The sequence below is a fragment of the Ascaphus truei genome, chromosome 11 (assembly GCF_040206685.1).
Source record: "Ascaphus truei isolate aAscTru1 chromosome 11, aAscTru1.hap1, whole genome shotgun sequence".
NCBI lineage: Eukaryota > Metazoa > Chordata > Amphibia > Anura > Ascaphidae > Ascaphus > Ascaphus truei.
In genome coordinates this window covers 41332683-41404030 of record NC_134493.1, presented here as the reverse complement: position 1 = coordinate 41404030, position 71348 = coordinate 41332683, and the positions used below count along the sequence as shown (strand labels likewise).

Sequence of the window (71348 nt, the reverse complement as noted above, 5' to 3'; positions counted from 1 at the left end):
GGGGCCCCCATCACTATACTATTTCTCCACACGGAGGCCCCATCACTATACTATTTCTCCACACGGGGGTCCCCATCACTATACTATTTCTCCACACGGGGGCCCCATCACTATACTATTTCTCCACACGGGGGCCCCATCACTATACTATTTCTCCACAAGGGGGGGCCCCCATCACCATACTATTTCTCCACAAGGGGGGGCCCCCATCACCATACTATTTCTCCACACGGGGGCCCCATCACTATACTATTTCTCCACACGGGGGCCCCATCACTATACAATTTCTCCACACGGAGGCGCCCATCACTATACTATTTCTCCACACGGGGGTCCCCCATCACTATACTATTTCTCCACACGGGGCCCCCATCACTATACTATTTCTCCACACGGGGATCCCCATCACTATACTATTTCTCCACACGGGGGCCCCATCACTATACTATTTCTCCACACGGGGGGGCCCATAACTATACTATTTCTCCACACGGGGGGCCCCCCATCACTATACTATTTCTCCACACGGGGGCCCCATCACTATACTATTTCTCCACACGGGGGCCCCATCACTATACTATTTCTCCACACGGGGGGGGCACCATCACTATACTATTTCTCCACACGGGGGCCCCCATCACTATACTATTTCTCCACACGGGGGGGCACCATCACTATACTATTTCTCCACACGGGGGGGCCCCCATCACTATACTATTTCTCCACACGGGGGGGCCCCATCACTATACTATTTCTCCACACGGGGGCCCCCATCACTATACTATTTCTCCACACGGGGCCCCCCCATCACTATACTATTTCTCCACACGGGGGCCCCATCACTATACTATTTCACCACACGGGGGGGCCCCATCACTATACTATTTCTCCACACGGGGGCCCCCATCACTATACTATTTCTCCACACGGGGGCCCCCATCACTATACTATTTCTCCACACAGGGGTTCCCCCATCACTATACTATTTCTCCACACGGGGGGGCCCACATCACCATACTATTTCTCCACACGGGGGCCCCATCACTATACTATTTCTCCACACGGGGGTCCCCCATCACTATACTATTTCTCCACACGGGGGCCCCATCACTATACTATTTCTCCACACGGGGGGGCCCCATCACTATACTATTTCTCCACACGGGGGGCCCCATCACTATACTATTTCTCCACACGGGGGGGCCCCATCACTATACTATTTCTCCAGACGGGGGCCCCATCACTATACTATTTCTCCACACGGGGGCCCCATCACTATACTATTTCTCCACACGGGGGCCCCATCACTATACTATTTCTCCACACGGGGGCCCCATCACTATACTATTTCTCCACACGGGGATCCCCATCACTATACTATTTCTCCACACGGGGGGGCCCCATCACTATACTATTTCTCCACACGGGGGCCCCCATCACTATACTATTTCTCCACACGGGGCCCCCCCATCACTATACTATTTCTCCACACGGGGGGGCCCCACCACTATACTATTTCTCCACACGGGGGGGCACCATCACTATACTATTTCTCCACACGGGGGGGCCCCATCACTATACTATTTCTCCACACAGGGGGGCCCCCATCACTATACTATTTCTCCAAACGGGGGCCCCATCACTATACTATTTCTCCACACGGGGCCCCCATCACTATACTATTTCTCCACACGGGGGCCCCCATCACTATACTATTTCTCCACACAGGGGGGCCCCCATCACTATACTATTTCTCCACACGGGGGGGCCCCCATCACTATACTATTTCTCCACACGGGGGCCCCATCACTATACTATTTCTCCACACGGGGGTCCCCCATCACTATACTATTTCTCCACACGGGGGCCCCATCACTATACTATTTCTCCACACGGGGGGCCCCCATCACTATACTATTTCTCCACACGGGGGCCCCATCACTATACTATTTCTCCACACGGGGGGCCCCCATCACTATACTATTTCTCCACACGGGGGCCCCATCACTATACTATTTCTCCACACGGGGGGGCCCCATCACTATACTATTTCTCCACACGGGGGCCCCATCACTATACTATTTCTCCACACGGGGGCCCCATCACTATACTATTTCTCCACACGGGGGGGCCCCATCACTATACTATTTCTCCACACGGGGGGGCCCCATCACTATACTATTTCTCCACACGGGGGCCCCATCACTATACTATTTCTCCACACGGGGATCCCCATCACTATACTATTTCTCCACACGGGGGGGCCCCCATCACTATACTATTTCTCCACACGGGGGCCCCATCACTATACTATTTCTCCACACGGGGGCCCCATCACTATACTATTTCTCCACACGGGGATCCCCATCACTATACTATTTCTCCACACGGGGCCCCCCATCACTATACTATTTCTTCACACGGGGGGGGGGGGGGGGGGGGTCCCATCACTATACTATTTCTCCACACGGGGGCCCCATCACTATACTATTTCTCCACACGGGGGTCCCCATCACTATACTATTTATCCACACGGGGGTCCCCATCACTATACTATTTCTCCACACGGGGGGGCCCCCATCACTATACTATTTCTCCACACGGGTAGAAGTCTAAACTACTTAGCAACAGGCCGTCTGAATGATTTTATCAAGTTACTGGATATTTGTGTATTTATCCCTGGATGTATGTCATTATGAACACGTTTCTATGTAAAGGTATGCATCACAGGTCATTACATATAGTTATGTTATATACATATATTTACATGTGCTGAGGTCTGTATATCACTCAAACCTCAGGTCACAGAGCATCGTACGCACCTCATATTTTTAGAGGCATCAGCAACAGACACCGTGCTGTCATGGCTGACCCAGGCCAAGCGGCTCCCACTGGCAGAGAAGCTGACGCTGTGCACCCATCCCCCACTGCCAGCGCCTCCAAACTCCGACATCAGCTGACCGAAGGGCATCTTGGACCCCCAGGGTGTGCTGGCCGGTTTGTCATCCACCTCCTTAATGTACGCGGAGAACACCCTGTGAGCAGACAAGAGGCGAGTCTGAGCGCCCACCAGGCAAGAGAACCGCTTGGAAATACTAGGCAGATAGCCGCCCGCAATCCGCAGGGCCTACGCTCTATATGCGGTGACTGCAGCTTCCCCTGGCTGCTGAAGGGTTAATAGTGCACTGCAAACATACGATTGGCTTGATTTCGCCCAGCACTCCAGAAACAAATGTAACATGGTCAGGGATGGACCTCAGGAGGAAAATGTCCCCCGAGATGGACGAGGCCAAACTCATCCATATATTACCTGGTTTTGAAGTCACAGGATCCGGCTGCCAGCAGCACATTATTGGGGTGCCAGTCCAGGCTCAGCACCGTGGAACGGATCGGCTTCTTTATATGTTTACTCACCCACCTGAGGACAACAGACAGGAACACCCCATTATCAGAGAAAAGACACCCCATTACCACCCAAAGACAAGCACATCTCACTAACACGCACCCCGCACTGCACAGATCCTACGTAAGAGACAGGACACAGCACTCATCTACTACATTCAGGAAATTATCACATTCTGTTCTTACTGAGTTTCTTTTCTGCAACGGGGGGGGGAGAAGGCCAAATTTGTTGCGTCTGTAAAATGTATAATTCAAGCTGCGCCATCCCTCAAACACTGGGGACCACAATGCAATACGGTCTCACCCCAAATACTGTAACTACAAATACAGGATAACGTGTCCGTCGTCTACATTTAGCATAGCTCGGTCATCTGTCTTTCTACCTTCAGCTACAACTATGATCCTGCGTTAACAGAAATGACCTGAGTGCGGGAACATATAAAATCGCTAGAACGTATATCCATGGGGGAGCAAGAAACAGGATGAAGGCCGCCCCGGAGCAGACAGGTTTAGGCAATATAACCGTGATCAGCGTGTCGTTATTTTGTGTCCTATAAGAAGGCAGAAATTAAAGTAGCCACAGCATGTGCGTGTTCTTGGCAGGTGTTTATTCTACGTGGCGCAGGCTGTGATAATATACAGGTCGGGAGCAGCAGCTGCTGCATTCACCGAGAGGCCGTTATTGGAATGGGAATCAGACAACGTTACAGGTGGATCTGCCGCGTCATGGCGAAAAACTGCGCCAGTCACAGGGGAATCAAATCTAAGCTTACTAGGTTAACCCACGAAGAGCCAGAAAGGTCTAATGTATGGCTCTTTAACTAGCAGCCCATGGGACACATGCGACTAGCAAAGGGTGCTGAAGTAGCCCTAGGACTGCTTGCTTCTATTAATGTCATTCAGTTGCCCAGGCAGCTAAGGGCCATTAAGCCGACACAAACGCACTTGTACGGTAATTTACATATATGCGCTACATATGTTGAATGATTATACTTTAACATTTTGCAAGCATTTGTAAGTCTGTAAATCAAGGGTCTCAAACCCAGTCCTTAAGGCAGTGTGTTTCCCAATTACATTTAGTCGTGGAACCCTTTTATATTTTGTAAAACAGAATGGAACCCCTTAAATATTTTTAGCGTAGCACATGAAGAAAAAAAAACAAAACATTTTTTTGGTTCAAGATCATTTTTAAAAGTCCCCCACCACTCTCTCCCCCCAGTGTCTCTCTCTCTCACTGTCCATTTCCTCCAGTGTCTCTCTCTCTCACTGTCCATTTCCTCCAGTGTCTCTCTCTCTCACTGTCCATTTCCTCCAGTGTCTCTCTCTCTCACTGTCCATTTCCTCCAGTGTCTCTCTCTCTCTCTCTCTGTCCATTTCCTCCAGTGTCTCTCTCTCTCTCTCTCTCTCTCTCTCTCTCTGTCCATTTCCTCCAGTGTCTCTCTCTCTCTCTGTCCATTTCCTCCAGTGTCTCTCTCTCTCTGTCCATTTCCTCCAGTGTCTCTCTCTCTCACTGTCCATTTCCTCCAGTGTCTCTCTCTCTCTCTCTCTGTCCATTTCCTCCAGTGTCTCTCTCTCTCTCTCTCTCTCTCTGTCCATTTCCTCCAGTGTCTCTCTCTCTCTCTGTCCATTTCCTCCAGTGTCTCTCTCTCTCTGTCCATTTCCTCCAGTGTCTCTCTCTCTCACTGTCCATTTCCTCCAGTGTCTCTCTCTCTCACTGTCCATTTCCTCCAGTGTCTCTCTCTCTCACTGTCCATTTCCTCCAGTGTCTCTCTCTCTCTGTCCATTTCCTCCAGTGTCTCTCTCTCTCTCTGTCCATTTCCTCCAGTGTCTCTCTCTCTCACTGTCCATTTCCTCCAGTGTCTCTCTCTCTCACTGTCCATTTCCTCCAGTGTCTCTCTCTCTCACTGTCCATTTCCTCCAGTGTCTCTCTCTCTCTCACTGTCCATTTCCTCCAGTGTCTCTCTCTCTCTCACTGTCCATTTCCTCCAGTGTCTCTCTCTCTCTCACTGTCCATTTCCTCCAGTGTCTCTCTCTCTCTCACTGTCCATTTCCTCCAGTGTCTCTCTCTCTCTCACTGTCCATTTCCTCCAGTGTCTCTCTCTCTCTCACTGTCCATTTCCTCCAGTGTCTCTCTCTCTCTCTCTCCATTTCCTCCAGTGTCTCTCTCCATTTCCTCCAGTGTCTCTCTCCATTTCCTCCAGTGTCTCTCTCCATTTCCCCCAGTGTCTCTCTCCATTTCCCCCAGTGTCTCTCTCCATTTCCCCCAGTGTCTCTCTCCATTTCCCCCAGTGTCTCTCTCCATTTCCCCCAGTGTCTCTCTCCATTTCCCCCAGTGTCTCTCTCCATTTCCCCCAGTGTCTCTCTCCATTTCCCCCAGTGTCTCTCTCCATTTCCCCCAGTGTCTCTCTCCATTTCCCCCAGTGTCTCTCTCCATTTCCCCCAGTGTCTCTCTCCATTTCCCCCAGTGTCTCTCTCCATTTCCCCCAGTGTCTCTCTCCATTTCCCCCAGTGTCTCTCTCCATTTCCCCCAGTGTCTCTCTCCATTTCCCCCAGTGTCTCTCTCCATTTCCCCCAGTGTCTCTCTCCATTTCCCCCAGTGTCTCTCTCCATTTCCCCCAGTGTCTCTCTCCATTTCCCCCAGTGTCTCTCTCCATTTCCCCCAGTGTCTCTCTCCATTTCCCCCAGTGTCTCTCTCCATTTCCCCCAGTGTCTCTCTCCATTTCCCCCAGTGTCTCTCTCCATTTCCCCCAGTGTCTCTCTCCATTTCCTCCAGTGTCTCTCTCCATTTCCTCCAGTGTCTCTCTCCATTTCCTCCAGTGTCTCTCTCCAAAACCTCCAGCCAGTATCTCTCTCTCTCCCTTCCCTCCAATGTCTCTCACCTTCCCCCAGTGTCTCCCCCTCCCCCCAATATGTCTCACCCCCATGTCTCTCTTTCACCACCCCCTCTGCCTATGTCTCTCTTTCACCACCCCTCTCTGCCTATGTCTCTCTTTCACCACCCCCCTCTGCCTATGTCTCTCTTTCACCACTCCCCTCTGCCTATGTCTCTCTTTCACCACCCCCCTCTGCCTATGTCTCTCTTTCACCACCCCCCTCTGCCTGTCTCTCTTTCACCACCCCCCTCTGCCTATGTCTCTCTTTCACCACCCCCCTCTGCCTATGTCTCTCTTTCACCACCCCCCTCTGCCTATGTCTCTCTTTCACCACCCCCCTCTGCCGATGTCTCTCTTTCACCACCCCCCTCTGCCTATGTCTCTCTTTCACCACCCCCCTCTGCCTATGTCTCTCTTTCACCACCCCCCTCTGCCTATGTCTCTCTTTCACCACCCCCCTCTGCCTATGTCTCTCTTTCACCACCCCCCTCTGCCTATGTCTCTCTTTCACCACCCCCCTCTGCCTATGTCTCTCTTTCACCACCTCCCTCTGCCTATGTCTCTCTTTCACCACCCCCCTCTGCCTATGTCTCTCTTTCACCACCCCCCTCTGCCTATGTCTCTCTTTCACCACCCCCCTCTGCCTATGTCTCTCTTTCACCACCCCCCACTGCCTATGTCTCTCTTTCACCACCCCCCTCTGCCTATGTCTCTCTTTCACCACCCCCTCTGCCTATGTCTCTCTTTCACCACCCCCCTCTGCCTATGTCTCTCTTTCACCACCCCCCTCTGCCTATGTCTCTCTTTCACCACCCCCCTCTGCCTATGTCTCTCTTTCACCACCCCCTCTGCCTATGTCTCTCTTTCACCACCCCCCTCTGCCTATGTCTCTCTTTCACCACCCCCCTCTGCCTATGTCTCTCTTTCACCACCTCCCTCTGCCTATGTCTCTCTTTCACCACCCCCCTCTGCCTATGTCTCTCTTTCACCACCCCCCTCTGCCTATGTCTCTCTTTCACCACCCCCCTCTGCCTATGTCTCTCTTTCACCACCCCCCACTGCCTATGTCTCTCTTTCACCACCCCCCTCTGCCTATGTCTCTCTTTCACCACCCCCTCTGCCTATGTCTCTCTTTCACCACCCCCCTCTGCCTATGTCTCTCTTTCACCACCCCCCTCTGCCTATGTCTCTCTTTCACCACCCCCCTCTGCCTATGTCTCTCTTTCACCACCCCCTCTGCCTATGTCTCTCTTTCACCACCCCCCTCTGCCTATGTCTCTCTTTCACCACCCCCCTCTGCCTATGTCTCTCTTTCACCACCCCCCTCTGCCTATGTCTCTCTTTCACCACCCCCCTCTGCCTATGTCTCTCTTTCACCACCCCCTCTGCCTATGTCTCTCTTTCACCACCCCCCTCTGCCTATGTCTCTCTTTCACCACCCCCCTCTGCCTATGTCTCTCTTTCACCACCCCCCTCTGCCTATGTCTCTCTTTCACCACCCCCCTCTGCCTATGTCTCTCTTTCACCACCCCCCTCTGCCTATGTCTCTCTTTCACCACCCCCCTCTGCCTATGTCTCTCTATGTCTCTCTTTCACCACCCCCCTCTGCCTATGTCTCTCTTTCACCCCCCCCCCCTCTGCCTGTCTCTTTCACCCCCCCTCTGCCTATGTCTCTCTTTCACCCCCCCCCCCCCCTCTGCCTATGTCTCACACACACACACACACACACACAAGGTGCTGCATGAGCTGTGCAGCACAGGGCCACCTAATGCCCGACTGAGAAATTGCAGCTACAGACAGACTGCTTTTTGAGGGGGAAATCCAGCACAGTGAGTGCAGGCGGCCCGTCCGTAGGCGGAACCCCTGGGACTGCTCCACGGACCCCATTTGGGAAACGCTGCCTTAAGGGCTACCAACAGGCCAGGTTTTATGGATATCCCTGCTTCAGCACAAGTGGCTCAATCAGTGGCTCACTGATTGAGCCACCTATGCTGAATCAGGGATATCCATAAAACCTGGCCTGTTGGTAGCCCTTAAGGACTGGGTTTGAGACCCCTGACGTAAATGCATCCTAAACTAGATTAGGCTCCGAGGCCCTTTTACTTCTAATTTAATTTTCTGATCCAGCCCCTTTGGGAAACAGGTTGAAGAATAACTAGGCAGGATTATTTCACAGACACGGCCCTTTGCATTAGTCTTGTGATGTGGATTAGAAGGTTATGTACTAGGGCAGGGGCGGGCAACTCCAGTCCTCATGGGCCACCAACAAGTCAGTTTTTCAGGATACCCCTGCTTCAACACAGGTGGCTCCCCCTGTGCTGAAGCATTGATATCCTGAAAGCCTTACCTGTTGGTGACTCTTGAGGACTGGAGTTGCCCGCCTCTGCTCTATCAGGTTGAGCGAGCATCTTTAATATAAATACCAGCAGATTATCAGGACGTTGCCGGAATTAAATACCAGCGAGATGTTCGGACGCCAGCAAGAAAACTCACCAGTCATTCTCCGACTCGAAATAGCACACGGATATGAGGCGGGCTCCGCTTCCTACCGCAAACTTATTCTCCAGGGGGGACCACTTGACGAAAGTGGCTGCGCGGTTAATCCGCAGGATGACCAGCGTCGGCTTCCACACGCCGTCCTTCTGGCTCCACACGTACGCATTGCGGTCGGCTCCGCAGGTCACGATGCGGTCACTCTTTGGAGCCCAGTCGATGCCTGGAGAAGCCAAAGCAGATAATGGTTGCGCTACCCCTGAATACATAATCGTTCTCAAGAAGGCTCAACGCGTTCTGTCTGCACGCAGTACGCACGGCGCTGTCTGCGCGGTTTTGCAGGCCACCAGCAAGTAAGATTCTTACAAATGTATACGTTGAAATGGAAGAAAATACTGACGGGTGCTCTCCGTTCCGCAATGCAGTGCTTAATACTGACGGGTGCTCTCCGTTCCGCAATGCAGTGCTTAATACTGACGGGTGCTCTCCGTTCCGCAATGCAGTGCTTAATACTGACGGGTGCTCTCCGTTCCGCAATGCAGTGCTTAATACTGACGGGTGCTCTCCGTTCCGCAATGCAGTGCTTAATACTGACGGGTGCTCTCCGTTCCGCAATGCAGTGCTTAATACTGACGGATGCTCTCCGTTCCGCAATGCAGTGCTTAATACTGACGGGTGCTCTCCGTTCCGCAATGCAGTGCTTAATACTGACGGGTGCTCTCCGTTCCGCAATGCAGTGCTTAATACTGACGGATGCCCACCCGTCTGCAATGCAGTGCTTAATACTGACGGATGCTCTCCGTTCCGCAATGCAGTGCTTAATACTGAAGGATGCTCTCCGTTCCGCAATGCAGTGCTTAATACTGAAGGATGCTCTCCGTTCCGCAATGCAGTGCTTAATACTGAAGGATGCTCTCCGTTCCGCAATGCAGTGCTTAATAGGGCAGCAACACTAAACCAGGAGTGGCCATCTCCAGTCCTCAAGGGCCACCAACTGGTCAGGTGGAGGATACCCCTGTTCAGCACAGGTGGCTCAATCAGTCCCAGCTTCAGCACAGGTGGCTCAGTCGTTGACTGAGCCACCTGTGCTGAAGCAGGGATATCCTGAAAACTTGCCCTGTTGGTGGCCCTTGAGGACTGGAGTTGGCCACCCCTGCACGAAGCTGTCCCGCGCACTGCAGACACAGGAGCAGAATATGTAGGGACCGATTGAGAACGCCCTGCTCACAATGTGCATCCTCACTGCCCTATACCTACAGATCTGCATCCGTAAAGAGCCCTCATAAAAATACATATGTGCCGACAGCTATTGTTTTCTCTCTCCACTAATCTCTGGATGTAAAACTAGCATCTGACAATGTGACCTGCGTATAATGGATGTTTACATCCCTCTCCTCACTTGCGCATACAGAACAGTACGAGCCTGGGTATATGTGATGGGGAGCAAGTGATGAGGGTAATTCGCAGGTTACATGCTCACTCGTTGGCAACATTATTGGGAACCCTACATGACGACAACTACAGACTGACTTCTAACTAATGATTTACTCCGGCAATTATGTTTTCGTGGAAATTCTCGGTTACCATGGAAACTAGAAGCCGACTTTGCGGAGAAGGAAATCTCCATCGAGCGCACAAAAAGGGCATTTCATTTGTCGTGATTCGATCACAATCTGGAGCCCTAATCTGCAGAGCTGTGAAGGTTAATAATGTTCCCCCGCCACCTGCTGACACTTCCCACCTGTGATGCAGAACTTCATGGGGTGGGGGGATCATGCGCAAATAATCAATCCCACCCCACAAAGACTGAAATAAATAAATATATATATATATATATTTTTTTTTTTTTTTTTTTTTTTTTTTTTAACATCCTGGACCTCATTAGAAATCCGTTGTGGATAAACACGTCCCTTAAGGAGGTGAATTCTATGTAACTCAGCGGTGGGTGATGCCCGCGAGTCCATAGAGTGTTTAGGGCTTCTTGCGCAGTGTGAGGAGGGGGGTGCTCACCTGTAATATGGCCGTTGTGTTCCTTCAGCTCGTGCCCCTTCACCCACTGGCTCCCGCTCTTCTTGTAGATGTGGACCTCGTGGTTATTCGGGCTGATCGCGATCTCTGGGGAGGGGGAACGTGGACAGCAGCAGAGTCAGAGATTTCAACAAAGGAATGGGCTCCAGCAAACGCAACTGGGCAGCAAAGTTTGAGAAGAGCCGGGCTGGCAACGAGGCCTTGTGATCGGGGTCTGTAGCAGGGAACGCTGTGGATGCTAAACAATCACCATGTCCTCTCTTCTCACCATCCAGCGTACAGAATATTGCCATGCCTACTCTTGTGTTCTGCATCAATACTGTGGAAAGCATTATAATAAGGGCCTTGTTACACCTATAGATTCTACACTTTGTAAGCAAGCACCAGGAAAACACACTGTAGCACAAGTCTGGCAATGCTATAAGTCACTTGGGGGTGTTTAAAGCCCGAGCATAACCACGACCTACACAGAACCGGAATATTGGTCCAGTAAAGGGCATCACTACCTGCACAAAATCGGACACGTCCTGCAGGACAAGTACAGCTGCTAGAACTCTGCAGGAGAAGAAATCTGTGACAAATGACTCCCGTTTGGTAGGAGACCAAGATCAATAGGGCTGCGTATATTATCCTGCGAGTGCCCGGCCCTTAGCATCACAAGCATTCCCCAGTATAATTAATATTTTACGGGTTGCCCGTTACAGATAGAAGCTCAGCTGCTGGAGGATAATAGTGGCGGGGGGTACTTACGTGTGAGATCTTGATTCCAGGCATGGCAGGTAATGGGTTCTAGTAAAAACTGATGCAATGACATTCTAATGGGTTTCCTTTTCCAAAGAGGAGAAGCTGCAAGGGTGTGAAAAAGAAAGAGTGAAATCACACACAGGGCTCCCGGAACAGCACCACGGGAAAGGCTAGGGAATGGGATAAAAGTGCACCGCAGGGGCCACAACACAAGCCTATACATTACATTAGGACAGGGGGGCTCAACTCCAGTCCTCAATACCCTCCTCCCACCAGGTCAGGTTCAGGATATCCCAGCTTCAGCACAGGTGTCTCAATCAGAGGCTCAGTCGAAGATCGGTGCTGAAGCAGAGACCGATTGAGCCACCTGTGCTGAAGCAGGGACTAATTGAGCCACGTGTGCTGAAGCAGGGATTTCCTGACCTGTTGGGGGTGTGTGATGACTGGAGTTGAGGCCCCCTGGCATTAGGACTGGCACATATCTCTGGGAGACTGTGAAACTTTTTAGCAAACGTAAAACAATATTCCACGTTCCATTTTGTTTCACACACATTCCGGGACCACACAGAGCTTCCTTACATTACTTTCCACGTGTTGAAATATACAGTAAATCGCCTTAAAAAAGCAGCATTTCCTCTTGCCCGGTTGTTTTGAATAAATGCCGCAGTTCCTTGCCTTTACGACAATGCAATTATCCAAGCTGCCGATTGAGCTGTTCTCCCGTGATAGATCGGCGAAGATCCCCATTCCCTGATCAGGGTCATCCTATCGCTGTATTGCATAGAAGCATCTAGCTACATCGAGCCAAACAATGTATTTGTCTGGTCCCACATGTAGACAAATGTGTAAAGGGCGTCAACACTAAAATGTTATTGAAGCAGCAATCCCACACTCTTTACCACTAAGGATGGGAAACAAGGGGTCCCCGGCACATAGCCGTGGCATTCCCAGCTCCGTTACTGAGCTACTTAACTGGTAAAGTTACCAGCATTATTTCCCGGTTTCACAAGGGGACTTAAATGGCTTTTGAATAATAAGCTGTACCGGGTGCCGTTGTGGCTTTGTATGCATCCTTATTTCTATTGGATCGCTGGACCTGCAACATGTAACTAAACATGTTGTTTGTCCTAGTGGGGCAGTAACCTGCGTAACTTCACCAGAAAGCATCTCAGGAACCGGGGCTCAAAAATACAGGGACCCCCGGCCCTCTCTCATCCAGGCACAACCTTTACAGCTACCAGGGGGTCTCCAGAGCAAACAAATAGAATGTTTCAGCCAAGGCACGCGTGAGTAACTCCAGTCCTCAAGGGCCACCATCAGGTCAGGTTCTCAGGATATCCCTGCGTCAGCACAGGTGGCTCAATCAGTGGCTCAGTCTTCAACTGAGGCACCTGTGCTGAAGCAGGGATATCCTGAAAACCTGACCTATTGGTGGCCCTTGAGGACTGGAGATGGCTAACCTCGGCTCCAATGGAAGCAAACGGGATCATCTAACAAAATGATTGGTTTACAATTTCTGGGGAAAAGGAGGTTGGAGGAACACAGAGATTCTTTGCTTTTCCAAAAGATTTTCTTAAACTGCCGTTTTAAGGTCAGTGGTTGTCAGGTTAGGTAAGGAAGGGGGGCCTGATATACCTACCGTAGGTGTCTTTTTGCAACCCCAATATTAATCACCATGTGCAGCCCAGGCTGGGTGCAGGGAGTATTGCAGCTTTCCATCTTAATCGCTATACCATTTCCTGCTGAAGTATTGTAAATACCTGTATCTGTACAATCTATATTTTTTTTTTCCGCAGCTAGGGTTGACATTATTCATTAACCCACAACAGATACTGTGGGTTATGAACCCACAACAGATACTGTACCTAGAACCAAGATGTTTAACACAGTATCTGTTATGAATCAACTACTAAATGGATATCACATCAGTTTTTGACATATCCTTTTTAAGGGTGTTACGGATACAATGACCTACCCTTTGTACTGCTCCCATATTCAAAGTGCGCTTCCAACAATACTCCATGGGTTTCTCAGCTATCTACATTAAACCAGTGATCTCATTTTAGTGTTTCCACACCCATGAAGCTTACAAGATTACAACACATCAGTTTATGGCTAAACTAAGCCATGCACAGGCTGAGCAGCATAGCTATGTGACTATTCAGACGGGAAATGCTATACACTGGTGAAGCATGAGCAATGCTTTTGTTAATGGGACCACTTAATGCATAGCAATTCCTACATTAAAACATGAATTCTTGTCCACGTTTATCAACATGGAATTTACTGTATATACGGAAGAACGGTGCACCGCTCGGATACACACAAAGCATTCCTTCATGGAAATTATTGTTGTGAACCTTTGGTGCTTGATTCTCAATATTCTGTGAAGCCGCCTTCCTCTTGAGCAGAAAGATGGGAGCACCGAATGAATACAGGTATCTGTTACACACCTCTAATCCCAGGATATACTTGGACACAAAAAGCTCACAAATAAGAATATCACTACAGGTCTGGGACATTCACTGTATGGTATCTAATTTAAAAAAAAAAAGCTTGAGTGTGAAAATCAGCGCGTCAGAGGGCAGGTTCTCCTGCCCCATACAGAATCTCCCGAGTCCGCAGAGCGCTGGATGGACAGTGCTGAGTGCACGGTCACCGCTGAGCCAAACCCCAATGAAATGTCATGGACAGCTGCTAAATATCAAGCAATTGCGCTGCCACCAACACGTAGCTCTGCAGAGACTTCTCTGCACACAGGCACACGCACGCTCTGTAGACATATACTGTACACGGCTGCGTATGCTGTCATGCTATAGAGATCACAGCTCTGCTACAGCGAATCCAAACCTCTACCCCCGCTCAATTCACTGCAGTTGGTCAAATGCAAAAAGAAAAAGGTGATAAAAATTATGATACAAATATTGGTAATGGCACACACACACACACACACACACACAATTTTTATTATCAGGTTATTTCGAAAATAATTTAAGAGTATTTTATATAGAGAGAAGTTGGTATTACTAGACAGACATTGCTCTGCATAGCTGTGTGTGTGTGTATATATATATACACACACACGCTCTGCATACAAGGTGTGTATGTATGTATGTATATATATATATATATATATATATACACACACACACACACACACACACACACACACACACACACACACACACACGCTCTGCATACAAGTTGTGTGTATACACACACACACACACACACACACACACACACACACACACACACACACACACACACACACACACACACACACCTCCTGTCTCTGCTCCCTGGCGCTCCCCTCCTGCCCGTGAGGCTCCCCTCCTGCCCCACGACCCTGCCCCGTGAAGGTCCCCTCCTGCCCCAGGCCCCTGCCCCGTGAAGGTCCCCTCCTGCCCCAGGCCCCTGATGTTCCTGAGGCTCCCGTCCTGCCGCTCCCCTCCTGCCCGTGATGTCCCTGAGGCCTCCTCTCCCTGCATCCCCGCCATGTCCCGGGTGTCAGGCGGGATCCCCGCCGGAGAGAAACACATGACAGCCTGGGGGGCCCTGGCCCGCTCACCTGCGCGGAACCTGAATTCGCGGACTCTGGTCAGTCAACGCGAACCCGGTGCGGGGAGAAGAGGCGGCACCGACAGACACGGACCGGGAAACCGACTGCGCATGCGCAACGGGAGGCAGGCGGTCGCACTGCGCATGCGCATTACTGACAGGCAGAGGAGGGGCAGCCTAAGAGGAAGAGACATCTACTCAGGTGTATGACGTAATGGGAGATTATTTAAATTAGGCTATATATATATTTTATATATATATATATATATATATATATATATATATATATACAAATATAACTGTATGCTCATCTGCATGTCTTAGGCAGGTCTGCAACCCCGCCATTTCCCATTATCACCCAGCATACAGCACTTCCACTGCAGCAAGGGATTCTGGGAAATGACATGCAAATGAGCACACAGTGTCACTTTTTGCCTCAATAACCATTTTTAACATGGTTCCCTATAGGCTTAAGCTTGCTGCATGGTCACAGCTTTGAGCACAGCAGGGTTAAGATGCATAGCCAGTAAACCCACCCACAGACAGACTTTTTCGACCTTAATGTGCTCATTTGCATGCCATTTCCCAGAATCCCTTCCTGCAGTGAAAGTGCTGGGTGATATGTGAAAGGCGGGGTTACAGACCTGTCTAAGACGTGCAAATGAGCATACGTTACCGTAATATTTCCATTTGCTATATGCTTTGCTGTGGAGGGTTTTTGTCACTTTTTTACCCACCATAACTTAAGTGTGTGTGTGTGTGTGTGTGTCCGTGTGTGTCCCTTGTACCCCCCTGGGTACTGAAACTACCCGTGCTGCTGTCACCTGCTCGGCTAACAAGAGGCCTGAGCCTCCGCCACTGGGAGCCTGGGGTATACTTATCTTATGCAGCGCCTCACCGGCGAGGGATCACAGCGTAGTGGGAGGAGCCCCTCACCGGAACCGATATACACAATAATTACACACCTTTATATAAAACGTTATTTACTGAACACACCTTATTCATGCACCATCAACATAACATAGCGAGCAGACTATCACCCCACAATAACACCTCCCGGGTGGAAACCCCAAAGTACTAGAGTTCCTGGGCACATAACCCCTGAGTGTCCACAAGCAATTCCCTCCCCAAAGAGTGCGTGTGGGACAGCGCGCTTCCTGTGTGTTGGGGCCGTTGGTGCAAATGGAAAGTACCTTCCTGGTCTCAGTCCAGACCAGGACAACACTTGGGACTCAGTGAATCCATGACAAGTTCCGCGCTCGCATCGCCTGCTCCTCTCCTGGGTGGATCCTTAGGCTAAGGCCATAGAGGGGTCCAGCCGCGCTCCTCAGCGCTGACGCTGAGGCTCGCCTGCTCGGTCAGGAGCGATTCCATGGACTGGCAGGCGAGCCAGTGTGCGCGATCGGGAGGTGAGGCAGTGACGTCGCTGGGCCAATAGCCCGGGAAGCGCCGACGTCAACTTCATGACGCTGCTTCGCGCTGATTGGGTGTTTTCAGCCGACAGCTCGCTGAGAAACAGTTTCGGCTGTCGGCTGAAAATCCCTGCGCCTCAGTGTCACGGTAACTTGTGATAGGGTATAATATACACCAAATATCTGGGTTGAATTGAACACGACTTAGATATAATAAATATAGTTTATTCCTTAAAGAAGGTGAACACACAAGATGATACAAATAACAGACAAGAAATAGACACTTACTTAAGGGTTGGACAATGAAGCAATCAGGTATAGGATTGGCAGTTCATTCAGCAATACAGGTTCAAATGAAGACATCACGAAAGACACTGGGTATAGGGCTGACACTGGTTTATATGTGATTTCAATCCTATACCCTGGCATTGAGTGCAAGTCTTTGGAGGACAATTATCTGCACCCAATCCCTCCTTGCCACCTCACTTGAGAGGCAAAGTAATACCTGCCCACTGGGTGGACATTATCCTAATCAGGGGCTTATTTCCCTAGCCCCCCTCCCACAAGACTGGCATCGCCCAGTCTGCTTGGGATAGGAAACCCTTTGTTCCAAGGTGTGAAACACAACACTTATCCCAAGTACCCACGTCCTGCTCTGCTTTGTTGTAGCATACACAAGCAGGGTGGGGGAGCCTTTGATCAGGGGGTTTATTGTATACCACTTGTCTCCCCCCTGAGCATTAACATACCATATGGGCTCTAGTCGTCCCGGGCTTTTATACCAGACCCAAAATACAATACATTCTTTAATATCTACACATATTAAAATAATCCGTTCTGTGGGTCTGAGCGGGCTGAAATTTGCCAGGTCCTCATGCCGGAGAACCCTTGCCATTGTGGCCAAATATCAGCCTTCCACGACCCCCAGAACCGGAGATACAAAAAACAAGTTAAAATCCCCTATTAACTTTAATGCAGGATTCTCCGCTATAAACTAAAATAAATCATGCCGGAGCAGTGACTACATGCGACCAAAATCCCAGCCCTCTGGTACTCACAGAACCGAAGATATAGGTTTACACTTTATACACTTTCGTACTTAGCCGTTTCAAAGCCACGCGGCTTTTCTCCATTAGAATAAATATGACCGGTGTCTCCATAGGAAATGCATGGGCCGGCACCGCCATAGGATTCAATGGGACCTCCGCTACCATTAGAGTCAATGGCGCGACCCTCATGGCGAGAGCGACCCTTTACGGGGGTCCTTAATCCACGGACCCGGTGGTGGTCGAGTGTGGGGGTTCCTAGGGTCTAGGGGCAAAAATAATTTTATTCCTGGGTGCCATAGAACCTAAGTTTCCCACGCCAATTGTATTTGAACTTGAACTAGTGTGATCAAAAGCTCTTTTTTAGATATTGTATCCGCTTCTGCGGTCTGCGGTTTGGATGGCTGACAACCCGTTCCTGGAGGTCGGCATCGAGGAATCCCCATTGAAATGAATGGCTCAATTGACTTACAATGGGGGACCGCCGCTCCTCCTCTCGGGCGCCACCTGCAGGTCTTTTCTGAGAATGGGCCCAAATCGCCGGAATCCCCATAGGATTGTATGGAGCTGCCATGGCGGCCTATGGGGGAACTGCAAAATGGAGCCTGCAAAGGTGGGAAAATGGAACAAAGGGCTACAATCACTTCCTAACTATTAACCCTTCTCCTCCTGAATGGATCCCAGTCTGACTGTTGGTGCAGACACTGGAATGGGGAAAATACATTGTTACAGGGGAATACACATTTAGGTGCTGAAGCAGGGTAAAAACACATTACTGGACCGCAGTCCAGTTAACCCCTTGCCTCCCAAGTGAGGTCAGGGGGTGGCCATATGGGGTGCAACCCCTTTAATACCGGGCCAAACCCCCTCTCCCATGATACTCAGCACGCCTGCGGACGCTCGCGGAAGCCCCCTCTAAAGACATCCTAATTGAGGCTGACGGGGCTCAGCGCGGAGCGTCCGCATGGCTCAGCACGGCTTCCCCCTCTATGGACCCAGCCTTAGGCGGATGCCTCTGGAGGGGCTTCCCATTGGAGTGTACCCCTGTAAATAGTCTCTATCAAGGAGTCCTGGTAGTATCCCATGCAACAGGCTGCACTTCTCTTCAGGCAATGTCCTGCAGCATATCTCACACTATTTCTACTGTGAAAAGGTCCCTATCTGAGGCCTTTCCCTACAGTATACCACACTCACAATGTCTACTGGGACTCAGGGAACTATCTGGGACCTTTGGGACAATTCTGGCCTAGTACAAAGGAGCACTGCTCCCTGGACCCTACCTGCACCCTCTGTCCAGATCTTGACTGACCTCTGTACTCCCAGAGCGCAAATATATCTCCCTTCCCCTTCCAGGGGAAACAGCATTGTCATTGGCTGTCGTGGATCACATGGTGCCATCTCCCTATGCAGTATGGGAGTTGTATTTCCCCACTTAGCGTTTTACTATTACAGCTGCGTGCGACATCACTGCTCATGTGCGACTGTCATGGCCGCCGCAAATCTCTCTGCGCATACACAAGTCTCCGTGAGTGCGCGCGCGTGCAACCTAACATGGCGGCGCCCTGCCGAGACAGCCGCCGGAGCCTCCGGCGATGCGCTCGCCCCAGCAGCAGCCCCACGCCTCTCGCATCACCCCCTATGTCAGCGGAGGTAAGGGGAAGACATAATTACACCGGGGGACCGGAGGGGACGTGGCTACATCCTCCCCCTGGTGGAAAATCCAACTTCCCTGCTTGGGAACAACATATACACACATCGTTATATATAATAAAAATGCTGTTCATGTGATATAACTTAACGAATACAACTCTAAACAATGTTATACATTTCAACGAACATGTTTATCACTGAGGCTAGCTTAGCTTTAGCTGGCTGGTGAGACTCATAGTGAGGTGCTAATGAATCATAGGCCACTCTTGTGAGAGGGCGTCTTACTCGCCGACTCCTGCGAGTCTCTGTCTCTAACTCTTCGTCTTGAGATAGGCTGTCATAGGCTTGAGGCCTTGAATCTCTCGTAAAGGGTGAACTAGTTTGAGCAAAGTCTCTGTTTAACTGAACATTGTCTCTGTGTGGCACAAAACTTGGACTATTGGGATTGAGTTGATGACTTGGTGAATCGACTGGTGAGGGTACTTGAGGCGCAGGCCCATTACCCGTTGCTCCTTCGGGAGGTGTCCACCAATCTTCGTTGGAAGTTCCCTCCAGAGGATCTTGAGTTGTCTCGGTTATTGAAACGGGAGTCTCTGTAGACTCTTCAGGCCAGAAGATGGTGACCTCATCCATGTAGAGCGAGCAATTCACTTCCCGTCTCTGAGGTCCTGGCGCGACGATCCCTCTGATCCCTGCGTCTCGTCTGATGCACTGGGCGAAGAGCTCTATACAACACACAAAAAGGAGAGGTGAAAGAGGGCAACCTTGCCTAACCCCTGAGAGTAGAGGGAAGGGGTTAGTCTTCCATATGTTCACGATCGCCACACTGCAAATATCAAGGTACATCAGGTTAACATAAGAACAGAACATCTCCCCCATCCCATACCCCCGCAGCACCCTGCCCATCAAATCATGGGAGACACGGTCAAAGGCCCTCTCCTGATCAAGGCTGACCAGGGCCGCATGTACAGTTAGGTCCGGAAATAATTGGACACTGATACAAGTTTTGTTATTTCGGCTGTGTACCAAAATAAATTAAAGTTACAGTTAAATAATGAATATGGGCTTAAAGTGCAGTCTATCAGCTTTAATTTGAGGGGATTCACATCCAAATTGGAGGAAGGGTTTAGGAATTACATCTCTTTAATATGTAGCCCCCTCTTTTTCAAGGGACCAAAAGTAATTGGACAATTGACTCAAAAGCTGTTTCATGGACAGGTGTGGGCTATTCCTTCGTTATTTCATCATCAATTAAGCAGGTAAATGGTTTTGAGTTGATTCCAGGTGTGGCATTCGCATTTGGAAGCTGTTGCTGTGAACCCACAACATGCGGTCAAAGGAGCTCTCAATGCAAGTGAAACAGGGCATCCTTAGGCTGCAAAAAAAAAAAAATCCATCAGAGAGATAGCAGGAACATTAGGAGTGGCCAAATCAACAGTTTGGTACATTCTGAGAAAAAAAGAAAGCACTGGTGAGCTCTGCAACACAAAAAGGCCTGGACGTCCACGGAAGACAACAGTGGTGGATGATCGTAGGATCCTTTCCATGGTAAAGAAAAACCCCTTCACAACATCCATCCAAGTGAAAAACACTCTCCAGGAGGTAGGCATATCATTATCCAAGTCTACCATAAAGAGAAGACTTCACGAGAGCAAATACAGAGGGTTCACCACAAGATGCAAACCATTCATAAACCTCAAGAATAGAAAGACCAGATTAGACTTTGCCAAACAATATCTAAAAAAGCCAGCCCAGTTCTGGAACAGCATTCTTTGGACAGATGAAACTAAGATCAACCTGTACCAGAATGATGGGAAGAAAAAAGTATGGAGAAGGCTTGGAACGGCTCATGATCCGAAGCATACCACATCATCTGTAAAACACGGTGGAGGCAGTGTGATGGCATTGGCATGCATGGCTTACAATTGCACTGGGTCACTAGTGTTTATTGATGATGTGACAGAAGACAGAAGCAGCCGGATGAATTCTGAAGTGTGTAGGGATATATTGTCTTCTCAGATTCAGCCAAATTCAGCGACGTTGATTGGACGGCGCTTCACTTTACAGATGGACAATGACCCAAAACATACTGCGAAAGCAACCCAGGAGTTTTTTTTAAGGCAAAGAAGTGGAATATTCTGCAATGGCCGAGTCAATCACCTGATCTCAACCCGATTGAGCATGCATTTCACTTGCTGAAGACAAAACTTGAGGCAGAAAGACCCACAAACAAACAACAACTGAAGACAGCTGCAGTAAAGGCCTGGCAAAGCATCACAAAGGAGGAAATCCAGCGTTTGGTGATGTCCATGCGTTACAGACTTCAAGCAGTCATTGCCTGCAAAGGATTCTCGACAAAGTATTAAAAATGAACATTTTATTTATGATTGTGTTAATTTGTCCAATTACATTTGAGCCCCAGAAATAAGGGGACTGTGTATGAAAATGGTTACAATTCCTAAACGTTTCATACGATATTTTTGTTCAACCCCTTGAAGTAAAGCTGAAAGTCTGCACTTCTATTGCATCTCGGTTGTTTCATTTCAAATCCATTGTGGTGGCGTACAGAGCCAAAATTATGAAAATTGTGTCAGTGTCCAATTATTTCCGGATCTAACTGTACACGGCGGTATTTGATGTTGTGGACTGTGTTTCTGATTAGGGCGAGGCTGTCTGCGATCCTGCGGCCGGGGATGCCGCACGTCTGGTCTGGGTGGATGATCTGTTGGATGACCTTCTTTAGTCTGTTTGCCAGGATTTTTTCTAGGATCTTGTAGTCCACGTTCAGGAGCGAGATGGGCCTCCAGTTCTTGAGGTCGCACCTCTCACCCTTCTGTTTATACAAGAGCGTCAGCATTCCTTCCCTCAGCGTCGGGGGCATCCTACCCTCTGCTTCCATTTCCTTGTATAGCTCGAGCCGGTCCCACAGCTTTGTGTGTAGCTCAGCTGGGATGCCATCTCCGCCCGGCGTCCTACCCGTCTTAAAGGATTTGGTTGCAGCGTGGAGCTCCTCCAGCGTCAGGGGGGCATTCATGGCTGCTTTTCCTGCCGGGTCGATGGTGTTTGTAATCCCTGACAGGAATTTGTCAGCTTGGTCTCTGCCTGATGCTTTTGGGGAGTAGAGTTCCTTGTAGAAATCTTTCACGACTCCCATGACTTCCTCCTTCCCCTGCTGCACGTTGCCATCTTTGTCTCGCAACTCCTTTAGGGGCGTGTGGGCGGAGTGGAGTTTCTTGAAGAAAAAAGGCGTTGCATTTCTCATCCATCTCAAGATTCTCCACCTTGGTACGGAAGATGATTCGTCTGGATTCCTCCTCAACGTGCTTTCGCAGGCCCTCCTTGGTTTCCTCCAGGTCATCATCCATGTCCCATTCGCAGCGTTTGAGGTCGTGCAGGGACTGCAGCTTGCGCTGCAGGCCCCCGAACTCCCCCTTCCTCTCACACGCCAGGCGTCTGCCCTTTGCCTGCAGGAAGCAGCGGATCCTTATCTTTGTGAATTCCCACCACTCTGCAGTGTTGGGGAAGCAGTCCTTTTCTTCTTTCCATGCTGTGTATGCTGTTCTCAGCTCCTCCATGATCTCCTCTCTTTCCAGCAGGGCGCAGTTCAGCTTCCAGGATCCTGGCCTTGGGGGGAAACCTCCTCCCAGACACCCCTGGAGATGAATGGCTCTGTGGTCAGAGAAGTGTACTGCGACCATGGAGTGCTGTCCATGCTGTACAGGCTTGGCTGTGAACAGGAAGTAAATCCGAGAACGCACGGAACCATTTCGGTGGCACCAAGAGTAGTTTGAAGCGCCCGCTCCCATGGATCCCACCACGTCCTTCAGGGGTGCCGCCCTAATCATCGCCATCAGTAGCCTGGACGTCGCGTCCATCATTGCTGATTTGCTGGGGGGGACGGGACGCGCCCACCCACCGCAATCGCGCAGTTGAAGTCCCCACCCATCACCACTGCTCTGGAGATTGCGAGCCAAGGGCGCAGGTGCTGGAAAAGTTCCAAGCGCTCATTTTTCCTGGGGGGGAGGGGGGGCGTACACATTGATGAGCCTAACCGGCTCCCCTGTCCATGAACCGTCTACAACCAGATGTCTGCCGCAGACGAGCTCATGGACAGAATTAACAGTGAAACATCCCCCCCTGATCAAAATGGCTACACCTGCGTTCCTGCACCCGGTCCCCCCAGACCAGTAGGAGGGCCGTGAGACCACTGCCCGCTCAGATGCCTGTAGGACTGAGAAAAAGGTAAGGCACATTCCTGCAGCATATACACATCACATTTCTGTAAAGAAAGGAAGGTTAGTACTCTGGCACGTCTCATCCGCTCTCCTATGCTCCTTACGTTAACGGAGAAAATGTTAAAAGACGCCATTAGTTTGGGGATAAAGGGTTAGACCGACATGCAGTGATACTAGTTACCATCCTCACTGTGGAAAAGAAACTACGGCGCTCTCAAAACTCAAACAATTTGTTATAATATTACCATACACCGGACCTCTCCGTGCACCTAAGTGTGGGTGCACTACTTCAAGGATCGGCGTCTGCTGCTCAACCCTATGGGTCTTTCCAGGACCCTCAGACCAGAATACAAGAACAAGAGAAAGGGGAGCGCAGATTAGAAAATGGACCCAATCCTCCTTTGCAAGGGGAGGGGGCAATCAGTCAGAGACTGACCGTGGTGGGTTCAGAAAATAAATATACATGAACGTACTCACACGGCCATGTGTAAGCAAATGGCAGATAAGGGTTTCTTTAGTTCTCCTTCTGCTCACTGCCCGTCTATGTTCCAATCCTTCCGCTTCCACTCAGGGGTTACTTCTCCCAACGGATCCCCATTCCGATACAGAACAGATATTCAGTCCTGGTTGCACCCCACAGGTCAGATTATATACTTGCATCAGCTGATGCAAGGATATAATCTGACCTGTGGGGTGCAACCATCCTCACTGGCCTGGGTGGCCGTGCTGATTTCCTCGCACAGCTGATCCAGCAGGTCCATGGTGTGGCCGAGGTTGTCATCGAGGAGGCCTCTGCGGTCTCTCGCCCCTCCCTTATGAGCTCGTCCCCGATCTCCTGTGTCTCGCTGGGCGGCTGTTCTAAAGTGGCCGCCTGCTCATCTACAATGGCCTCCTGTATCTCTGGTTCCGCCTCCTCCTCCAGGTCGCTGTCCGCATCGCTGGAAGTGGGTGAGTCGCCAGTCTGCATTTGAGCCCTCTTTTGCTCCAGCCCCTGGTTCGGTCTTTCCGTCTCGGGGGCTCTCCTCTTTATTCCCTGCTTCTCCTTTCCGGTCTGGGCTCTGGGGGTTGCATCTGTAGCAATGGAAGAAGAGGGGCGGGGAGGGGTGCAACAGCCTCGGGGCTGGGGAAAGGTGTTACTGGGGGAGGGGCTGTAGCCTCGTGGAGTGTGTGTGTGTGGGGGGGGGGCTGCAGTGGAGGGTTGGGAGGGGGGTGGGAGGAGGTGGAGGGGGGTGGTAGGAGGGAGGGTGGGGGTTGTAGCAGCATTGGGTTTGGGAGTGCTGCTTCAGGGGGGAGGGGGTGGGGTCTGGGCTGCTACTGAAGGGGCAGCAGGCTTAGGAGCCGCAGCGGGCACTGCTTTGGTGGCCTCCTTTCGCCCTTGCTCCTTCTGCTGCTTGCAACTTCAACCTCACCCACCCAGCGTACATCTGCGTTGCTCCAAAGGCGCACAGCCTGATGAGGGCCCCCCCCAAGAACTGCTCCCCTCTGCACAGGACCAGCGTGCTAAGGGTTAACATGTGCTTGCTCTTTGTTGAATCGGCAACCCCACCCACTGGAATGTTAATGAGCCAAGGGGACACAGACGCACCAGATTCAACCTCACCCACCCAGCGTACATCTGCGTTGCTCCAAAGGCGCACAGCCTTTGGCGCAGCCGAAGGGCAGCCAAAGGGCGTGAGCCGCTTGCTGCCGTTCGCTGATGTTAGTTGATGTTAAAGTGATGTTAAAGCTGCTCTATTTCTATCTGAAACACATAAGCCCTTTATCCCCTGTACCCAATTTTCCAACTTTATCTGTCCATGAAATGTCTGTGAAGTGACTGTATAACCCTGTTCTTTTATCGTAACCATGTATTTTTTATAACTCTGTGCCCACGACATACTTGAAAACGAGAGGTATCTCTCAACGTATTACTTCCTGGTAACACATGTTTATAAACTCTTTGCCTTTGCGGGCTGGGTTGCAGGGGTCTTCTTGGCTGCCACCTGAGTTGATGCCAGGGAGACGGCCGGTTTCGTGCCTTTCGCCGTGACCTCTGCGTAGCTCCTTACCCTCAGCTGGCAATCCCGAAACATGTGGGCTGTCATTACGCACAGGTCACAAGTTTTCTGGCGGGGACAATCCTTGGTGCCGTGTCCGGTGTTTTTGCGGTTACTGCAGGTTCCCAGGGTGCATTGTTTCCACTGGTGCCCCAGGTGCCCGCAATTCCTGCGGGTCTGGGGCTGGTCAGGTTAACAAATCCTCCCTGATCTGCCCGCAAGTCAGAAGCTGGGGGGGAGGTGCTGCAACCGGTCCGTCGCTTCTGTGTCTGGCCACAAGCGAACGACCATGCTCCACTTTCCCACCCTGTACCCCAACTTGTCCTTGATCCTGCTTGGCTCCCTCACCACGGTGCAAAAGCACCGCTGGAAGGTGACGACATCCCTTCCAGGGATGTGGGGGTTCCTCACCGTCACAGTGATCCTCTTCTCGTTCCTCTGGATGGGGCAGTTCACGTCGAACTGGGAGAAGGGGAGCTACTGTTTCCGGGTCTGGAATGCCTCCCAATACCGCCTGCAAGCACCCGCCGTGGTGAAGGTGACAAAAAACAGGCCACCCCTGAGGTCCTGGATGCTCAGGATCTCGTTCGGAGTGAAGCGTGCTTTAGGCAGCGTCCATGGATAGTGCTTGCGGGCTGAGGCGCGCTTCCCCTCGGCACTGAGCCCCTACAGCCGCAATGAGAGCGGCTTTAGTAGGGGCTCGCCTATGCTGCCGCGCGCTTGCGGAAGCGCAGGTCTTAGGGAAATTTTACATTTTCCCGCTTGCCGGAGCGCAGGGCCGGTCACGTGAGCGGTTCGCCCAATGAGGGCGAACCAGCTCTGTGACATCACTGGCCCGCCCGCCGACACGCCCCCGACACGCCCATGGACGGCGCGCTGTCTAAGGCCAGGGAACGCACCCGCTTTCCCCTCGGCGCGCCTCCGCACGCCAGCAGTAAACATGGCCGAGGCCTTACTCAGCAGCTCCTTGGCAAAGGTCTCAGCGTCCAATAGAGGGCACTGTTCGTTGAGGTCCCTCAGCTGCATCACCACCGTCTGCCTCATACAGGGTTTCAGGCGGGGGAACCTCCTGTTGCTGCTGCTCCCAGTTCCAGGGTTGGAGATGGGGCCGCTGCTGCTGGTGCTGGCAGTGGGGGCAAGGCCACTGTGGGGGGGGGGGGGGGGCAACGTCGCCTGGGCTGCTGGAGCTGGTAGCCGCTGGACCTTCTCCGTCGGTCTCCTGGCTGCTGGTGGAGGTGGCCGCCAAGGGTGCTGCGTGCTTCTTCTTCCTTGTAGCCTTGCGAGGGGTGGTCTCGGCAGGCTCCTTGACGACTTCCATCCTCTCTGCTCCAGTCTGAGGGGCTGCTGTTGCCATCCTTCTCGTTGCAGGGGGTAGGTCCTCGCCGTTTCTCGTAGCCCGGGGATCCTGTCGCTTGGTCCTGAATCGGCCAGAGATCAGGTGCTTCACCCCAATAGCATCATGTAGCTTAAGCCCGGAGGCAATTCTGCAAGGCCGAGGTTCCGGACCGTCACTCTCCTGAACCCCACACTGTTTCGACCTTAATGGGTCTCCTCAGTGTGGGGTTGGTTATACTGGCTTTGCAAAATGAAGCAGGGATAGCTTTCACCACACTTAGTAAAGTTATGTTGGGTAAAAAAAGTGACACAAACCCTCCACAGTAAAGCATATAGCCAATGGAAATATTACTGTATGCTCATTTACATGTCTTAGACATATATATACACACACACACACATATATATATATATACACACTGCTCCGCGTGTTACAGTCTCACACTGCTCCACATGGTACAGATACACACTGCACTGCGTGCTACAGACACACTGCTCTGCATGTTACAGATATATACTGCTCCGCGTGTTAGACACACACTGCTCCGCGTTTTTGAGACACTAATTCTAGACACTTCTTTACGTTCCTCTTCAGCACTGAATGGGTTATTCCTGTCACACTTCCAGACACAAAGGGGTTAATATTTAAGCTGCAGTTCAAGCTGCCGTTTTAAAATATATATATATATATGTATATTTTGTTCCCATTCAATATGTGCATCAATACAATCTGCACACTGACAAGTGATTCACTAAGCTGGAGATCGATCCGTTCTCCTGTAATCGCTCGCTTGCTCCCGGTTATTTAATTCAGTTCTTGCACAGCATTCTGGGCAATGTAGTTCCTGGAATATGATTGACTGGGCAGTTACTAGATACAATTGGTGCACAGCTAGAGAGACGGCGGGGCTCAAGAGCCAGAGCCTATCAGAAGGGGAAGGGGCTGTCACTTTAGAAATGCTTCCTACATTAGAAACGTTAAAAATTACTTTAAAACATTTTTTTTTTAAATTCTACAAGTATTTCCCATAGTACAGAACAGATTTATAAAAAAAAAAAACATGTAGGATATTGCTTGAACTGCTGCTTTAAGAGAGCAAGGACCCCACCGTGCCCTGAGAGTACCGTCTGGAACATCTCTCTTACTTTTTGGCAACTGCCATGTGTATAAACTATGAAATCTGCAAATACCCCAAAATCCCAGTATCTCCCCCCGCCCGCCTGCGTGTCTGACACGCTGCGTCAGCTGGAGGCTCCGAACGGCGTCCTACCAGAGCCAAGAACATCTTATTTATCAAATGTCAGGATGTATTCTCACACTGCAGGGTGATGGGGAGAGGCAGAGGTGACAGATACACAGATTCTTTGTGACAAGCAAAGTGTTTTGGGATAATACATCACTTCATGTTCAGAAGCCTCCTTATACTCTGAGTATTACTTCCCAGTACTGCAGCATTAATATTGCATGCTAAAACTAGTGAGGTCCTGCCAATGAGAGGGGCTCCCCTTACAGTGCGCATTATTGATTAAAGGGGGCTGTAATTATCAGTGAACGGCTTCATTTCTAATTCCCCCCCAGGGTTATTCCCAGGCTCTCCTTCCAACACTGGCACGTTAAGTAGGGGTAATTCACAGGATGGGATTAACTCTCTGGCAGTAAACGAGTTAATTCACTGACTGAACACGACATACAATATAAAGGAAATTATTGCTCACAGCTCAGGGATACGTTACCCAATGATATATTTATATCTTTATTTAGATTGCGCCCACAGATGTACTCAGCACTTTACAAAAGAGACAGTACAGCACAGGGAATTATAATACAATAAGTGTAACAAATAAGATCAGACAATAGGAAAGGTAATCCCTGCCCTGGAGAGCTTACAATCTAAGGCTGAGTTTATACAGCCTGCGCGCCTGCTTGCGACCGCGCGCACAGCCTCCCGCACTCCTGCAGGCCCAGCGATCTGTGAATATGGCTGCAGGAGATTGGGGAGGCGATCTGGGGGCGTGACGGGGGCGTCACGAAGCTGGTTCGCCCTCATTGGCTGGACCAGCTCACGTTACGCTGACGTCACTCGGCAGCGCGTGAAAAAACTAAAAAAGAATTGTCTCTTCAAATCGCGGTCCCGCCAGTGCGCTCCGTCGTGCACGCGGACACACGGAGTGACCTCATGGGCATTAGCCAATTTGAGGTTGGCGCACAAGCGCAATCGCAGGCTGTATAATCTCAGCCTAAGTGGACCAATGATAAATGTTACCCAATGTGGGTAAAAAAGGACGGTGCTGTCCTAGTGTCAGGCCACAGGGAGGCAGTCTGTTCCACTATACATTGCCCATCATTATTTACAATCCAATGAACAGACGTACATACTGTCAGATATGTCTGATCCCCCCTTACACTCCGCTGAAATAATGAGACGTGGGACTGTGTTCTGTAACCAGCGCTTTGGATGAGTGGGTGCAAGAGAGTTGGCTTTGGTGTCTGAGTTACTAAACATTAGACTGTAAACTCTTTGGTGCAGGGATTACAAATAGGTAGTACTTAACTGTACTTAGCGCTTTGCAAGAGAGACAATACAGTTAGAATTGCCAGGCAGCTTCTTCCAGAAACACTGGACACAATGGTCAAAGGTGTGACGCGCTCAAGACACACACACCTCTCTCCACTCCATGCATTTTCCTCCTCTCTTTGGCCTCACCCTCGGGCTCCTGACACCTCCTGATTGGCTGCACTACCCAGCAGCAGCCAAATAGGATGGAAGAGGTTGCCCAGCCCCCTAGTAACAGCTCTGCTCTCTCCCTGCTCAGGGAAATCCTGCGGCCCCCAAGCCGGTCAGGTAACTGTGTCCAGAGAGGTAATACCGGTATACACATACATGCCCAGAGAGGTAATACCGGTATACACATACATGCCCAGAGAGGTAATACTGGTATACACATACATGTCCAGTATTACCTCTTGTTTTTTATTGGACAGTGTCCAAATACAGGACAAGGGTAAAAGGGGACGATAGACAGCACTCTGATAGTGTTACATTTATGCAATTGCAGTTTGCACAGAACAAAAGGGGACCCTTATTCCCCTGTATAGTACTAACAAATCTACGTAAGTACCAGCACTCACTGTCTAATAGCTAAATGATGAAAACGGTTGTAATGCAGAATAAACATTTAATAATAAAACGAACCAGAAATAAATCAAATGTGTTTGCAGAAACCAGTATCATAAATGGGCATGTCACAAAGTGAGGGGGGGGGGGAAAGGAAAAGGGGAAAAAACATGAAACACAAGGAATATACACAAAAAACGGAGAACGGAAAGTATGCTAGGGGGGTGACGTTTCGAGGGACTACCTTTTCATCTTCGTCAGCACTCCACACGAGCAGAAGGAGCAGAGCCACAGAGGGTTTGATTACTGTCTTCATTTACTTTTCCCATTAACCTTTCATTGACTGTTGTGGACTCCTGGTGCCTCTTTGCAAGCTGCTTTCTTGCAAGCTGTGTTCAGCCTTTACTGTGCCATTGCCCACAGTTTCTTGTGGTACTTGAACTACTGGCATTGACTTGAGTGGATTCTTGCTGCCTTGCTATTAGCTGTTTAGCTGTATTTAGCCTACACTGTATGTTTGCTATCTATTTTCAGGGGTGTATGATTCGACCTTTCAGGGGTGTATGATTCGACCAGTTATAGGGGAAGGGAGGCTTAGGGAAGTACCTCTGGGACCTTTTGGACCAGGGGGAATGGGCCAGATGAAGAGGTAGTCCCTCGAAACGTCGCCCCCCTAGCATACTTTCCGTTCTCCGTTTTTTGTGTATATTCCTTGTGTTTCATGTTTTTTCCCCTTTTCCTTTCCCCCTCCCCTCACTTTGTGACATGCCCATTTATGATACTGGTTTCTGCAAACACATTTGATTTATTTGTGGTTCATTTTATTATTAAATGATTATTCTGCATTACAACTGTTTTCATAATTTAGCTATTAGACAGTGAGTGCTGGTACTTACGTAGATTTGATTTTCCATATACAGGACAGACCCGTTGAACACTGGACACCTGGCAACCCTAATTAGAAATGGATACAATATGATTTCGCCTGACTCTTCCTGCCCGTGTGTAGAGTGCAGTGCCAGAATAAAGTATTATAATGACAATGGCAAATGGGTTGTGGGGGGGAGAAAAAAGTTTAAAACAAATAATTTAGGGAGAGAATAAACTGGAGATCCTTTTCCTGGGAATTTATAGGATCTGACTATTTTCTTTGGCAGGTGTTTCTCTGACTTCACAATTTATTGCAGGCTTCCATAACTTGACGGTCCAGATGTTTCTCATAGCAAACTCTATGCGCGTTGTAATTCATTTCAGCTATTCACATTACAGCTGCCCTGGGAGCAGAACATCTGGTTAATAAAAATGTTTTACCTATTTTATGTCAACATACAAATTGTTCGCACCGATATGAAATATTTTGATTATTCACCATCCATAGCAACGGCAGCAGTTCCATGACTTGCAGAGAGGCATCTGGGAGTAGCACCAAAACAACGGAAAATAGCAACTGCAAGGGACATAGAACTGTCTCCAGCAGAGGGGTAATACAGGAAGGGGGTGCTATATGTATGTATATCTTTATTTATATAGCGCCCACAGTTGTACTGAGCGCTTTGCACGAGAGACAATACAGTTAGGGTTGCAGGTAGATTCTCCAAAAATACTGGACACAATGGTGAAAGGTGCGACACACACACACCTCTCTCCACTCCATGCTGTTTCCTCCTCTCCTTGGCCCGAGGCTTCTGGCACCTCCTCCTGATTGGCTGCTGCTGGGTAATACAACCAATCAGGATGGAGGAAGCTGCTCAGTCCCTAGCAATAACCCTGCTCGGGGAAATCCCGCGGCCCCCCCCCGAGCCAGTCAAGTCACTATGTCCAGAGAGGTAATACCATATACACATACATGTCCAGTATTACCTCTCATTTTGTACTGGACAGTGTCTAAATACAGGAGAGTGCGGTTCAATACGAGACACCTGGCAACCCTAAAAACAGTACAGGGAACTATAGTATAATAAGTGCAACAAATAAGGTCAGGCAATAGGAGAGGAAATCCGTGCCCCAAAGAGCTTGCAGTCTAAGCTTGCTTCGAGATAAAGGAACCCCCACCATTGCAATCATCAATAGGGATTAATCCAAAGATAAAAAGAAGTTTAAAAAGCGTGGTGCTACCAGAGAGCTTTCCTTATTATGTAATAGGATTGGGAATTCTGGAAATCAGATACAGCACACTATTTTTTAAAGCAGCAATGCCACCTCCAAGGACTGAAATCAGGGAGATCTGGACAACCACTGGTCATTTCATGGAACATTTCAGTGATGCTAATTTCAGTGATGCTAGGTCAGTGATCCTGACAGGTGTGTATGTCTAGCAGTGATCAGATAGGAATCAGCTGGAACCTCCCTGTGTATCTCCCTCATCCCATGTGCTCAGCTCAGGGTCTTTCAAACATGCATGTGTTTCTTCCAATGCAGGGCGGGGCTTTAACAGAACCCAGCATAGCCACGCCCATCGAGGTGATTGGTTCTTTTGATGCGATGACGCAAGGACCACGCCCCCACGGGGGTTTAAATTTCGGAAGTGAAGCAGAGTGAGCATGTGACTAGCCAGTGAGGATCTGCAGGTAGGAGGAGATGGCAAGCTTTTTCCGTGTGCACGGACTACTAACCCTGATTTATTTCCCTACCCCCCATTCATGCTCACTGATTTTCTTTCCTCCTCCCCCTCTCCCCATTCATGCTCACTGATTTTCTTTCCTCTCCCCCTCTCCCCATTCATGCTCACTGATTTTCTTTCCCTTCCCTTCCCCTCTCCCCATTCATGCTCACTGATTTCCCCCTCCCTCATTCATGCTCACTGATTTCCCCCCTCCCCTCTCCCCATTCATGCTCACTGATTTTCTTTCCCTTCCCTTCCCCCTCTCCCCATTCATGCTCACTGATTTCCCCCCTCCCCTCATTCATGCTCACTGATTTCCCCCCCTCCCCTCTCCCCATTCATGCTCACTGATTCCTTCCCCTCTCTCCCCATTCACCCTCACTGATTCCCTCCCCCTCTCCCCATTCACCCTCACTGATTCCCTCCCCCCTCTCCCCATTCACCCTCACTGATTTCCCTCTCCCATTCACCCTCACTGATTTCCCTTCCCCCTCTCCCCATTCACCCTCACTGATTTCCCTCCCCCCTCTCCCCTTTCACCCTCACTGATTTCCCTCCCCCCCTCTCCCCATTCACCCTCACTGATTTCCCTCCCCCCTCTCCCCATTCACCTCACTGATTTCCTCCCCCCTCTCCCCATTCACCCTCACTGATTTCCCTCCCCCCTCTCCCCATTCACCCTCACTGATTTCCCTCCCCCCCTCTCCCCATTCACCCTCACTGATTTCCCTTCCCCCCTCTCCCCATTCACCCTCACTGATTTCCCTCCCCCCTCTCCCCATTCACCCTCACTGATTTCCCTCCCCCCTCTCCCATTCACCCTCACTGATTTCCCTCCCCCCTCTCCCCATTCACCCTCACTGATTTCCCTCCCCCCCTCTCCCCATTCACCCTCACTGATTTCCCTCCCCCCTCTCCCCATTCACCTCACTGATTTCCCTCCCCCCCTCTCCCCATTCACCCTCACTGATTTCCCTCCCCCCTCTCCCCATTCACCCTCACTGATTTCCCTCCCCCCTCTCCCCATTCACCCTCACTGATTTCCCTCCCCCCCTCTCCCCATTCACCCTCACTGATTTCCCTCCCCCCTCTCCCCATTCACCCTCACTGATTCCCTCCCCCCTCTCCCATTCACCCCTCACTGATTTCCCTCCCCCCCTCTCCCCATTCACCCTCACTGATTTCCCTCCCCCCTCTCCCCATTCACCCTCACTGATTTCCCTCCCCCCCTCTCCCCATTCACCCTCACTGATTTCCTCCCCTCTCTCCCCCATTCACCCTCACTGATTTCCTCCCCCTCTCTCCCCATTCACCCTCACTGATTTCCCTCCCCCTCTCTCCCCTTCACCCTCACTGATTTCCCTCCCCCCCTCTCCCCATTCACCCTCACTGATTTCCCTCCCCCCTCTCCCCATTCACCCTCACTGATTTCCCTCCCCCCCTCTCCCCATTCACCCTCACTGATTTCCCTCCCCCCCTCTCCCATTCACCCTCACTGATTTCCCTCCCCCCCTCTCCCATTCACCCTCACTGATTTCCCTCCCCCCCTCTCCCCATTCACCCTCACTGATTTCCCTCCCCCCCTCTCCCCATTCACCCTCACTGATTTCCCTCCCCCCCTCTCCCCATTCACCCTCACTGATTTCCCTCCCCCCCTCTCCCCATTCACCCTCACTGATTTCCCTCCCCCCTCTCCCCATTCACCCTCACTGATTTCCCTCCCCCCCTCTCCCATTCACCCTCACTGATTTCCCTCCCCCCTCTCCCCATTCACCCTCACTGATTTCCCTCCCCCCCTCTCCCCATTCACCCTCACTGATTTTCTTTCTTCCTTCCCTCCCCCCCTCTCCCCATTCACCCTCACTGATTTTCTTTCTTCCCTCCCCCCCCCCCCTCTCCCCATTCACCCTCACTGATTTTCTTTCTTCCCTCCCTCCCTCCCTCTCCCCATTCACCCTCACTGATTTTCTTTCTTCCCTCCCTCCCTCCCTCTCCCCATTCACCCTCACTGATTTTCTTTCTTCCCTCCCTCCCTCTCCCCATTCACCCTCACTGATTTTCTTTCTTCCTCCCTCCCCCCTCTCCCCATTCACCCTCACTGATTTTCTTTCTTCCCTCCCTCCCTCCCTCTCCCCATTCACCCTCACTGATTTTTCTTTCTTCCCTCCCTCCCTCCCTCTCCCCATTCACCCTCACTGATTTCTTTCTTTCTTCCCTCCCTCCCTCTCCCCATTCATGCTCTTGATTAACCTGTAATCAGGTCACTGGCAGTGTGGGGCAATAAATCAGTTGCTTCCTTGTTGCTTTAAGGATCTTAATTCTTCCGTTGTGAATGTTGACCCAACTTCACTAAGTGTTATCCCATGTGTGCAAGCTGCCTGGTCACAGGCAGTGATGCATGGTCTTTATGTGGCCTGGGTGCCATGCTTGCCCTCCTGTGAGTCTGCCTTCCTGTCCCTGCAGCATAGTGAGTCAGGACTTCAGACTTGGAAATAAGATGCCGACCACAAACGAAGTGGATGAACGGATAAAGAAGTTCAAGAACAAAGGCAGAGACTCTGCGGTAACGGAGTTTCTCCTCTGAGCCCCTCTGTCTGCATTGAATGATCTGGCACTTATGGGTTAATGTAGTTGCTTCCCACCTGAGCTGCATATTGCAGAATACATCTGTTCTCTTCTCCCCACTCTTTTGTGCACCTCACCCTGTCTCTCCCAAGTGCTACTCTGCATCTAGTCCCCAGAGGGAAATGATGGAAACAAGGGTTATACTCTGAGTTGGGACAAAGGAGATTAATAGATGGTGGTTGGGTGGTGATTGAAGTAATTGGGAAGAAGCTGATGTGTAGTTGTGGTGGTTAACCCTCTACCTTTGAGTGGCACTGCATGCTAGTATTGCCGTATCCTCTGGCAGTGAAAGGGTTATCTGGCTGTACCTGCTCTGGTGTTGGGAGGTGCTCATTGGAAGGTGCCTTGTTGCAGGAGCTGAGACGCCGGCGGGTGGAGGTGAGTGTGGAGCTCAGGAAGGCCAAGAAAGATGAGCAGATTCTGAAGAGGCGGAATGTGTCAAGTTTCCCAGACGAGGAATGCCTGTCTCCGGAGCAGCGCAAGACCTCCAGCTCTGCGGTGAGTTGCAATACAGCAAACCTTGCAGCATGTTACACAAAGGTCGGGCACATGCTGTGTATGTGTATATACGCCGCTACACAAGATACAAATACATAATTTTATATTAGGAGGCAGATGTGGAATTTGTAATGTTACTTGCTACACTGGCACTATCGGAGGCTGCAGTATATTCTGATTCAGTGACATGCAACACAATCCACGGGAAGCAGAAGCCAGTGACCTAAATGACATCACAAATGAAACATGGCTGCCTCCTAACTCCACTCTGTAGCTGAGTGCACCAGTACAATTGTTGTATTTCAGTACTTTAGAGCTTCCGGGCATCAGGTTGCAGAGCTGATCAGATGCGCACCAGACATGCTGAGAACTCTTCCAATTGCATGTCTATTAATTAGACTGAGATCTAATGTCCTGCCCCCACCACCCCCTTCCCGGAAACCTATTCCTTGTAGAAACCGTGCTAAAAGAACCTGACCAACCCCTTCCCAGTTCATGCTGATCATGTAACGCTAATGTTTGTCTCTCGCAGGTTCCTCTGCTCTCTCTGGAGGAAATAGTGCAAGGGATACACTCTGCAAATGCTGACCTGGAACTGAGGGCCACACAGGCAGCAAGGTACCTGCCCAACACAAGCCTGGGGGCTACTAACAAATCCCATAGTCTGTAATAAGATCACTGTCTAACATAAAGACCAAGGATTATAGCCAGATTCTGACATATCAGAACAGCTGCTCCTAGGGTTAAAGGGAATTTATTTATTTTTGAGCCTGGGGGTTGGTGCCTACTCCAATTTGTGTTTATAAATGCCATCCATCATTCTGGGTGGGGGTTATGGGTGGCAGATATAGTTTACCAGAATCAATGTGTTCCTGTTGCCTGCTCCTGTGATCTCTCCTGCAGGAAGATGCTGTCCCGTGAGAGGAACCCTCCCCTGAACGAGATCATTGAGGCTGGGCTGATCCCAAGGCTAGTGGAGTTCCTGGGCCACCATAATAATAGCTCCCTGCAGTTTGAAGCTGCCTGGGCTCTCACCAACATCGCCTCTGGGACCTCCAGCCAAACCAAGATCGTGGTGGAGGGCGGTGCTGTCACGGCGTTCATCGCCCTGCTGTCCTCCCCGCACCTGCACATCAGTGAGCAGGCTGTGTGGGCACTAGGAAACATAGCAGGTAAGACTGGCACTGCCCAACAGGCACAAGTCCATGGCTGAGGTGATGTTCCTCTTTGAGGCACTAGCATTACTTTTATTTTAACTTTGCAGAAACATTTATTGTTACATTTTATGAGGAAATTTAGTTTAAATGTAAAGTTCTGCACCTGTAGGGAAGTACTGGTACTCCTGGGTATCAAAATAAAAGTAACTTAACTTTGTTGGTGCTGGCGCACATTTTGACCCAGAATCTAGAGGAGATGCCTGTGTTGCATCATCCTAAATCCTCCTGGACACCAGATGCTAGCAGAACCATGCCAAATTGTGGGTTTGTGCAGACTGCTCCTTGTTACAATGTTACCAACCTAATTCCTTTCCTTAATATACCTCCTGTCCTGCATGGATACCTTTGGGCTGTGAGGATGCCCCATGTTGTTGCTTTTTCTTTGTATCTAGTTTCAAATGTTGGCATGGGTTTATGGGTGCCCAAAATTCACAGTACTCGTTGTCACCTTTCCGTTCGTGCAGGTGACGGTCCCATGTACAGAGACTCTCTGATCAGCTGCAATGTGATCCCGCCGCTGCTCTCCCTTGTGAACCCGCAGACGCCTGTAACTATTTCTTCTATATACATAGTGGGGTCATACACATGGCGCACAAACCGTGCCCACATCTGCCACATCCTGAGCCTGGCTTAGTCTGAGCTGACTGTCCCCAGTGAATATAGTTGCTCATCGCTCACTTTTCACATTGACACAGTGGCTTAACTCCTTCACTGCTGGAAGATCTTGCAGCACTTTGCTTTTAGGCATAGGCTGTCTTGATACTTTGACTTTCACGGCACAAACGGTAACATGGTAGATGAGGTTGAAAAGACATGCGTCAAAGTTCAACATTTGCTAAATTTAGACGAGATACTTTATCCTACAGTATATCCGTACTTGCAGTATATTGATCCAGAGGAAGGCAAACAAAACCCCTGGTGACATCATCCAGTGATTTCTCATAAGGGGAAAAATAAATTCATTCCTGACTCCAATAATTGGCAATCAGATTACTCCCTGGATCAACCTCCTTCCCATGGTTACTTATTTGGTATATCCCTGTATAGCTTTCCTTTCTAAAGCTGTCCAACTTTTTTTTTTTTTTAACATCGTATCTGCCATCAGTCTCCATGGGTAATGAATCCTACAGTGTAACTGCCCTTACTGTAAAGAACCTTTCCTTTGTTGCTGGTGAAATCCCCTTTCCTCCAACCTTAAGGGATGCCTCTGAGTCCTTTTGTACGGCCATTGAGATGAATAATTTTATAATTATTTTGAAAGCTTTGTATTGACCCTGAATATATTTGTACTGTATATAGTTATCATATCTCCTCTTAGACACATTTTCTAATGTAAGTAAATTTAATTTCTCTAGCCTCTCCATAAATCAGATTGTGCATCCCCTTTATTAATTTGGTTGCTCTTTCCTGCACTCGTTCCATAATGTCTTTTCTAAGGACTGGTGCCCCAAATTGTACTCAACATTCAAGGTGTGGTCTTACACTTAATGCTTTATAAAGGGGAATAATGCTTTATAAAGGGGAATAATTATGTTCCATCTATTGCCCGTTTAATGCAAGATAATGCTAACATCCTGACTTCATGTGATGGGCTTCTCTGCTCGCTGAATCAAAGCAGGACGAGCAAAAAAGCACTTCAGAGGACTTGGTGGGGGGGGGGGGGGGGGGGGGGAATAAGCAATATTAAAGTTTTATTGTAGAATTGACACATTGGACCTTTGCCAAGTTCTGGAGTGCGGTTTGTTTGCTCTTGTTGCCTTGATTCATGTGATTGTCTGAGCTAGAGAAGAACGGAGCACCCATGTCAGATTGGATTGCTTCTCTACTTGATCCACTTTCTGCCAGAGTACAGATCAGACATGCCTCACACACCTCGTAATAGTTTGCTTTATGAAATTTATTGTGATTCTCTCCATATTCAATGGAAATTCAGCCCATGTCCTAAAATCTCCCAACCTCCCTTAATCCTGTTCTGTGCATCAGCTTGGGTGTTGGGGTGGAGACTCCACATGTGACAATATAAATGCGCACTTCTAAAGATCTGTTCCTGCTTTGCTCTGGTCTTTGGGTTTAATGATGCCTCCTTACCATCCTGGGCCTGGCCGTTTAGATTGGGTACCTCCGGAACATCACATGGACCCTGTCTAACCTCTGCCGGAACAAGAACCCTTACCCGCCCATGCCAGCAGTCCTGCAAATCATGCCAGTGCTGATCCAACTACTACACCATGAGGACAAGGACATCCTTTCTGACACCTGCTGGGCCATGTCCTACCTCACTGATGGTTCCAATGACCGCATTGATGTGGTGGTCAAGACTGGAGCTGTGGACCGGCTGGTGCAGCTGATGTCCAGCTCTGAGCTGACAATCCTGGTGAGTTCCCTTTTTTTTTACACCATCTTTTTCCACAGCTTAAAAGGTGTACTAGATTCTTTATATAAGCATGTCTAGTTCTACTCCAGAATCCCTAAACATTGTGGCATCAGGAAGACCACTGAACTGATGCCTGCCATGTTTCTTTAAGCTAGGCTACAGGTGCTGTTCTAATGTGCTTGGGTGTCTTTATTTACTGTTTACTAGCGTATGGCCTCTGAAGTGAAGCCTGGAGACAGTGCCCATGCAAATCACATGTGCGGTTATTAAAAGAAACCTCTTCCTAAACAGTCCTTGGGTTCCACTTTAATAAATATCGCTGCTCTGGGCCAGTAAATGTCCTGGAAGATGTTGCAGTGTTTACACCTTGTGTATAGTTAAAAGTATTAAACAGATCATACCATATTTATTTTTTTTGTTCATCAAAGGTATCACAAATTATGGATCTGAAGCGTTCCCATAACATGGCACTGACAGAGTATGCAGCGCTGTATGTGGCATTTTGCAGGCACATCACTGCCCTGTAGAGTGGGGCACACTATTTATTTTTGCGGAGGTTAGAGGTCCCACACTCTTCCCCAAGGCACTTAAAATAAATGCCAGGGGACAGCACGAGGCCTCTGCAACTTCACTTACTGTGACTCAGTCGGTTGCAGCAAATGATGCCGCGGGTTGATGTAATTTGATGCTTCAGACTAGGTGGGGGGGGGGGGGGTGTGAGCAGTGGGGGCGAGCAGGCAGGGCGCGCAAGGCAAAAAGCTTGCACACCCCTGCTGTAGGGCACTCTTCCTATGCCACAGGCACCCAAAACATAACATGCCTTAGGAGAGCTGACCCTACCACTGAACTACTTCAGCCCATCCATTTAACTGGATGGTCCGCCTTATTGTGGGGTCCTTGACATATTGTATCCCTTGTTTCCCCCCAGACTCCATCTCTGCGCACTGTTGGGAATATAGTCACAGGGACTGACAAACAGACGCAGGTTGCTATCGAAGCCGGCGTTCTGGCCATCCTGCCCCAGCTCCTGCGGCACCAGAAGCCGAGCGTGCAGAAGGAGGCAGCGTGGACCCTCAGTAACATCTCTGCTGGACCTGCTCAGCAGATCCAGCAACTCATCACCTGCGGGCTCCTGCCACCTCTCGTGGATCTCCTCCGGAAGGTGAGAATTTTATCTGAGGGAACCCGTTCGGGTAATGCCAGGAGCACAAGCCCTAACAGTGCTGTAGTCGAAGCTTCCTCCTAGATCTCTGCACAAGAACATGCCGCTGTATAGATCTGGACAGGGTAGCTACATGTCGGTGTAGAGATTCTTCAGCTTGTAAATCAGTACTTCAGTTGTAAGTGCAAGGTTACCAATTTCCCCTTCATATAAATACTAGCAGAGGAATCACTAGTCTGGATTAGCACAAGCTGGGCCAAGCTGTGGGCTTGAAGGTAGGATGTTCTTTATTGGCAGTGGTACAGAGCTGCTCCTGGCTCTCCTTCCTCTCTCCCCGCTCCCACTGTCCTGTACTCACATAGTTACAGCCAGAGAATGTCATCACGGATCTTTTCTCTTTAGGGAGACTTCAAGGCTCAGAAGGAAGCGGTGTGGGCAGTGACCAATTTCACCAGTGGGGGCACTGTGGAGCAGGTGGTGCAGCTGGTCCAATGTGGGGTGTTGGAGCCTCTGCTCAATATGTTAACTACCAGGGACAGCAAAACCATACTGGTGATCCTGGATGCCATCTCCAACATATTCCTGGTGAGTTGCCAGAATGTTATCCTTCAGCTGGTGATAGAGGATACCACGTATCAGTTGGTGGTTAAATCTGCCAGTGGTTGGTGCCACCTTCCCTGTGACTCAATGTGCTGACTTCACAATCCTAAACTGGTGCCACGTACGAGCAAGGGTTCTGCCTTGGGCAGCCGAAAGAATTGTGAGCTTGGGACATTCTGAAGAGCAGTATGGAGGGCTCTCACTTTATCACTGAGACCGTGTTTTGGGGAATGTCCAGTGCTGAGCTCTGTCCCTTTCAGGCTGCAGAGAAGCTGGCTGAGCTGGAGAAGCTTTGCCTCATTGTGGAGGAGCTGGGAGGCCTGGAGAAGATCGAGGCTTTGCAGACACACGACAATCACATGGTGTATCACGCTGCGCTGGCTCTGATAGAAAAGTACTTTGCAGGAGAGGTATGGGTTGCATGCTTAACTCTTTTTTGCTGCTAAGAGTCTGAGGTAGTGATGTACCCGGCGCCTTTTCAGCTACCCAGAAATTGACCAGCACCGGGTAATTTCAGGGCATCGGAGAATTGATAAACACTTGCCTGCAGCCGGCAATGGAAGACCACAGTGACATCTGAGACCAGCAGCAGAAGTCCTGGTGGCAGCAGCCAAAGTCCTTGTTCATCTGGCGGGAGCAGCAGGAACAGAGCACACAGCTCCTGCCAGGGGAAGCATGTGGCAGGAGTGTTCCTATTGGACAGCCAGCTGTCCAATAGGAATGCTCTGGTCCCATACTTCCCCAGCTCGCATCGGCTGTGTGCTCTGTTCCTGCTGCTCCCACCAGATGAACAAGACCTTCAGCTGCTTCCGCCACCACCAGGATGTCTGCTGCTGGTCCCACATGTCGCCTCAGTCTTCCTCACTGGTCTTCCTCACTGGTCTTTCGTCCGTGCAGGTAAGTGCCAGCCGGGTAGGGTAAAATGTTTTATTTTTCCCGGGTAGCCATTACTTTATTTTTATTATATGGACCCAGTACAACACTAGTGCTACCTCATTTAAAGGCTCACTCAGCTGCAGCGCTGGTAGAGGCTGTCTGCAGCTTCTTAAAACGGGACACCTAACCCCTTGAAAGATGGGTGCCCCTGCAGCACAAATACAAATGTGGTGCTCATCGTCAAAAGACAACCTGTTTGGTGCCAAGCACAAATTAAAGTGTGACTGCAGGGTTGTGTGGTCAGCAGTGACACTTCAATACATATATAATGGTGTTGGTGTAATCTACATCTGGCTGTAAGATTGGTGATGAGACACTGCTTTGTAAGTGGTGGGGGGATGTGGTTGATTGCAGTGTCTGCTCCTTATGCTCTTGGGCCAGGTCAGTCATCCTGTACATCAGGCATCCAATTGGATTGAAAGAGAAAAAGTAGCAGCAATGTGCAACATGTGCACTAGCACCAATCAAGGAGGTTGTACATCAGTGACAATGAATAGTGAAGGTGGCAGTAAAAATGACTACCACAAGTCAGACTGGGAAAAAACCTTATCCAACCACGACTACAAGGGTCTGCAGCTATCCACACAGATGGCTCAGCATCTTAATGGCTTCAGAAAATACAAATGGGAAAAGTGCTGGCCTTGGTGGTGTACTAAAAATTGGTGTCAAAAAGGGGTATCGCATATAGAAAACAGAACCAAATTATTGTGTATCACTTAAACCACGGGTGTGCAAACTGGGGGCGTGCAGGATTTTGTTGGGGGTTGCATTTTGGAACACCATTCCAAACACACAAACCACATTTAATGCTGGGGCTCTGCGTGAGGCCTCTGCAACCTCAACTTAAAGAGTCTCTAGTCTTCTGGATGCGTGGGGTCATGTGCACATTTGTTTATATTGTGGACTTGTTCTGGCTAAGACTGCTGTAGTCTACACTACATGGACTTTCGGACCTATTTGCTGATCAGGAGAGCTGCACTTCTACGTTCCTGCTTCTCTGCAATTTGGTACTGGGGACGCAGAGTCTGAGGATTGGAGGTCCTATTTGCCCACAACTGCTGCCAATGTCCCCCTGATTGGTGCATGTTGAGATCAACGCAGTCTGTGGTGCTGTGGTAACCTTTGATACAGTGTCTAAGTGATGCACGCTAAGGCTGAATTCTTGTATTTTTTTTTTTTTTTTTTTAACATACTACACGGAATTGTGCGCTTGTCCTATCTTCTGTATCCCACTGGATTACTACTTGGTATAACGGCTTCACCATGCAGAAACTTCTATGCGCAGTATACAGGAGCTGTAGAATCTAATGAGCTCATTGTATGTCAACATCTTGAAGCCACAAGTTTGAAGATCCCAGCACCATTCTTACAGGATCGGTCCCAGATGTGTTAAAATCAATTTTCTTTTTATTTAACTATGTGGGAGATGGGTTCTCTTTCTCCCGCTTCCAGCCCCCCCCCCCCCCCCCCGCCCCCGTGTGAATTCTTCTTTCTCCCTAGTGAGTCACATGTGCAGTGTGCTTCAGCTGCATGTTTGCACTTCCGCGTGTATCCTTTCCTCTCCGGCTCTCACTGTCTCTGCTTTTTCTGTTTCACCAGGAGGTTGACGACGTGGCTGCTCTAGAACCGGACATGGACAAAGAGGGCTACACGTTCCAGGTCCCGGGCGTGCAGAAGGACGACTTCAACTTCTGAGGGTGTCTGGTGTGCACGGTCTCTGCACTGTTGGCAAGCACTTTGAGGGGAGCTTATGTATTTAAAGAAATTTGTTAAATAAAATATTCCTTTTTGCAGAATTTATGTGACTTCTTGTTTCTTGCACAGTTTTCCATTCATGGTCCCTCTCCTTGTGAGACTGACTTTTCTTATTGGTCTTCACGCATAAATAGGAATGTACAGTTGCAACAACATTACATTTTGACATATATGGTTAACTTTTTATTAGTGGTGGGGGGGGAGAAACCATAGGGAGAGGGGTACCGAAGCTTATGGTTGCATTTGCCCGGGACACAGGTGTGTAGTTCTATTACTGGTTATTGTGCAACCATTCACTAAAATTATTTGCTTTGAGAGACCCCCCACCCCCCATGAGTTGGGTGGAAGTTGACCTCACATACCCTGCCATGGGTGTCGGCAACCCTATGCACACAAGTGGCAAATTGAGTTTGCCAGCTCCCACAGTAAAGTTTATCTTCCTGATGGTGTGTGCTGGTTTACACTTTCTGAATGAGTCAAAGTGCAGCAGCGGGTGATAGTGCTGAGGTGAGGGAAGCAGCAGCAGGTGATAGTGCTGAGGTGAGGGAAGCAGGTGAACAGTGTGGTTTGGTTTTTTTTTTATGTTCGATTGAGCAACCAAATGTCACCATTTTTACATGGTGGCGATGTGGCTACATTGAAAAATAGGTTGCCCACCTGTTTTAGGAGCTACAAATATTTGCAATCATTTCTTGTCTAGACAAATCCTTGCCACAGGTGTGTCAACTTGGTGTTCTCACTGGTACCAAAGGGTTAATGCTGTGATGCTTCTGAGCCAGAATCGTGGTCCACTGCAGCACACAACTCTGGAGACCATCAGTCTACCTACAGTTGTAGGTTTGCTTATGGCTATGTTCTGGTTGATAAACACAGATACCCAAGCTCTAAAAAAAAACACAAAAGTAAGTGCTACTGGGCGTGACTAAATGTATACAACAAACAGCCCAAAGCTACGTCCAGCATGACAAAAAAATACAGTGAAATATCTATACATCTCTTAAAGGGTCATTTAGGTAAACCCTTTGGTCAAAGCATAAGCCTGCAGCTAACATCAAGGACATTACCTTGATCTTGTTGCAGGCTTATAACACTTTGGCCAAAGGGTTTAACTAAATGACCCTTCAAGAGATGTATAGATATTTCACTGTATATTTTTGCCATGCTGGATGTAGCTTTGGGCTTCTTTGTATGTTCTGGTTGGTAACTTATTTTCTTGACATTTGCTTAAGTTTTGGGTACAACCACCAGAGTGGCGCGTTGAGCCTGTTTGCCTGCATCCCCTTCAACATGGAGGTGCATGATGGATAGGTTTTGTGGCGGCTTCGGTCAAGACCGAGAGATGACTTTGAACATGTTCTCGTTAAGCGTACACATGGAGGATTGAGCGAACCGCCCAGGTCTCACTAATCCAGTTCTAGATATTCATTGTTTTAGCGCTCCAGCATTGGACTCTAAGAAATGTTTTATTAGCAAATGGCTCCTTTCTCTTACCCCTCTTTCAGCTAATGGCTCTTATACATGTAACAGGTGTTCCCCCACCCTCTGGGAGATGTCGTTGGTGGTGGTCTTGTGCTGCTCACCTGCTAGGCTTGCATCATACTGAGTGTCCGCAGGTGGTAGTGGGGATGAACAGGACAGGCTTTAGGGTTGATCTCAGTTCTTTTGTGTGCAGCGCCTCCAGTCCCTGCAGGAAAACTCTAGTACTCCCCCTGATTAACTGCACTCAGGCAGGAGTATACAACAGGAACAGTCTTTATTCTTCAACAAATCAGCACACAACAGGTACACTTCTTCCTCTCTGGTCCCTGGAATCAACCCAGGGAGCTTAAGGCCCCAAAGGTCTATCCTTAACTCCCTTATTCCCTGGTGGAATAAGTGGTAGTTGTCCCACTCCCCCGAGGGAGGGGAAGCAAGATGGCCAGAGCCCTAGCTCCACACTTCCAACTCTCTGAGCAGAACCACTAAATTTAGGCTCTGCAGTTCCTTTTGTACCCAGGGGGAATGTCTGACCCTGATAGGGCGGAACACAGGCCTAGTCCCAACCCTTCTGTCACTCAAGAGAATTGCTTACTGCAGGGGCAATTCCCGGATTAACTAAGTCTGTGGTGTGGTAGTGTCGGCGAAGTTGCGGCAAAACAAATGTATTGCCGCTGCGCGTGAGCTTATAGTAGACGCGATCGCACGGTCGCTGGAAGTCAATTTGATTTTTTTGGAGCGACCGCAGCATGCCTATAGTGCCGGCGATGCGACGTCGCTCAAACAAAACAATTGACACCGTCGCCAGTGCTTATAGTAAGCGTGATGGGTCTCTGATTTTTGTTGTTGTTTTTTTTTGGAGACAGTCGCCACGTGATTGCCTCTAAACCAATCAAATTGCGCAGCCAGCCCCCTTTAGTGACGTCACTGGCGACCATCGCTAAAAAACAAATTACAACTATCGCGGGTGGTATCATCGGTCGCATCACCGTCGCCAGCACAATAAGCGCGGCCTAACACTCTGCGCTGGTACCAGGGTTTGTGTTAGGCAGGGCAGATTAGTAGCCAAGAGGATACATGGCTACATACAAAATAGCGTTCTACGCAGTGCTTGAGTGGGGATTTCACGTGCCTGCTGTCTTGGATTTGTGTTGCCGACATGATGTATGATCTGTCGTAACTGCAAACAGAAGTTGGTCTGCTTAACACTTGAGAATGTGACGATGTAGCTAACCCCTTTTAGGAGAGGTGGGAAACAGCATGGCAGTGTCGGCACCCTGGGAGTACAGCACCAGGCTGGTCACTTTGCTTGCACCACTCTGGTCTAAAATGCGTTTTGGGGAGCTCTACAAAACATGTAAGAATGGCATGCATTTTAATGAACCGGCATGCCCATTGTGCCAGGGATACAGTATAAAGTTTTCCCCGAGGCTGCTGGACCTTCCCCCCCCCCTCGCTGTGTCAATAAATGCGCAAGTGGTAGTATCTGGGCAGTAATCTGTCTGTCACGGGCAGTGAATGCAGCCTTTGTAACATCCTTTGTGTACAGAGAGTGCAGTACTTACAATGTATCTTTGCGGAGCCTCCCTGTGTAGGTCTGAGGTCAGGAGCCAGGCCGTGGCTGGAGCCTCCTGATGTTCTGCGCTGCCTTGGAATAGCCTGCTCACAATACAACCAGCTGAGACATTGTATTAACCCAGGGGTGGCCAGCTCCAGTGCTCAAGGGCCACCAACAGGTCAGGTTTTCAGAATACCCCTGCTTCAGCACAGGTGGTGCAGACATTGTGATTGAGCCACCTGTGCTGCAGCAGGGATACCCTGAAAGCCTGACCTGTTGCTGACCCTGGCTCTTGAGGACTGGGGATGACCACTCCTGCTTTATCCCATCTGAAACTTGTCACGTCACCCACAGAACCGCAGCCGAGACCACGTGTTCTTGCTCCGTTATATTAAACTGTGCACCTCCCGGGCGAGGGGCCACGTTTATTTTCTGGGGGGACCGGTTGTTTAGGAAATTCTCATTTACCCCCCTCCCCCCCCCCCCCCCCACACAGTATGTTGGGGAAGAAGCGAGAAGCGTGTTTTGGAAGTAAGCAGTAGTTGGGGAAGCGGGCAGCGTGGTGGGGAAGCGGGCAGTGTGTTGGGGAAGCGGGCAGCGTGGTGGGGAAGCGGGCAGTGTGGTGGGGAAGCGGGCAATGGGGTGGGGAAGTGGGCAGTGTGGTGGGGAAGCGGGCAGTGTGGTGGGGAAGCGGGCAATGGGGTGGGGAAGTGGGCAGTGTGGTGGGGAAGCGGGCAGTGTGGTGGGGAAGCGGGCAGTGTGGTGGGGAAGCGGGCAGCGTGGTGGGGAAGCGGGCAGCGTGGTGGGGAAGCGGGCAGCGTGGTGGGGAAGCGGGCAGTGTGGTGGGGAAGCGGGCAATGGGGTGGGGAAGTGGGCAGTGTGGTGGGGAAGCGGGCAGTGTGGTGGGGAAGTGGGCAATGGGGTGGGGAAGTGGGCAGTGTGGTGGGGAAGCGGGCAGTGTGGTGGGGAAGCGGGCAGCGCGGTGGGGAAGTGGGGAAGCGGGCAGTGTGGTGGGGAAGCGGGCAGTGTGGTGGGGAAGCGGGCAGTGTGGTGGGGAAGCGGGCAGCGTGGTGGGGAAGTGGGGAAGCGGGCAAGCGGGCAGTGTGGTGGGGAAGCGGGCAGCGCGGTGGGGAAGCGGGCAGTGTGGTGGGGAAGCGGGCAGCGTGGTGGGGAAGCGGGCAGTGTGGTGGGGAAGCGGGCAGCGTGGTGGGGAAGTGGGGAAGCGGGCAGTGTGGTGGGGAAGCGGGCAGTGTGGTGGGGAAGCGGGCAGTGTGGTGGGGAAGCGGGCAGTGTGGTGGGGAAGCGGGCAGCGTGGTGGGGAAGTGGGGAAGCGGGCAGTGTGGTGGGGAAGCGGGCAGTGTGGTGGGGAAGCGGGCAGTGTGGTGGGGAAGCGGGCAGTGTGGTGGGGAAGTGGGGAAGCGGGCAGTGTGGTGGGGAAGCGGGCAGTGTGGTGGGGAAGCGGGCAGTGTGGTGGGGAAGCGGGCAATGGGGTGGGGAAGCGGGCAGTGTGGTGGGGAAGCGGGCAGCGTGGTGGGGAAGCGGGCAGCGTGGTGGGGAAGCGGGCAGCGTGGTGGGGAAGCGGGCAGTGTGGTGGGGAAGCGGGCAATGGGGTGGGGAAGCGGGCAGCGTGGTGGGGAAGCGGGCAGTGTGGTGGGGAAGCGGGCAATGGGGTGGGGAAGTGGGCAGTGTGGTGGGGAAGCGGGCAGTGTCGTGGGGAAGCGGGCAATGGGGTGGGGAAGTGGGCAGTGTGGTGGGGAAGCGGGCAGTGTGGTGGGGAAGCGGGCAGCGCGGTGGGGAAGTGGGGAAGCGGGCAGTGTGGTGGGGAAGCGGGCAGCGTGGTGGGGAAGTGGGGAAGCGGGCAGTGTGGTGGGGAAGCGGGCAGTGTGGTGGGGAAGCGGGCAATGGGGTGGGGAAGTGGGCAGTGTGGTGGGGAAGCGGGCAGTGTGGTGGGGAAGCGGGCAGTGTGGTGGGGAAGCGGGCAGTGTGGTGGGGAAGCGGGCAGCGCGGTGGGGAAGCGGGCAGTGTGGTGGGGAAGCGGGCAATGGGGTGGGGAAGTGGGCAGTGTGGTGGGGAAGCGGGCAGTGTGGTGGGGAAGTGGGGAAGCGGGCAGTGTGGTGGGGAAGCGGGCAATGGGGTGGGGAAGTGGGCAGTGTGGTGGGGAAGCGGGCAGCGTGGTGGGGAAGCGGGCAGCGTGGTGGGGAAGCGGGCAATGGGGTGGGGAAGTGGGCAGTGTGGTGGGGAAGCGGGCAGCGTGGTGGGGAAGCGGGCAGCGTGGTGGGGAAGCGGGCAGCGTGGTGGGGAAGCGGGCAGTGTGGTGGGGAAGCGGGCAATGGGGTGGGGAAGTGGGCAGTGTGGTGGGGAAGCGGGCAGTGTGGTGGGGAAGTGGGCAATGGGGTGGGGAAGTGGGCAATGGGGTGGGGAAGTGGGCAGTGTGGTGGGGAAGCGGGCAGTGTGGTGGGGAAGCGGGCAGCGCGGTGGGGAAGCGGGCAGTGTGGTGGGGAAGCGGGCAGTGTGGTGGGGAAGCGGGCAGCGCGGTGGGGAAGTGGGGAAGCGGGCAGCGCGGTGGGGAAGTGGGGAAGCGGGCAGTGTGGTGGGGAAGCGGGCAGTGTGGTGGGGAAGCGGGCAGTGTGGTGGGGAAGCGGGCAGCGTGGTGGGGAAGTGGGGAAGCGGGCAAGCGGGCAGCGTGGTGGGGAAGCGGGCAGCGTGGTGGGGAAGCGGGCAGTGTGGTGGGGAAGCGGGCAATGGGGTGGGGAAGTGGGCAGTGTGGTGGGGAAGCGGGCAGTGTGGTGGGGAAGTGGGCAATGGGGTGGGGAAGTGGGCAATGGGGTGGGGAAGTGGGCAGTGTGGTGGGGAAGCGGGCAGTGTGGTGGGGAAGCGGGCAGCGCGGTGGGGAAGTGGGGAAGCGGGCAGTGTGGTGGGGAAGCGGGCAGTGTGGTGGGGAAGCGGGCAGCGCGGTGGGGAAGTGGGGAAGCGGGCAGCGCGGTGGGGAAGTGGGGAAGCGGGCAGTGTGGTGGGGAAGCGGGCAGTGTGGTGGGGAAGCGGGCAGTGTGGTGGGGAAGCGGGCAGCGTGGTGGGGAAGTGGGGAAGCGGGCAAGCGGGCAGTGTGGTGGGGAAGCGGGCAGCGCGGTGGGGAAGTGGGGAAGCGGGCAGTGTGGTGGGGAAGCGGGCAGTGTGGTGGGGAAGCGGGCAGTGTGGTGGGGAAGCGGGCAGCGTGGTGGGGAAGTGGGGAAGCGGGCAGTGTGGTGGGGAAGCGGGCAGTGTGGTGGGGAAGCGGGCAGTGTGGTGGGGAAGCGGCCAGCGTGGTGGGGAAGTGGGGAAGCGGGCAGTGTGGTGGGGAAGCGGGCAGTGTGGTGGGGAAGCGGGCAGTGTGGTGGGGAAGCGGCCAGCGTGGTGGGGAAGTGGGGAAGCGGGCAGTGTGGTGGGGAAGCGGGCAGTGTGGTGGGGAAGCGGGCAGCGCGGTGGGGAAGTGGGGAAGCGGGCAGTGTGGTGGGGAAGCGGGCAGTGTGGTGGGGAAGCGGGCAGTGTGGTGGGGAAGCGGGCAGCGTGGTGGGGAAGTGGGGAAGCGGGCAAGCGGGCAGTGTGGTGGGGAAGCGGGCAGCGCGGTGGGGAAGTGGGGAAGCGGGCAGTGTGGTGGGGAAGCGGGCAGTGTGGTGGGGAAGCGGGCAGTGTGGTGGGGAAGCGGGCAGCGTGGTGGGGAAGTGGGGAAGCGGGCAGTGTGGTGGGGAAGCGGGCAGTGTGGTGGGGAAGCGGGCAGTGTGGTGGGGAAGCGGCCAGCGTGGTGGGGAAGTGGGGAAGCGGGCAGTGTGGTGGGGAAGCGGGCAGTGTGGTGGGGAAGCGGGCAGTGTGGTGGGGAAGCGGGCAGCGTGGTGGGGAAGCGGGCAGTGTGGTGGGGAAGCGGGCAATGGGGTGGGGAAGGGGGCAGTGTGGTGGGGAAGCGGGCAGCGTGGTGGGGAAGCGGGCAGTGTGGTGGGGAAGCGGGCAATGGGGTGGGGAAGCGGGCAGTGTGGTGGGGAAGCGGGCAGCGTGGTGGGGAAGCGGGCAGTGTGGTGGGGAAGCGGGCAATGGGGTGGGGAAGCGGGCAGTGTGGTGGGGAAGCGGGCAGCGTGGTGGGGAAGCGGGCAGCGTGGTGGGGAAGCGGGCAGTGTGGTGGGGAAGCGGGCAGTGTGGTGGGGAAGCGGGCAATGGGGTGGGGAAGTGGGCAGTGTGGTGGGGAAGCGGGCAGTGTCGTGGGGAAGCGGGCAATGGGGTGGGGAAGTGGGCAGTGTGGTGGGGAAGCGGGCAGTGTGGTGGGGAAGCGGGCAGCGCGGTGGGGAAGTGGGGAAGCGGGCAGTGTGGTGGGGAAGCGGGCAGTGTGGTGGGGAAGCGGGCAGTGTGGTGGGGAAGCGGGCAGTGTGGTGGGGAAGCGGGCAGCGTGGTGGGGAAGTGGGGAAGCGGGCAGTGTGGTGGGGAAGCGGGCAGTGTGGTGGGGAAGCGGGCAGTGTGGTGGGGAAGCGGCCAGCGTGGTGGGGAAGTGGGGAAGCGGGCAGTGTGGTGGGGAAGCGGGCAGTGTGGTGGGGAAGCGGGCAGTGTGGTGGGGAAGCGGCCAGCGTGGTGGGGAAGTGGGGAAGCGGGCAGTGTGGTGGGGAAGCGGGCAGTGTGGTGGGGAAGCGGGCAGCGCGGTGGGGAAGTGGGGAAGCGGGCAGTGTGGTGGGGAAGCGGGCAGTGTGGTGGGGAAGCGGGCAGCGTGGTGGGGAAGTGGGGAAGCGGGCAAGCGGGCAGTGTGGTGGGGAAGCGGGCAGCGCGGTGGGGAAGTGGGGAAGCGGGCAGTGTGGTGGGGAAGCGGGCAGTGTGGTGGGGAAGCGGGCAGTGTGGTGGGGAAGCGGGCAGCGTGGTGGGGAAGTGGGGAAGCGGGCAGTGTGGTGGGGAAGCGGGCAGTGTGGTGGGGAAGCGGGCAGTGTGGTGGGGAAGCGGCCAGCGTGGTGGGGAAGTGGGGAAGCGGGCAGTGTGGTGGGGAAGCGGGCAGTGTGGTGGGGAAGCGGGCAGTGTGGTGGGGAAGCGGGCAGTGTGGTGGGGAAGCGGGCAGCGTGGTGGGGAAGCGGGCAGTGTGGTGGGGAAGCGGGCAGCGTGGTGGGGAAGCGGGCAGTGTGGTGGGGAAGCGGGCAATGGGGTGGGGAAGGGGGCAGTGTGGTGGGGAAGCGGGCAGCGTGGTGGGGAAGCGGGCAGTGTGGTGGGGAAGCGGGCAATGGGGTGGGGAAGCGGGCAGTGTGGTGGGGAAGCGGGCAGCGTGGTGGGGAAGCGGGCAGTGTGGTGGGGAAGCGGGCAATGGGGTGGGGAAGCGGGCAGTGTGGTGGGGAAGCGGGCAGCGTGGTGGGGAAGCGGGCAGCGTGGTGGGGAAGCGGGCAGCGTGGTGGGGAAGCGGGCAATGGGGTGGGGAAGTGGGCAGTGTGGTGGGGAAGCGGGCAGTGTCGTGGGGAAGCGGGCAATGGGGTGGGGAAGTGGGCAGTGTGGTGGGGAAGCGGGCAGTGTGGTGGGGAAGCGGGCAGCGCGGTGGGGAAGTGGGGAAGCGGGCAGTGTGGTGGGGAAGCGAGCAGTGTGGTGGGGAAGTGGGGAAGCGGGCAGTGTGGTGGGGAAGCGGGCAGCGTGGTGGGGAAGTGGGGAAGCGGGCAGTGTGGTGGGGAAGCGGGCAGTGTGGTGGGGAAGCGGGCAATGGGGTGGGGAAGTGGGCAGTGTGGTGGGGAAGCGGGCAGTGTGGTGGGGAAGCGGGCAGTGTGGTGGGGAAGCGGGCAGCGCGGTGGGGAAGCGGGCAGTGTGGTGGGGAAGCGGGCAATGGGGTGGGGAAGCGGGCAGTGTGGTGGGGAAGTGGGGAAGCGGGCAGTGTGGTGGGGAAGCGGGCAGCGCGGTGGGGAAGCGGGCAGCGCGGTGGGGAAGCGGGCAGCGCGGTGGGGAAGCGGGCAGTGTGGTGGGGAAGCGGGCAATGGGGTGGGGAAGTGGGCAGTGTGGTGGGGAAGCGGGCAGCGCGGTGGGGAAGTGGGGAAGCGGGCAGTGTGGTGGGGAAGCGGGCAGTGTGGTGGGAAAGCGGGCAGTGTGGTGGGGAAGTGGGGAAGCGGGCAGTGTGGTGGGGAAGCGGGCAGCGTGGTGGGGAAGTGGGGAAGCGGGCAGTGTGGTGGGGAAGTGGGGAAGCGGGCAGCGCGGTGGGGAAGCGGGCAGTGTGGTGGGGAAGTGGGGAAGCGGGCAGCGCGGTGGGGAAGCGGGCAGCGCGGTGGGGAAGCGGGCAGCGCGGTGGGGAAGTGGGGAAGCGGGCAGTGTGGTGGGGAAGCGGGCAGTGCGGTGGGGAAGCGGGCAGTGTGGTGGGGAAGCGGGCAGCGCGGTGGGGAAGTGGGGAAGCGGGCAGTGTGGTGGGGAAGCGGGCAGCGCGGTGGGGAAGTGGGGAAGCGGGCAGTGTGGTGGGGAAGCGGGCAGCGCGGTGGGGAAGTGGGGAAGCAGGCAGTGTGGTGGGGAAGTGGGGAAGCGGGCAGTGTGGTGGGGAAGCGGGCAGCGCGGTGGGGAAGTGGGGAAGCAGGCAGTGTGGTGGGGAAGTGGGGAAGCGGGCAGCGCGGTGGGGAAGTGGGGAAGCGGGCAGTGTGGTGGGGAAGCGGGCAGCGCGGTGGGGAAGTGGGGAAGCAGGCAGCGCGGTGGGGAAGTGGGGAAGCGGGCAATGTGGTGGGGAAGCGGGCAGCGCGGTGGGGAAGTGGGGAAGCGGGCAGCGCGGTGGGGAAGTGGGGAAGCGAGCAGCGCGGTGGGGAAGTGGGGAAGCGGGCAGCGTGGTGGGGAAGTGGGGAAGCGGGCAATGTGGTGGGGAAGTGGGGAAGCGAGCAGCGCGGTGGGGTAGTGGGGAAGCGAGCAGCGCGGTGGGGAAGTGGGGAAGCAGGCAGTGTGGTGGGGAAGTGGGGAAGCGGGCAGCGCGGTGGGGAAGTGGGGAAGCGGGCAGTGTGGTGGGGAAGCGGGCAGCGCGGTGGGGAAGTGGGGAAGCAGGCAGCGCGGTGGGGAAGTGGGGAAGCGGGCAATGTGGTGGGGAAGCGGGCAGCGCGGTGGGGAAGTGGGGAAGCGGGCAGCGCGGTGGGGAAGTGGGGAAGCGAGCAGCGCGGTGGGGAAGTGGGGAAGCGGGCAGCGTGGTGGGGAAGTGGGGAAGCGGGCAATGTGGTGGGGAAGTGGGGAAGCGAGCAGCGCGGTGGGGTAGTGGGGAAGCGAGCAGCGCGGTGGGGAAGTGGGGAAGCGGGCAGCGCGGTGGGGAAGTGGGGAAGCGGGCAGCGCGGTGGGGAAGTGGGGAAGCGGGCAGCGTGGTGGGGAAGTGGGGAAGCGGGCAATGTGGTGGGGAAGTGGGGAAGCGAGCAGCGCGGTGGGGAAGTGGGGAAGCGAGCAGCGCGGTGGGGAAGCGGGCAGCGCGGTGGGGAAGTGGGGAAGCGAGCAGCGCGGTGGGGAAGCGGGCAGCGCGGTGGGGAAGTGGGGAAGCGAGCAGCGCGGTGGGGAAGTGGGGAAGCGGGCAGCGTGGTGGGGAAGTGGGGAAGCGAGCAGTAATCCAATGTTTAGATAAATATAATTTCAAATAGCTCAGCACTGAGGCTTGTCTGTTACCGGAAATCTGAAAATTGCTTGTGAATTGGCATTTCCTGGGGGGGGGGGGGGGGAATTCTATTCCTACGTTGGCGGAGATCACGTCCTGTAACAGAATCACACACTGTACCTCACATTAGGGGATGAGACGCAGAATAACAGCACGTGTAACCCCTTCTGTGCTGGGTGACATACGTTTGTCACTAATTGCCGATATTTGTGGGTAAATTAAAGCGGCAATCCCCCTGAGCATGTCCTGCTAGCATTAACAAACATGATTCCCATTCATCTCTAGCCTCTGAGGTTACCATGGTTACATTTAGTCTGCACTGGGTTCTGGGGAGATCTCCATTTTAAACTCCCAGGCACTTAATATTTCAAACTCCTATATTTCCTGAACGAAGCATGTACAGGTAGTGTGGCAGACCAGAGCACATGAACCCAATCCTCTGATATTAGGATCCTGGATATGAAAGTGAAGATTTTACAATCTAAAGGGACAAGGGGATTAACTAGTGGAACTGCATCTGTGCTGCAGTGTTTGCATACATGTGTGTTTGGGCCTACATAATGGAGGGAGAGGACATGTTTGAAGCTGTGTGAGCGTGTAGTATTTCAGGGAGAAGTCCAGGCTGTGGCCTAGTAAGTGTCTGTTTGATATGAGGTCAGGACGTGAGCTGCAGGCGGGACGCGTGTGCCACATCCCATCAGCCTCAGAGACATGATGTCCACAGAAACTCAGTGGGGACGGTCAGGGGAAATCTGTAACACAAATACACAGTGTCAGACTTCAAACCTGCCACTGATTCAACAAGTCAACACTCACAGGAACTGGGTCACTCACAGCCTGCAGTGCCAGGAGCACAAACGGCTTCAGAGATGGCATTAATATATCTGTACCTTCAGAAAAAAACTCATTAACCACACGCCAGGAGACTGAATCAGCCCTCGTTATGCACATCTGGGGAGATTGTGATATTATCAACACAAGCCAGGTTGTGTGAGGCGGTTTCCTAGTAAATGATCACTCACAGAATCACCCAGCCTCACTCAATCTCACACACACAGCTTCACCCACTCTTACTCACATCCACATCCAGTCTAACAGTCTCACCTCACTCATAGTCTCACCCAGACTCGGCCTCACCCACTCACTCACATGCAGTCTAACAGTCTCACTCACAGCCTCACCCAGTCTCACAACCTCACTCACAGCCTCACCCAGACTCAGACTCACCCACTCTCACTCACATCCACATCCAGTCTAACAGTTTCACTCACAGCCTCACCCAGACTCAGCTTCACCCACTCTCACTCAGTGTCACACAGTTCTACAACCGTAGGCCACGGATATAGGAGCGCATGGCGTTGCGCGGGACTGCTGCAGAGGCGATCCGTGGCCTGTGGGATCTGGAGGAGACGCGACGGGGAGGCGTGTCGGAAGCATGCCCATGATGTCACATGAGTGGTTCGCTCTCATTGGCTGAACCGCAAACGTGACCCGGTCGCGAGCTCTATGGCCTGCCTCATAGAGGTACAGCCTTTTTTTCTCGGCGTGGGCGCTGTTGCACTAAGTATGGACGCGGCCTCACTGCACGTGCCGATTCTGTGAAAACTGCATTATAAAATCCATCACAGTGTGAGAATATAATCTCATTAATTTAATTAGTGTAATTAAGATTGTAAACTCTTCAGGGAAGAGATGCTGTTTCTGCGTGAGTGTGATGTTACATAGTTACATAGTAGATAAGGTTGAAAAAAGACATATGCCCATCAAGTTCAACCTATGCTAAATGTTGATGACAGATACTTATCCTATATTTGTATTTACAGTATTGTGATCCAGAGGAAGGCAAACACAAAAGCCCAGTGACACATTATCTCATAAGGGGGGAAATGAATTAATTCCTGACACCAAATATTGGCAATCGAATTTCTTCCTGGATCAACATCCTTCCCATGTTTACTTATTTGGTATATCCCTGGAAACATTTCCTTTCTAAAAAGATGTCCAACCTTTTTTTTTAAGATATCTATTGTATCTGCCATCACAGTCTCCATGGGTAATGAATCCCACACTGTAACTGCCCTTACTGTAAAGAACCCTTTCCTTTGTTGCTGGTGAAATTTTCTTTCCTCCAACCTTAAGGGATGACCCTGTGTCCTTTGTACTGCCCTTGGGATGACTAGTTCTTTTGAAAGCTTCTTGTGTTGTCTCCGAATATATTTGTACTGTATATAGTTATCATATTCCTTCTTAGACACCTCTTTTCTAATGTAAACAAATTTAATTTAGCTAGCCTCTCATAAATCAGATTATCCATCGCCTTTTATTAATTTGGTGGCTCTGCTCTGCACTTTTTCTAGTTTCATAATGTATTTTCTATGGAGTGGTGCCCAAAACTGTACTCTATATTCAAGGGGTGGTCTTACTAATGCTTTATAGAGGGCCATAATTATGCTTACTTCCCTTCCATCCATACCCTATTTAATGCAAGATAAGATCTTTTTTTTGTTGCCTTTGCAGCTACTGCCTGACATTGGGCACTATTGCTAAGCCTGCTGTCTACAAGCACTCCTAAATCCTTCTCCATCAAGGATTCATCTATCTTTTCCCCCATTTAATTTGTAAGTCGTCTGTTTATTCTTGTTACCCAAATGCATAACCTTACATTTATCTGTATTAAACCCCATATGCCATTTACCTGCCCATGTTTCCAGTCTTTGCAAGTCCTTCTGGTGAGAAATTACACCCTGCTCTAATTCTACTACCTTACACAATTTAATATCATCAGCAAAGATGGAGACTTTGCTCTCTATGCCAACCTCAAGGTCATTAATAAACAAGTTAAAAAGCAGGGGTCCTACTACCGATCCTTGAGGTACAGCAGGGCCCCACTAATACGGCGGGTTCCGTTCCAGGCCATTGCCGAAAAGCAGGGCCCTAGCGATTCATGCAAAAATGATGTGCATTGCTTATCTTAAATACAGATTTTAACATCGTCCGCCATCACGCTACGTTATCCAGCGCGGGAAGGGAAAGACCAATTGTGCGCCGACACGCACTACTTCCGGTTCTACGGTGCCCAAAGGGAAGGGAAAGACCAAAGGTTGCTTAGCGACAGTCGGGTGCCGAAAAGCGCTGTAAAAACGTATCTAGCGCCCATTGTAATGGACATAGGTATACATTGTGAAGCGCCATATTAGCAGAACGCCGGAAAGCGGGGCCTTCCTGTACTCCACTCACAACTTTAGCCCAACTTGAAAAGGTTCCATTTATGACAATTCTCTGTTGCCTATCCATCAACCAGTTATTCCTACTTACCTCCTCAAAGAATCAAATAAAGTTAGTTTAGCATGACTTATGCTTCATAAATCCATGCTATTACTAATAATTTTGTTATCCATTAGGTGTTCCTGAGTATTATCCCACACTAAACCTTCAAGTAGCTTCCCCACTATTGATGTGAGGCTTTCAGGTCTGTAATTCACAGGTTGTGATCTAGCTCCCTTTTTTAATGAAGGCACCACGTCTGCTTTACGCCAATCTTGTGATACTGAGCCTGTGGAAATGGAGTCCTTGAATATTACATGTAATGGTTTGGCTATTACTGACCTTAGCTCCTTAAGAACTCTTGGGTACATGCCATCGGGGCCAGGTGCTTTATTTACTTTAATTTTATCAAGCCGCCTACGCACTCCCTCAGTTAACCAATGGTTTGTTTGTCACGGTGAGATTATGGCAGGCTGTATAGTCACACATAAATATATATAACAGATGATATATATTTATCACTGGGTCTGAACTGGGATGAGACTTAGATATGATAAAATATAATTTATTCCTTGATAAAGGTGAACACACAATAATGTACAAATAACAGGCAAAATATGGACACTTACTTAAAATGGAAATGATGAAGCAGTCATAGCTGGACTGGCAGTTCATACAGCACTCTTCATAGTCATCAAGACACCAAAGACATGAAAAGACCTCTGGCAGGAAGACAGTGCATAGCGTTTCTCTCAGCAATCAAGATGGTATAGAAAAGACTGAACACTGGATAAGGGGTTGACCACAGATTATATACCTTTTGTGGCCCTATCCTTAACCTTAAGCACAGGTGATTGGTTTTCAATTACCTGCAGCCACTCACTAACCGGGGAACACATTTTGATCCATGCCCCCCTGCTTGTTGGGACATGCGCAGTAGAGCTCTGGGGTCTCATTTCTATAACCCCTCCTCTACCTCAGGAATGCCAGCTAGTCTACCAAATGGAGTACCTGGCAGGAAATCCTTTGTTGTGAGGTGTGAACTGGAACACTTGAAGACTGCGGAACACTTGAAGACTGCTCTGGTTTGAGTAGTCTCCACCCTCATGCAAACAGTAGAGGTGACAAAATCCTTTGAAACATACTTAAGTCTTAGACATTGGGTCGCCTTTCTGGCCATATGCTACCCTGGTATGCAAAGGAATTTCCTCTGGGTTTTACCCATACCTTGAAACACAGTATGTTGGATAAAACATGAACATACTAAAATATCCGGTTCCTTTGGGTCCAGCAGGTCCAAACTTCCCAGTTCTCAATGCCGGAACTGGGACACCCTAGGATCCAATTTGCGACCTGCTACGACCTGGGAAACCGGAGATACACAAATACACTTAAAACCGTTTTACATTTTAATACATAAAACTCCGCTGTAAATCAAATCACGGTTTTTCACTAAATCCCCATTGAAAACAACGGGTTCCGCCGCCATAGACTTTCAATGGCAAACTGCCGCCATTGGCGGCTATGGGAATCCCCGCCATAGACTTTCAATGGGGCGATGCCGCCGTTGAAGTCAATGGGAGTTTTCCGCCGTAGCCGGTCAATGGGGTTTGGCCGCCATTGAAGTCTATGGGAGAAATCCCGAACTGTCAATGTCAAGGGGGTCCATACTCCGTCGGGTTGGTCCAAGCGGGTCAAGGATGGTTCTGCAGCGATGCCGGAGCAGTGGCTACAGACACCCCAAGCCCCGATCCGCTGGGCCCTCCGGAACCGGAGCTATAGACTACCAAAATTCAGCTTTTCACACTTAGTCGTTTTCTCGAGCTGTTTCTGCCGCCGCCATTAGAACCTATGGCGCGGCCCGCTCTTCTCGGTTCGACCCTTATCGGGGGTCCAGGATACAGGGACCCGGTTGTGGTCGAGTGGGGGGAGGTCTAGGAACTAGGGACAGAAAGAATTTTATTCCTAGGGGCCCTAGAACTGTTTATTCCCACGCCACTTGTCGTTGAACTTGACATGTAAGTGATCAAAGCTCTCCTATTGAAAATGTATCCGCTTTGCGGTTAAGCGGTTTGGACGGCAGCCAACTTGTTCCTGGAAAGCTCTCTCGAGGGTTTCTCCATTGAAGTCAATGAGCCCATTGACTTTCAATGGGAAACCGCCGCTCTCCCTCTCGGACGCCATCTGCTGGTCTTCTCAGGAACCTGACTCCACAGCAAGATTCACCATTAAAAAGCATTGAGCCCTAATGGCGGCCTATGGGAACCTGCAAAATGGTGTCTGAAAAGGCGGGAAAATTACACAAAGGGCTATAATCACTATACAACTATTAACCCTTGTGCTCCCGGATGGATCCCAGTGTGTGTGTGCTGCAGACACTGATTAACAATAAAACATGGGGGAACAGGGAATATACATTTTCAGGTGATGACAAGGGTTAAATCACACGTCTGGGTCTCAGCCCAGTTAACCCCTTGTCTCCCTGGTGAGGTTAGAGGGTGGCCAATTGGGGTGTAACCCCTTTTATCCCGGGCCAAACCCTCACGACTGTCATATTGTTGATATAGAGATGATGGCTTCCTCCTGTGGCATTATATTTGCAAATGATTCTTCTCTGGTAAATACAGAAGCAAAGAATTGGTTTAATACCTCTGCTTTTTCCGTATCCCCAATAATTTGCCTGCCCATCTTGCACTGAAAGGGTCCTATATTTTATTTTCTAATCTTTTTGTTATTGAGGTACTTAAAAAACTTTTTAGGGTTGATCTTACTTTCTATTGAAATCCTTTCTTCATTTTCAATTTTTGCTTATTTGATTGCCCTTTTGCAACTTTTGTTACATTCCTTATAATTCTGATATGATGCCTCCGTCCCTTCTGCCTGCCTCTTCTTTTCCATTTCCTCCCCTACCTGTTTATTTAGCATTGGTTTTGACTTATTTCTTTTATATTTATTACCCAAGGGTATACACTGATAAGTATAAATTTCTAACAATGTTTTAAAGACTGCCCATTTATCTTCCACATTTTTTCCTGCAAAAAACATAATCCCGATGTATTCCTTGTAGATTAGTCCTCAATTAATTCAAATCTGCCTTTCTAAAATGTAAAGTCTTTGTTGAACCCATATAAAAATGGTTCATGAAAATGTATTTCAAATGAGACCACGTTATGATCAGTGTTTTCCAAATGTTCCCGGACTTGAATATTTGTTATTATGATTGTGCGTAGGGATTAAAAGTAAAATGTACCACTTCACTGACTTAAAAAAACAAAACATTATTTGGAGGGAGACTCTTTATAGCGTCAATAGTCTATAATATCCATCTTTATCATTATTCTTTGTGTTTACATAGAGCTAAACATATACTCCGAGATGCACAAACTACATACACATTGAGGTTCTTCACACAACAGGGGCATTCAGGTCAATAAGAGCCTGACCGGCACTATCACAGATTAATGAATAAACCCCATTGACCGAACAAGACAATAGACGGGTGAGTGATACTGACACAAATGGAAACAATGTGAGTTTACAATCTAATATACACCCAGTTTTGGATTTAACCTTACCGCCCATAGGCCTCGGCCAGGCTCCCTGCTTGCTCACTGAGGCGCGCTGAGGCTCAGGGAAAGCGGGTGCTTTCCCTGGCCTTGCGGTTGCTTACCGCACGCGCTGTCAGGGGGCGGGCCGGGGGCGGGCACGTCACTGGCCGGGGGCGGGCCAGTGACGTCACGGAGCTGGTTCGCCCTCATTGGGCGGACCGCTCACGTGACCGGCCTGTCGCGCCGGCAAGCGGGGGAATTTTAAATTCCCCTGAGACCTGCGCTTCCGCACGCTTGCGGAAGCGCAGGTGAGCCCCTACTAAAGCCGCTCTAATTGCGGCTGTAGGGGCTCAGTGCTGACGCGCGCTTCCGCCAGCAAACAGGGAACATGGCCGAGGCCTTAGGCTCATGCAGGCAGCGGGGGCGGCCCTCCTCCTTCAGCGTCACGGCGGCATGCGACGACCCGTTGTCATGTGATAGGTCGCAATTGACAAGGCGACGCTGGAGGAGGGGGCCGCTCCGGAGAAGGTAAGACCTTCTCAACACACACAGACACACAAAATATGCTGCTCTAGGCTAATCAGCCTCGTGGGAAATCCATCACTGGATACACCACGCCCACCTGTACTGTACCTATTTGGCAGGTACTGTCCCTGTTTCTTATGTCCTGTAAATTCAGCTGTACAGAACTCTGCCACTGGCTGAAGCTCGGAACATTCAGCTCATTAGAGATGGACAATTTCTCTGATACCGTGTGTGTGTGTGTGTGTGTGTGTGTGACCTAGGCGCAGAAAAAGAGAAGGGGAAAACAAACATAGCGTAGTATGTGCGTGCGTGTCTCGAGCGCGTCGCACCTCTCCCCATTGTGTCCAGTGTTTTTGGAGAAGCCACCTGGCCACCCTACAGCCCCCCAGGATTTGGGAGGCCCATTAGGTTGACTATAACACATACACATACGCAGCGCTTATGTAAGCTGAACGGAGAATTGTACCTTGACTTGTATGTGGTGATCCTGTGCCTTAAGGCAGGGGTGTGCAAACTGGGGCAGGGGGGAGCGAGATTTTTTTGGGGGACGCGGTGTTTATAGAGGCCCCATGCTCTTCCCCAAAGCATTTAATGAAATGCCGGGGGACCGCGTGAGGCCTCTGTAAGTTCTCTTACCTTGACTCAAACAGTTTTGGGCAGCGCCATGTCACATGACGGCACATGACCCTGTGGCGTCATTTGATGCTTGAGACAAGGTAAGGGAGGGGCGGGGGGTGCCAGCAGTGGGGGAGAGCAGGCACGGGGGAACAGGGCAAAAAGTTTGGGCACCCTTGCCCTAAGGATCACAAGGTTATTATTAACTGTTGAAAGATATACCAATAGGCTCCCTGACGAAGAAACCCAATAATTGGAGTTTCGAAACGCGTTGGAAGGTTTTTCGGTCATTCAGGGACACTGTAGCAGTGCAATTCAGGCGGTGACGTCAGCGGAGGAGACGATCGAAGGAAACTCTGTTGGCAACGAGACCACGAGTATTGCAGGAGATCCCCCCCGCACCAGCAGACGTTTGCACCCCACGGCGAGCGGTGATTCCAGGAGTAAAGACCCTAAAACCATTGGGCATTTCCTACTCATGTCTGCATAAGAAGAGATCCTTTGCACAAGATTCAAGTTCCATTATCCTCAGCGCCATAGAAGGTTTCCACACACAGACTTCTCATCTGGTTGGAAGATACCGGATCAACCTTTCAGGCAGCTCCAGGACTACCTTCATCTTATCCTTATAACAGGTTTTGTTTACTGTCTGTAAATTGTTTACACGAGCGCTATTTTTTGCACTTATTATTTTACCATGCTACGTATAACTAGCAGCGCTATAAAAAAACATGCTATTATTATTATTATTATTATATATATCCATATCCGTGTTGTGTCCCCTTACTTCTTCCACACACACATATGGTATCTAACATAGACATACGGACTCAGGCCCCCACCTCAGCACCAGGCATACAGTCTGAGGTACAGTACATAGTTACATAGTAGTAGATGAGGTTGAAAAAAGACATACGTCCATCAAGTTCAACCTATGCTAAATTTAGACTCCAGATACTTTATCCTATATCCATACTTACAGCATATTGACCCAGAGGTAGGCAAACACAAAACCCCAGTGACATTATCCAATGATATCTCCTAGGGGGAAAAATAAATTCCTTCCTGACTCCACGAATAGGAATAGAGGGGTTATATATGGAAATATATATATGGAGATATATAAACAGGTAATGTATACACATACATGTCCAGTATTACCTCTAATTATTTTACTGGACAGTGTCCAAATACAGGACAGTCTGGTTCAATACTGGACACCTGGCATACCCTATCTAAGAAGGGTGTTATATCAATAATGTGTAAATACTCATATTTCAATTTCATGAACTCTTGAGGAGTCTAGTAGGTGGAAACGTATTAAGTTTTCTGTTTTTATTTCCTTTTATTATAAAACTGTCTGCATTTATATGCTGTGTGTTTTTGGAATCTTTCCTTTCTGTAACAAGCACCGTACACTTTTTGTAACATTAAACCTAAAATATAATAAGTATTGTCTTTGGGCTCTAATTGAATGATCACGTTTTGCGAAAATAGTTTTTTTTGTGTGTGTTAATTACATATTTTTGTAGCAGAAGGGGGGCTGAGGATGCCTGAAGTTTTAAGGCCTTAAATTAATCATGGTGGTGGCAGCGTAAATGGGGGTTACTGTGATGGTTTTTGGGGAGTTCATTTTAAGTTCCCTGCAGGGAAATGCAAATTGGATGTGAATGTGAGTAATCCCTTTCACATAACACAATCACATGCACACATGCACACAGGTATGTGACATACGTTACAACACACACAATCACATGCACACAGGTATGTGACATACATTATAACACACACACAATCACATGCACACAGGTATGTGACATACGTTACAACACACAGAATCACATGCACACAGGTATGTGACATACATTATAACACACACACAATCACATGCACACAGGTATGTGACATACATTATAACACACACACACACACACACACACACAATGATGTGCACACAGGTATGTGATATACATTATAATACACACACACAGGTATGTGACATACATTATAACACACACGTGTTTGACTTACATTATAACACACAAACACAATCACATATTATAACACATGTATTAACATATATTATAACACATACACACAGTCACAAACACTCAGGTATGTGATATACATTATAAAAAACACACACGTATATGACACACACACACACACACACACACACACACACACACACACACACACACACACACACACACACACACACACACACACACACACACACACACACACACACACACACACACACACACACACACACACACACACACACACACACACACACACACACACACACACACACACACACACACTTCCTCCGGTCGCCTGCAGGTGGCGCTGTGAGCTCTTGGTTTGACCCCGCCCACTGATGATCTCCATGGTGACCGGAGCTGGGAGCTTGGCGGCGCCCTCACTGCCAGGGAGGGGGTCACATGACCGTCCCTCACCTGCGCGCCGCGTGACGTCAGTAGGGCGCGCGCTCTCGGCGGCTCGCTCTCGCGGTGTTTATGAGCGCGGAAGCCCGGCGGGTGTATGAGACGCCCGGGGTGAAGGGGCGGGCGGCAGCGGATGCTCAACTCTCCTCGCGCGGGCACATGAAGTGACCCGCCGGGCGCGGGCGGGATGTCGAATCCTGGAACCCGGAGGGGCGGATCCAGCATCAAAGTCCGACTGACAGGTACCGACGGGTCACCGGGTCACCCGGGGGAGACAAGGAGCGGGTCACCGGGTCACCGGGGGGTGGGGGAGACAAGGAGCCGGTCACCGGGACACACGGGGGTGGGGGAGACAAGAAGCCGGTCACCGGGACACCCGGGGGTGGGGGAGACAAGGAGCTGGTCACCGGGACACCCGGGGGTGGGGGAGACAAGGAGCCGAACATCCGGGGCTGGGGGAGACAAGGAGCTGGTCAACGGGACACCTGGGTGTGGGGGAGACAAGCAGCCGGGACACCCAGGGGTGGGGAGACAAGCAGCCGGGACACCCGGGGGTGGGGAGACAAGCAGCCGGGACACCCGGGGGTGGTGGGGGACAAGGAGCCGGTCACCGGGACACCACGGGGGTTGTGGGGGACAAGGAGCTGGTCACTGGGACACCACGGTGGTGGGGGACAAGGAGCCGGTCATCGGGACACCACGGGGGTGGGGGGAGACGAGGAGCGGGTCACCGGGACACCACGGGGGTGGGGGGAGACAAGGAGCGGGTCACCGGGACACCACGGGGGTGGGGGGAGACAAGGAGCGGGTCACAGGGACACCACGGGGGTGGGGGGAGACAAGGAGCGGGTCACCGGGACACCACGGGGGTGGGGGAGACAAGGAGTGGGTCACCGGGACACCCGGGGGTAGGGGGGCATATGGAGCCGAACATCCGGGGGTGGGGGAGACAAGGAGCCGGTCAACAGGACACCTGGGGGTGGGGGAGACAAGCAGCCGGGACACCCAGGGGTGGGGAGACAAGCAGCCGGGACACCCAGGGGTGGGGAGACAAGCAGCCGGGACACCCAGGGGTGGGGAGACAAGCAGCCGGGACACCCAGGGGTGGGGAGACAAGCAGCCGGGACACCCAGGGGTGGGGAGACAAGCAGCCGGGACACCCAGGGGTGGGGAGACAAGCAGCCGGGACACCCAGGGGTGGGGAGACAAGCAGCCGGGACACCCAGGGGTGGGGAGACAAGCAGCCGGGACACCCAGGGGTGGGGAGACAAGCAGCCGGGACACCCAGGGGTTGGGAGACAAGCAGTCGGGTCACCGGGACACCACGGGGGTGGTGGGGGACAAGGAGCCGGTCACCTGGACACCACGGGGGTGGTGGGGGATAAGGAGCCGGGTACCGGGGCACCTGGGGGGGTGGGGGACAAGGGTCCGGACACCGGGTCACCCGGGGGTGGTGGGGGACAAGGGGCCGGACACCGGGGCACCCGGGGGTGGTGGGGGACAAGGGGCCGGACACCGGGGCACCCGGGGGTGGTGGGGGAGACAAGGAGCCGGTTATGCGGGCCGGAGACAATGAGTTGGTCAATGGGGCACCCTGGGGCGACACACACCCTGGGGTGGTGGGACAAGGAGCCGGTCACCTAGACACCTGGGGGGCGTGCGGTGGGGGGGAGGGGAGAGAGGAGCTGGTCATGCCGGTGGTGGGGGGGGGGGGCAGACAAGGAGCCGGTTACTGGGACACTGGGGGGGGGGGGGGGCTATGTTTTATGTGTCACACTCCAATACAGCCTGGGATAGTCTCTTCCTCCCCCTACTCTCTACACCCTGACACTCCCCTCACCCGGCAGTGGGTTTACGGTATACACAGATCCGGGTGTGTACACGCCTGATGTACCCTCTCCATGGCTCAGGTGTAGTGTGCTGGCACTGTATATAAAAAGACCCCATTACACACTTCCCGGAGGCGTCACCCCCTTGCCTTCTGTCTGGCAGTTGAGGTGTTGATATACACGGTTCACTTGTTTGGGGTGTACTGCTTTCTTGTGAATACATGATCCTCTCTCACGATTACCTATAGGTGCGCCGGCCCTCGGCGCGCTCTCTCTCGCCGGCCCTCCCTTTCTAAGCATTGATGGATAGATAAATGCCTGTGTACAGGGGGAGCTGAGCCTTGGGTCAGCCTGACACATCCTGTCCAGTCCTGCTGCCACCTCCCTCAGCGTCTGATTTCTGTATTTTGGGGATGGAGGTACAAACACTCATCTCAGGGGAAGTAAGGATCCCCACCCAGCATTACCATGTTGCAGGAGCTCCTGTTACAGATAAGAGGCATTCCCTGGAGAGTGGGATTCTTTGCTTTCCTCTTAATGACAGACGCGTGTACGTTATCTGTGGATGGTCTGTACAATATTGGGGTGGGAGGGTTTCGGACTTTATCATTCGCGTTCTTGTCCATTTTTTAACTATGTATTGGGTGCTGTGAAGCTGCAGAACAAATCAATTCTTGTTTGACCAACCAAAGTGGAAATTTTGCTTGCATTTTTGTGACATGAGTGTTTCGACATGCTTTCGTGCTCTGCTCTTTTGAGCAGTCTGGGTACTTTCCTGATTTGTGTAGAAACAATGCAGCGTTTATCGTTCACCAGCGAACAAAAGCTATTAGAAATCCAGGAAGCGTTATTTCTAGTTTAACTTACCTTCACTTTGGCCCTGTTACATGTTTAATCTCTGACTTTGCTGGGCTTGTTTTGTGTTAGCAATACTACCAAGATAGTTTTTGGCTGGGCGTTTAATTCTGTTTTCATTTCACTTTTACTAAAGGAAAACGAGAGAGTTGACCTCATACCTAGCCTCCCATCAGCCTGCTCTCTTGCTGGAAATATGTCCATTTCCTAACAAAATATTTGCTATGCTGTCAGAATGAAGCACTTTTTTTTGACTCGTGAGATGGTTCAGTTCCTTTGAAGTGTGGTCTCCGAGCAGGGTAGCGGGCAATGGAAACTGTGGTGCTTTCAAGGGCAGAATTTTAATTGGTTGCAATCCCTTGTGCTGTAAAAATGTCTGTTTACAATGAATTAAGCAATTTCAATAGCAGCATTTCTCTGCCTGAATGTAATAAGACACTGTAAATAATATATTAACATGCCAACTTTGTGTGGCTTCTAATATGCCTCACAGTATGTTATACCACTGATGGGATACCCCAACAGCGTCTGGCTACTTTTTTATTTTTTTTTAACCTACTAGTGCACGTTTGGCCAACTCCTATCCTCAACGGCTACCAATGGGTCAGATTTTCGGGATATGCCTGCTTCAGCACAGATGACTTGAATCAGTGGCAGTCAGAATGACTGAGCCACTGATTGAGCCACCTGTGCTATAGCAGGGATATCCTGAAAACCTGATTTATTGGTGGGCCTTGAGGACTGCAGTTAGCCACCCCTGTACTAGCGGATGTAACTGTGCTAATAGATTAAGGCAGTTGTGGTGTAATACATCCAGTACCTTCATCCCCCTCATATCTTCAGCAGCACCTAATCTGGCTAATTTCTGCAGCATCAATCTGTTATCAGCTGAGCTGTGCGCTCTGCTTTTAACCCTATAGTGCCGGGTTTGCCTTTAACATATTGCTCTGCAGCGTGTGCTCCCTACAGGATTCTTGGGATGGAAATGCAGAACAAAATTGCTCCATATTTTTTAATGTTGGCAAACAAGGCTCGATAGCTGTATCTGTCTTCACCCTTTCAAAGGGGTGTCTGTACTTTAGCTGTGTACTGTATTAGGCCTGGGACATAGGGCAGCAAACAGCGCTGAGCCGGGCTCCTGCTCTGCCTCGCCTGCTCCAAAATGGAGCTGTTTCCTGTCCTTGCAGGCGAGGCAGTGAGCGCGCTCAGGAGGCGGAGTGGGAGACTAGGCTTGTCCCTCGCTCCCATTGGATGTGAGCGGTCACGTGACAGCTCACATCGCTTCCCCGAGCGGCAAATTTGAAACCTGCCTGTCTCGGCAAAGTTTCTCAGCCTTCGCACGCATCAGCGCGCATGCGGAGGGAGAAACTGTAGCCGCGCTGATGACAGATGCAGGGGCTTTGTGCATCTGCTCCGCGCGGCTCAGCCCGCCTAAACTCCCTATGTCCCAGGCCTTATATTCCTACTCCTCTCAGTACTGCATGGCAACATGTTCAACTCCTCACTTTTGTTTTTACCCCTTTTAATTGCAAACGGCCCTCCTGTGTGTTTTGTTACAATCTCTTGTTGCAGTTCGATTTGATGGGTTGTAGAATGGTAAATACTTGCCTCCATCTTGTCTAGTTTCAGAGACTCTGCAACAGGAAACAAGATAACATCCTTGCTTGTTGATTAGTAAACCATTGTCAAAAATTATTGATCTGTAGTCCTACAAGTATGTTTTTAAAGAACTGACTGGTCTGCAACACGCCCAGACACATGCTATTAACTGAACCCTGCGATACATTGCATTATTTTTAATGAACAGGACTGTATTAAAAGTCTCCGCCTGTCTTGTTTCTGTATTACTCCCCAGTTCCAAGCACACAAGACTCTGTGTTTTTTTTTTTTTTTTTTTTTTTTAAGAGATTACACAAAACATAATACACAGGAGAATAATACAAATTGGCTTAAGTGCATCACTTAAAAAGGGAGGAAGGTGGCTTAGAACAGTATAACATCTGTATGTTGAGAGATGTATAGAGACACAAGTACATAGATACATGTAAAGTTAAAGGGCTTGGCTGAGGGGGTAAGTGGATATGGAAGAAGCCAGATGTTCTCCAGTCCCTTCCCCCCTCCCCCAAAACAGATCAGGATATCCCAGCTTCAGCGCAGTCAAAGACTGAGCCACTGATTGAGTCACCTTTGCTGAAGCAGGGATATCCTGAAAAACTGACCTGTTGGGGGGCTGGAGTTGAGCGCCCGTGGAGTAAGCAATGGTCCTGCATTTCACAGTTCTGAAAATGCTTCGTTCTATCAGTGAGTTTTCAGATTGGATGGGATGAGTGAGCCTGTCAGAAAATCTTCCTTGAGGTGTTAGATTGTACCGGCGCTGGAGAAGCTAAATTTAAATGCTGTGAACTTCAACATGTTATCTTGTAGTCTGCTTAGTTTAAATGATTTTTTTTTTTTAACAACTTCTATGCTGACCAGTCATTTGGGCAGATGGGGAGAGGGGCAAATTCTGCACATGCTGGTAATGGACATTTCTAATTAACCAGTGAAAGCCATGCGGAGCCTTGCCCGATTTTTAATTCTAGTTGTCCTCTGTCCGTTTCATTAACTGTGATTGTCTTAATTACCACATGATGAAACGGATCTATATAAAGCCGAAATACTTGTGACAATGTTGCAGCAACGGATAAATATTTACGTTTAACCATGCGTGGGTGCGGCTGGTTCAACCAGTGATTTTGCCACTTTTGGCCTGTTGGTTTTGGGAGCTTCTCGTGGGAATCTTGTTTTTCACTTCCTCCAGCTGTCGGGTCCGAGTGATGTGAAAGTTTCCTGCGGAATGAGAATCCGGTGCCATTTGCACATGACTATTCGGAGCTCAGTGGCTCAGGCTGGCTTTGTAATGCTAATCTTTTACTGAATGCTTGAACTGTTGTTTCTTGGCTAGCTGTTTAGTTTGTGTGTTTAAATCCAGAGCTGAAATGTCATGGCTTTTTTTGTAACCTGTTAGTTGCCGCATTGCCTCCGCAGCTTAATCAGTGCCGAAATAATTGCTTTCCCAAACGACATCGGTTGCGTAGAACTAGTCTGTCTTGTTCAGCAGGTTTATGTCAAATAATCTGGTAAACTTCCTCTGTTTTCTAATTGTGAATGATAAAGATAAAAACAGATGTTGGATACTGACGAGTTGGAGGTCACAGCTCACTGCAATAAAAAACAATTGTTTCAATTCCTGTAGTATAAATGCAGTAATGTTCATTATTCTTGTATTTGTTTTGCTCTACAAAACTTGTAGCCCATTCGACCAATTCCTCTATCTCCGTGCCATGTTTCTTCCTACGCTAGATCTCCATACATAATAACTTGTGGAGACTACGTTTGAAGCTTGGTAATATGTACAATGCAGCCCATCTGAGAGCTCCTTTTCTGCCCACTAGTATCGGGGTCAGAATTATTACCCCCTTTGCTTCCACGGAGGACTGGCATGGCTTTTGTAATCAGTTGATGCCGCTGCGGACAAATTATTCTTGTGTTAACATAATGTGGAAAGAAACTGAACGCTTGCCGGCCTCTTAAGGACCCCGAGTGGTTTGAAAGCCTGTAACATATCAACTACTTGTTAGTCCAATAAAAGGTATCATACCAGCTACTACCTCTTGTTAGTACATGGCCGCTTCATGGAGCTTAAACTCCGGGATCTGGATGGATCCATAAAATTGTGCATTATTTTTTTTTAGTAGCTCTCATACACAATTCTGTGTATTACCCAGCTTGCTCTAACAGATGCGTTTTTTTATTAATCCATATCCGTCCGTCGTACATATTTCTTTTTTTATAATTAGTCAAGAAAGAAAAAAAACCCTGAACTTATTGGGTGTACCCCAAATGTGGGCCTGCTATTGCTGCACTAGAGCAGTGGTGTCTGCTGTTGCTGATTCTTCTGCACAGCCCT

General features: G+C 51.3%; 3 protein-coding genes across 3 annotated transcripts in view; 2 read left to right on the top strand and 1 right to left on the bottom strand.

The window, feature by feature from the left end:
• Window positions 1–15248, bottom strand: part of ARPC1A (actin related protein 2/3 complex subunit 1A) — a 24404-nt gene extending 9156 nt beyond the window's left edge. Inside the window, exons 1-6 of the mRNA XM_075565816.1 lie at window positions 15112–15248; window positions 11547–11642; window positions 10779–10883; window positions 8769–8991; window positions 3311–3418; window positions 2823–3035 (exon numbers count right to left, since the gene is read on the bottom strand). Coding sequence (XP_075421931.1) covers window positions 2823–3035; window positions 3311–3418; window positions 8769–8991; window positions 10779–10883; window positions 11547–11610 — 713 coding nt within the window. The 5' untranslated portion in view covers window positions 11611–11642; window positions 15112–15248. The remainder of the gene's footprint in view (window positions 1–2822; window positions 3036–3310; window positions 3419–8768; window positions 8992–10778; window positions 10884–11546; window positions 11643–15111) is intronic.
• A 16445-nt stretch (window positions 15249–31693) lies between these two features.
• KPNA7 (karyopherin subunit alpha 7) lies at window positions 31694–43745 on the top strand. Its single transcript, XM_075565815.1, has 11 exons — window positions 31694–32498; window positions 34997–35096; window positions 35513–35656; window positions 36189–36274; window positions 36560–36828; window positions 37338–37420; window positions 38984–39247; window positions 40176–40409; window positions 40812–40994; window positions 41270–41419; window positions 43545–43745. The coding sequence occupies exons 2-11, from the start codon at window positions 35031–35033 to the stop codon at window positions 43638–43640; spliced, it is 1575 nt and encodes a 524-aa protein (XP_075421930.1). The 5' UTR covers window positions 31694–32498; window positions 34997–35030; the 3' UTR covers window positions 43641–43745.
• A 20994-nt stretch (window positions 43746–64739) lies between these two features.
• The window catches only part of SMURF1 (SMAD specific E3 ubiquitin protein ligase 1), a 39126-nt gene continuing 32517 nt past the window's right edge, over window positions 64740–71348 (top strand). The window contains exon 1 of the mRNA XM_075565814.1: window positions 64740–64957. Coding sequence (XP_075421929.1) covers window positions 64903–64957 — 55 coding nt within the window. The 5' untranslated portion in view covers window positions 64740–64902. The remainder of the gene's footprint in view (window positions 64958–71348) is intronic.

Excerpts from the sequence above, each read along its gene's own strand:
- KPNA7 (XM_075565815.1), top strand. The coding sequence starts at position 35,031 with ATGCCGACCACAAACGAAGTGGATGAACGGATAAAGAAGTTCAAGAAC. Across the intron at positions 35,097-35,512 it reads ACAAAGGCAGAGACTCTGCG|GAGCTGAGACGCCGGCGGGT; the intron begins GTAACGGAGTTT and ends GCCTTGTTGCAG. Across the intron at positions 41,420-43,544 it reads AAAAGTACTTTGCAGGAGAG|GAGGTTGACGACGTGGCTGC; the intron begins GTATGGGTTGCA and ends CTGTTTCACCAG.